Source organism: Haemaphysalis longicornis, unplaced genomic scaffold (assembly GCF_048455015.1).
Source record: "Haemaphysalis longicornis isolate Haplotype H1 unplaced genomic scaffold, Haemaphysalis longicornis Haplotype H1 scaffold_3, whole genome shotgun sequence".
Lineage (NCBI taxonomy): Eukaryota > Metazoa > Arthropoda > Arachnida > Ixodida > Ixodidae > Haemaphysalis > Haemaphysalis longicornis.
This window is the reverse complement of record NW_027526335.1, coordinates 36820739-36891843: the sequence shown is the minus strand read 5'-3', so window position 1 is coordinate 36891843 and position 71105 is coordinate 36820739. Positions and strand designations below refer to the sequence as shown.

General features: G+C 49.3%; 2 protein-coding genes across 3 annotated transcripts; one reads left to right on the top strand and one right to left on the bottom strand.

Annotated features, from left to right (window-relative positions):
• Positions 1 to 2731: 2731 nt before the first annotated feature.
• LOC144174311 (uncharacterized) lies at positions 2732 to 13885 on the bottom strand. Of its 2 annotated transcripts, none has more exons than XM_077702943.1 (6): positions 13429 to 13885; positions 13280 to 13379; positions 13040 to 13218; positions 12926 to 12979; positions 12769 to 12864; positions 2732 to 3072 (listed from the first exon to the last, which is right to left on the bottom strand). In XM_077702943.1, the coding sequence occupies exons 1-6, from the start codon at positions 13520 to 13522 to the stop codon at positions 2990 to 2992; spliced, it is 606 nt and encodes a 201-aa protein (XP_077559069.1). In that variant the 5' UTR covers positions 13523 to 13885; the 3' UTR covers positions 2732 to 2989. The 2 variants fall into 2 exon arrangements, with proteins under 2 accessions (XP_077559069.1, XP_077559070.1); XM_077702944.1 differs by having other exon boundaries at positions 13436 to 13881.
• A 27513-nt stretch (positions 13886 to 41398) lies between these two features.
• Positions 41399 to 65651, top strand: LOC144174310 (uncharacterized). Its single transcript, XM_077702942.1, has 2 exons — positions 41399 to 41522; positions 64816 to 65651. The coding sequence occupies exons 1-2, from the start codon at positions 41404 to 41406 to the stop codon at positions 65513 to 65515; spliced, it is 819 nt and encodes a 272-aa protein (XP_077559068.1). The 5' UTR covers positions 41399 to 41403; the 3' UTR covers positions 65516 to 65651.
• The last annotated feature ends 5454 nt before the right edge of the window (positions 65652 to 71105 follow it).

Sequence of the window (71105 nt, the reverse complement as noted above, 5' to 3'; positions counted from 1 at the left end):
AAAAGTAATTTTCTTCGAATCATAGAACGCCATCCCGAGTAGAATAGGATTTGTTCTTCGCGCCTGGAAGGGTTGAAAAGCAATAAAGAGCTACTTGGAATTCTTCTTCGGTTTCGAGTCTTGTAATATATGCAGGTATACTATTTATTACGTTAGTTAGCGAGTATATCATGCCTTCAACACCGTAATCATGTCATCATTGTTCGAGTTGAGAGTCAGTTCGTTATGAATGATAACGATATAATTACGATAGAAATTCGGAACACAAAAGCCGCCTTCTAGTACTGTGGACCACGTTGTTTAGGGCGCGATCGGGGTGGCGTAGCACAAACCTTCTCATTGTATTTGCATGTGAATAAACAAAGCACGCTGCGGATATGCACCTTGCACGCAGCCGTAATGAAAGCCAATTTGTGAAGGGAATGTATGCCATACAAAATGAAGGAAATATCCACACGACCTTTGTGAGGCTCCCAAACATCCCGAAACCTCCTAATAAGAAGTTGGTGACGGCGCAGAAAAATTAATGCGTTGGGCAGAAAAAAAAAGCAAGAAACATTAATCCGATACAAGACAACAACGAAAGAAACAGAAGAAAGCTGCTTTATTCCCTGCTATGCGATGAGCGTGTAGAGGCCGCTGCTTGGTACGTAGTATTAGACTGTTGAGTCTTCATAACAGCATCTCAAAAATACTGCAGGGAAGCTTACGCATTTTGAATACTTATCGAGAAGCTCTCATCGCTGATCCTCGCGAATAAGCAAGAAAGGACGAGTTACACACGATCTTCTTACCGATACTCTGAAGAAAGTTGTTCTCTATCTCTTCGTGTGTTGCAAACTTGTGGGGGATACAGCTTCAAATTATTCAGATGCGTCAGAAGGTGGCAAAATAACTGAGTCGCTAGAATACGCTTTTTAACGCACTACAGCAACGAAGCGGGCGATTTCTAGCCCAGGCACTGTTGCCCTTCACAAGCGGAGTGTAGCAGACGACAGCGGCGCGAATCCCTAAGCCGACGTCAGAGCCAGGGGGCGCAACTCACCGCCAATCTCACCGCCAATACAGCTGGTGTGGTGGCTGCGTCAACCATTTGTGTGCTCGCGCCGCATGTGGTGTTCTTGAAGGGACGCGTTGGTTCGCTACGTTGGGAATGTCAGGTTCGGTCTGCTGCTCAGTGCTGGCCACTGATGGGGCGGTGATGCATGTAGTCGGGAATGTCACCTCAATTTCTCAAATGACTTTTTCAGCCTGTGCTTGATGTTTTCGGCCGTTAACCAGACGCCTCGGAAGTTAGGGTGTAAACCTCTTTGGCCATATGTCCCTGGGGGTCGTGGAACATCTCTGTGTGGTGGATGATGTCAACGTTTTGTTGGGGCCGTTCTGGGTCGAGGGAGTCGTTGAGCTTAACTGTTCACTCATAGTGAGCTATGAGTCTGTGTCCCTGGTGTGTGGGTGGCTGGTGTTTGTTTTTAATCCTGGGAATCACTGTTTGGGGTGTAATGATGGCAGCGCCAATAGATCCCGTCGGGACGATGACCCCTTCCCTTCTTGTGGTTTTGTCGTGTCTCCCCCCCCCCCCTCCTTCGGCGGGGGAGATGTGTGGCCGCCGCCGACGCCAGTAAGTCGAAACTCTTTGTATGGCCTTGCCGGTGGCTTTTTACACGGTATCGGGGAAAGCTTTCCTGACCTCCTGACCTTCAGGGACGGACAGGGGGGAGCGGTGGTCAAAATCCTAATTGGCATGTACGCTGCTGTGGGGAGGCGGCTTTGCTTGCTCCCTGGTCGCACGTCCTTCAACGAATTTGTCCGGAGCTGCGGCACAGAGCGGTCGCATCAGGACGTGCTCCCGTGGCGGTTTCTGGGCGCCAGAGCCCCACGAATTCCTCGCCAACCAAGCGGCGGTTCGGCACCTTTTTGGCCTCCGGGCCCCTACCAGGGACCATGCCGCGATATCCTCCTCGTGCACTGCGGCGCCTTTTAATTGTAACCCAGTTTTCGTTTTGTCTTATGTTGTGTTTCATCGTCTGTAAACACGTGTATATAGACTTTTCTTCATCCTCTACCTGCTGCGTCAGCGTCATCGGGTAGTTTCACCACTCCACGACGACACCACTCACCTTCTTCGACTAACCAAACTTTACTTGTGCGTTATCTTCGCATTGGGTCGGTTGATCTGAACGTCGTGTACGAGAGTTTTCATGGCCTCGAAATAATTTTCGCCGCTGTTGTGCTTTAGGTCGTTAGTTACAAAGTGAAGTATGAAGTGCGTGATGTTGCGTGTGGCGGAATCCATGTGCTTCTTGATGCCCTGAGCTGTGGCGCCGCTTTAGAATCTAATGTATGGTGCATTTTGTCCCGACGGAAAGTTATCCTGAATGTGCTTGGAGTGACTAAAGCTACGTCTGCCAGAGAGAGGGAAGGTTGCTTACCTTGTCCCGTCATCTCCGAACATGAAATCAAGGGAACGATGGGGCTGTGAAGATGGTCACCGGATATAAATAATACTTTGAAGAAGGTAGCGGCCTCAGACCACTGCCAATGTGTCGACAAGGGGACTTGTATTTTTAAAGGCATCAGAATATATATATATATATATATATATATATATATATATATATATATATATATATATATATATATATAGAGAGAGAGAGAGAGAGAGAGAGAGAGAGAGAGAGAGAGAGAGAGAGAGATTGTACGTATAAGTAAAAAGTCGAATACACGGGGAGAACAATAACAAAGTTTTACTCTTGTAGTGGTAATGAAACTTGCCTTCTTCAGAGTATTGTTACACAATGTTGGTGCCACAAACATTTGGAACACATTTCTAACATACCTTTGCGGGAGCTGGTGAAAAGGAGAAAAAAGATGTTTCGGAAAGGGCAAGTATGTATACAGCCTGGGCTATGGACGTGGGACAACAAGAGAGCAAGCAGAGAGCGAAGGGAAAAAAAGTTGACTTGGAAGAGCAGGTGTCGGGATGGCACTATGAGATGGCAACTGAACACGGTGTAGAGGCCAATGCAATAGGGCTGCACGTGCTGGGACCGCGGAAGTGGGCGCCCAGCTCTGAAAAAATGTGGTTTCAAAAAGAGAAATGTACACAAAAGTGTAATCAATGGAACGCGAGACAGGTGTGCACATGCGCATACAGGTAATAAACGAAGATTGCAATTTGTGTCTGTCCCTCCTTGACGGATGGGAATAATAGATAGTGTACAAAAGAGCAAACTAGGAAAAACAGGTGTCAGAGGTGACATTAGTGGAAGGAGGTGCAATACAGTTCAACAGGAGGAAAACAGCAGAACACCTGTCAGTACATGTTTCAATGCCGAGAAGATAAAAAAATCCAAGTCACAGAAGAAAAGCACACGCTCAAAAAATGAACCATGAAGGCTTAAAGGTTGCAAAGCAAAATTGGGTACGCAGTCTCCTTCCCAAGGGGAACTGCATTGTCTAGCTGGATGTAGGCTAATAATGCCACTTATACTCGGCGATAGCGTCCGAATGAGCTACTGGACAATGAAAGGCTGAAATTGTGTTCCGGTGCAATCAAGGTTATGTGAAGTCTGATGGGAAACTCAGGGGTAGGATTAATGAACAATAAAAAAAAACCTCAATATAATGGAGTCGCCAATTTTATTCGAGGGATACGCACGTTAGTTTTCCGTAGCTCTTATTGACACCAAGCGAAGCTGACCTAAACTTATAAATTAGATAAGATACCCGAACCTCGCGGTCGCGGTTTTAAAAGCGGATTTCAAAATTGTCGTTTTAAGATGTTCAAATGCATTACCGGGACCGCTCACGCGGTGATTATTTAACGGCATCCGAAACGGTGTTTCAGTTTGGCCTATATATTGTTGCCTACAAATAGTACACTTGCGAAGGTATACGACATTAGGCAGTTTAGCATATTGTTACCGCGTTTGCGTTACCGTTCACCGGGTTTGCAGGAGTCGACTGCGCATGCGCGAGAGTTACCGTGAACGGTAACTTACCGGCACAGGCTTATACGTCACTGTTAAGGTTACCCTTTATATGGTTTGAGGTCGGCTGATACAAGAGTTAGTAAGAAAGCCGTTTAGATTTTTATTGCGTCGGTAGAAAACACGTGTTTGTTTGGGAATTATCCTCCTTAAGCGTTTTCTTAGCACGGTTGAGACTATTGAAGCGGAGGCTGAGTGTGTTAAAACTAGGTTAATTTGCTGATTAACACTCGGGGATTTTTTCTTGGGGATTTCGTTACGGTTCAATTGGTTGGCTGGCATAATAACGTCGTCGATAACCCGTTCCAGGTATCTTTATTTAAGAGGGCGGTCTTAAGTTCTCGGCATTTCTCGGCAGTCAAAATCAGCTTGGTTTGTTTAATTCTCCTAAAACGGCGGGCTTGACTATAAGAGATTGCTGTCTTGCAGAGATTGCTGTCTTGCAGCAGTACCTGGCATGGCTACTTTGAAATTACAAATACTGCCGCGTGTCTGTCGGTTTTCTACAGAGTTTAGTTTGAAGCCCGCCCTTGAAAGTAGTAACGGTGACCTCCAGAAAGTTTACACTGTGTTCGGAGTAGGAATGAGAAAGGGAAATACTAAGATGTGCTAGGTTAAATGCCTCAATTAAAGTTAGGAGCTACGCTTTTCCTCGCTGCAAAATCATAAATATGTTGTCAATATACTTTTATGTATATATAGGAAGTAGAAAGAAACTTCTTGAGGGGCCATAAGAAATATATGAGAAAATGGTTGACTTACGATTAAAAACAAACTGGAGGACCAGTCTCCAGTCGAAACGTCAGTAAACCACTGTTTTTGTTTTTAATCGTGAGTCAACCAATTTCTCATATATATATATATATATATATATATATATATATATATATATATATATATATATATATATATATATATATATATATATACAGTCGCACACGGATATATCGAACATGGGTATATCGAATTATTGTCTATATCGAACTCGTAAATTATCCCCTTGAAAATTCTGTGTAAAAGTGTAGGAATTCGTACGTTTATATCGAACCGTATTTTTCCCGAGATTGGGTATATCGAACGCCGCGCGAGCTGGAAGGTGCTCTTCGGCGGTCGCTGCACCCCCGATTGAGGTTGAGGAGGATGTGGAGGAATGCGCGGGCATGGCGAAGACTGGCTCGCGGAACTAATCCCCCCTACCGGAACGAATTTGGGCTTGCCCAGTCAGGCCCCGCTATTGGCCGCCGTAGCGTTAGCGGACGGAGCCCGGTATGCTAAATCTCTCTAGGCAGACAAGCCCGAACGCTCAGAAAATGTGACAGTGCGAGGTAGGGATGCCCCGACTGCGAACGTCCTTTTTTTTTCGGCTTCGTACGTTCCCGGCTTGCCGAAAAAGAGTTTTTTTTTCTCTCTCTCTGGGTCTGTCTTCCCCCGATGTCGTCTCGGGAAAGGGAAGAGGGAACGAAGGCGCTGACGGCATCCTCCTTCTTTTGTATTTTGCTGCTGTTGCTGCTGTTTGGCGAGTTGTCCCGCACCTTTCGGAGATCACTGTTTCTCTCGGAGATGACCATCGCGAGCGCTTTGTTGGAGTCCGTTCAGAGAGCCTTGGAATTGTTACCTTCAAAATTCTTGTGGTACGTGCGCGCTGTTCTTCTTTTGCGTGCGTGTTGTGCATGGTGTGCGAAGGCGCAGCGTACTGCTGGAAGTTTCAAGTTGTGCAGCCTCGAGAAGATCGAGACCAGCGTCTTTAATTTCATTTCCAGGACGAAGAAGCAGGCCAAGATCAGCGATTTTTTTTTCACGGAAATAAAGCGTCCTGTTGCGTCGTGAGTGCGGAATTAGTTGTGACTCTTGAATGCCACGATCGATAAGTAATCGTCCGCCATAGGTGAGGTCTCAGAGCCCATATTTTTATATCGAATTATTCATATATCGAACTATTTCGCGGTCCCCTTGGAGTTCGATATATCCGTGTTCGACTGTATATATATATATATATATATATATATATATATATATATATATATATATATATATATATATATATATAATATTGCAGCGATAACTGATGCATCTGCTTATTCGCGACCGGAGCACATGGCTGGCGTAAATGGCTCAGCCAATTCCACGGATCAAGATTAAGATAGGAGGTGAAACGAGGCTTATTCCTAGCGCGGCCTGGTTTTTATTGTGACATTATCTGGTCGCTCGCCCGCGCTTGCCGCAATGGGCAGTTTCCTTTCCTATATATTCTTGCTCCGTGCCAATTCGTCTACGTCGCTGCCCTGTCGCCTTTTAAGCGGCAGTGCGCCTATGATTGTGCGGGAAACGTTTGGAAGCACTTCAATCACGGCCCGCAAGCAAGATTGTCACGTGGTGTTTTTTTTTTTTTTTCGTATTTCGCGGTCATCATACGAACACTATCAGAAAAACAATACAGAAACTTGTTTTTCGGGCGTGTTGCAAACCGCTCCGCAATTTTCTAAGTGGAATTTTTTTCCTAGCTTCGTTCCTTCAAAAGTTAGCTAATTAGACTAATTATCGAATTAAGCAAAATATGCATTTAAGCAACATGCATTTTGCGAATTAAGCCACATGCATTTGGCCGCGTCGGCGTACTTTACCCTAGCTAAAGATAGCTGAAACACCCTGTATAAATTATAAATGAAACTGTATACTATACTAAAGGAGTGTGCTAAAGAACACCGTACAATTTTTTTACCGCAGTTTGTTTCCAGCAACACAATTGAGCTCTCTGTTTGAATGATAACTTGCAAGCTATGTTTACGTTATCACCTTCCGGCCGTCACGCTTCGTCTGCTGTTATGTTACCAGAAGTTTATGCCGTGACCAGAGTAGAATGTCGTGGCCATTTGTTTTGTGACGCGGTAAGGAGAGCGAAGCGCTGCGCTTAATCATAGTTTCATAAGCGCTTGATAATGGCAAAGCATACTGATGTGCCTCTTCACTCATCTATCTAGCTGGAACTTGACAGCAAATAAAACAGCCATGTTACTTGTTATTTTTTCCCTTGTTTGGCCGTGTTACCTTTGCATGCATGTTGCACGCATATATGGAGGAAAGAAAAGCGTAGGAGAGGCCCTGACGTCACCTCTGCTAAAGTCGAAAACGCCATTTTTGAAGGCCGCCATTTATTGCTTGTATTTTGCGCGCAAGCGCCACCTCCTCCGCCCACTCCCCTGTCGTCTGCTTCGCCTCCGCCTGCCGAGCCGAACAGTGGCTACTGGCTGGGCCACCCGGTGACGTGGGGCCTCGGCGGGCTGGCCTTTGGCGCCGTTGCTAGGACGCAGTTGCCAATGGCCTCCGATGAACGCGAAAAAAAAGCACCTGACTTCCTCCACACTTCTGCTAATGCGTCTGTGGCCACGCGAGGCGTTACGTTATGGTTAGGGCTACGAGTTTCGGGAGTTTATTTCTGGTAACATTCGGGGGGTGATTCTCGAATTTTATTTTTTAGCAAAATTTCGGTGTTTTTGGAAGTTTATATCTCGTAAATATCCAATTCTCCGAAATTCGAAATTTATTTCCTCGATTTTTTAACTACTCCGAATCATAGGTGAAATGATATTTCAACACGAACACCTGGAAATGCTCGGAGGAAATTTTTTCTGCGCGGTTTGAACGGCAGACACAAGCACGGGAAGACAAAACATGTACGTTTCTTTTATTACAACCGTAAAGCTTGTTGTAATACACGCTAGCATACTTTACGACATTTTTTTGTCGCTGATGGAAGCGCGCTCATTTCGATTTATGATTCCCAGCATTTATAAGGAGAAAAGCGAAATTCCCTTTCAAGCTTTGCCCTAGAAATAAGTAGAGCGAGGAGCCTCAGCGCGCAGCGAGAAAGCACTGGCCTCTGCTCGGGGTGAATTCTCCAAAACGAGAGGGGTTCAACAATGTTACCTGTTCAATATAGCTCTGGTAGTTTGCAAAATCTTTCGTGACCTGGCGAGGTACTGCTGACCTTTGGTAAAGTTTATATTGGCCAAACCGACCAATGTATAAATGACCGATTTCGAGAAAATGTCCTTCCTACAAACAGCAGGACATTGTCACATTTTTCGTTCATATATAACTGTGAACTCGACCTGAAAAATGAAAAAGTAGTGAAAAATCAGGCTAGTTACGGCATTCGATGTCGCAGAAGCTGTATGTGTCCGAGCAAATGTGGGCAGATAACCCTTGTTTAGACAAGTGCACTGGTATCGGGAGAGGACAAAGGAGCCTGCTTGTGGGACCGGTGGCCATTCATAGTTATCACCGAAAAGTGAGAACGACCAGTGGTGTTGATAACTTACCAGCTACCCTCAAGTCCGAACTTCAATCGTCATTTTCCTTGCCGCCGTGGGCTCTAAAATCGGTGTTTATCGGATAAATCCGAATTGTTCAAAATTTCACCAGCGAGTGTTTTCCGCATTTTTCCGGATTCCGAAAACCCGGAGCCATATTTATGATGCACTAAAAGAGAGGTAGGTGTGCCGTCCGGGGCTAATCGAAGGGCTCTATTTTGCTATTTTGCGATTAAAAGTTCTGTTGAGGAGCTCCCACGGTGAGCAGTGCCCCTGGCGGCCGCTGCTCACCCGTTGGCCTCACCCGTTTTGTTTGTTAAATGTATCTTCATTAAGAGCTTTTTTTAATTTATTTTATGGCATAAAATTTTATAAAACGCTTATAAACTCCAGAACTTATAAACTCCAGCACTCCGAAACAAAACGCTTAGCCCTATAAACTCCAGAACTTAGAATCCGGTGGCTAAAAAAAATGTAGTGGCGCTGGCTGGAACAGTTTCCCGGGGAACGCCTGGGTTCCATGCAGTTTTTTCAACGCAAAAAGGACCCGCGCTCTCCACCGGTTCGTCCCCCGAACAACACACCTCAATATTCTAGTACAGACGAGAGGGGTGCGAACGAAATCGGAGGAGGTGGCGCATGCGAACAAAATACAAGCAAGAAATGGCGACCTCCAAAAATGGTGTTTCCGGTTACGGTTGGGGGGACGTCGGGGCCTCTCTTTAGCTTTCCTTTCTCAAAATATGTGCCCAACAAGAAGGGGTGAGGACAAATGCAGTGCGTGGGTTCTTTATAATGGAGAGTCATTTACTGCGCCGTTGTGCTGCTGTTACACCAAACCAATAACTATTATTCTATTGCAGTTCATAAAAAGAACACATTGGACGTTATTTTTACGCTGTTGTCTCCTAATGGGATGCACTCAAAATTATTATTCCGCTCGCTAGCAAATACTTTCCGAGCATCGCGCGGAACTGCATCCGTTGAAAATTCACGGTGTCAAGAAGCTAAAGGTCCGTGAATTTTTTTTGCCCCTTTTCTGAGTGATGGCAGCCGCCATTTGCACGCTCTTACGTGACTTTCACTACACAAGCTGAAGTTGCCAAGTGTGACGTTCATGCTCCCACCAACTGTTTATTATACGTCACGTCTTCTCAGCCAATAACAAAGAGGGCGTAACTTACAAGCTACAGCACTGCACGGGCCCGGGCCGGCCCGAAAGCCCGAAAGCCCGGGCCCGACCCGGCCCGCGGGCCGGGCCGAACCGCCCGAAGTCAATTATCGGCGGGCCCGGGCCGGGCCCGGGCTCAATGCCGCGGGCCCGGGCCAGGCTCGACGCCCTGGGCCCGGGCCGGGCTCGGGCTTGAATTCATAGGCACGGCCGTTAATAGGTCCGACGTGAATTGTAGGAAAGAGCATCAAAATGAATATTCTTGGTTTATTGTTGCTCGCTTCTTTCTGTTATTTGTACGCATTGTTTTAAAAAAGTGTTTTGCTAGGTCTGATGGTCACTATACTGCAATTTTAATGACATTTCTTGTACTGCATCACGATTTATATTTTGGTGTATAACATACCTAAGATACGATTACAAGGAATGCCCAAGAGGCGAATGAATTAATTCAGATATCCTGGAGCTTTGCACCTATGTCTATGTATGTACACGTGTTTTTTAGATGTCGCACCAATCAAAATGCTGCTGCCGTGGCTGGGAATCAAACTCGCGTGCCAGAGAAACAGGTGAAGTATTTCAACGCGCGTACATACTCGTTGATTCAAATGCGGATCAAAAAATTTCAGCAATACCAACTTGTGGCCTAGACAAACACGTGAAGTTGCCAAGAGTCTGGTAATCAAAAGTGATGATGTCTCTCGTGCAAGAATACGAAGTATTATTACGCCGATGTGGCGTGAACTGCAGACGGTGAAAGCTAAACTACGTGCACTTTTAAACCCTTATTTTTTGCGTTTCAGTTCATGACGTGCTTGTACAGACTAGATGCTCCGTCTGATCGCCCGGAATGTAATAAACAAACTTTCTTCAGCGTCAAAGACCGGGCCTGGTCACACACGCGCGGGCCATCCCTAGGCCAAAAAATAAATTACCGGGCCGGGCCGGGCCTGGGCTTGAGATGGCGGGCCCGGGCTGGGCTCGGGCCAGGCTCACTTATGAATGCCCGGGCCCGGACCGGGCTCGGGCTAGGTGTTACGGGCCCGGGTTGGGCTCGGGCTTCGCGAAGCGGGCTCGGGCCGGGCTCGGGCCTTAAAATCAGGCCCGTGCAGTGCTCTATTACAAGCCACCTTCTTGTCGAATAGCAAAAACAAGCCGGCGTTAGCATGTTCTGGCATTTCGTCTATAGTTTTCCAATCCCGGCCAAAAATTATTCCCTATAGCGAGCAAAAAAGTGCTAGTGCCGGTAAGCGTCATGCAACGTCAAAATGCCGACAGCACGCACAACCATTTTGTCAACCGGAAGCACGTGACAAAACTCTTACCCGATAGAAAAAGCTTGCGGTCAATGTGGCGCATTTACGAAGAATTCACGCAATCGAGAATAGGCCCGCCTAACCCGCCGCATCGCACCAAAAGCGGGTGGTGCAGAACTGGGGACGCTTTGAGGCTGACGTGCGCTGTGCTCAAACCACGATTGGTATATTAAGCCCACTTCCAGTGCCTCACCGTTTCCCAACATGCTAAACTGGAATCCTTAAACGCCGTGCGAGGAATCATCGGTAGCCCTCGCATCAGCCCAATACCGGTCCTCCAAAAGCTCAGCTCAGCTACAGCTGACGGGCTCACCACTCAACGTCGAGAGCTGGGAATATTCATGTTTTCAGAACAGTCACTGATCACTGTGCGATTACTTCGGCATCTTGGCTCTGCCGGAAACTTGGGATGGCCTTCCACTGTGGCGGGCATTATAATCACCGACAAAACAAGCCGCCTACAGAAAAGACGCACTGGGAAGGGCGAAGCACAGTGGCAATGTACTGGGGCCCATGGACAATGCAACTGATGTGCTCGATCGTATACGCCCCGACAAGGCTGCCGCCGCCTGTGTTGCGCTATCCGATGCCCCGACGCACCGCCTTCGTCTCAGCTGCAGGTACGACCGCTCGTCCTGCAGCCAGCTGGCCGACCAGCAATCAAAACGGCGCCCGGAAACCTGCGCAAGAAAAGACTCTGGACGGCGGAAGCGAAGGACAAATTAAGACCACCGCAGTAACACTGCCCTTCGCTATCGCCCCCCATTGCCTTTTCTTGCGCATATGAAACCGTATGACGTCTAAGCACCGACTAGCCCAGCATTGAAAATTGGGCTCGTCAGTGTATCATCGGGTTTTCCAGGGGTCACCCGCCACCAGCCGAGGCTACCTCGACGACCGCCCGGAATGAATTCCAGCCTCTGGTTTCCCACAACCTGGCGTGTGCGCCCCGCTACTCGTCGGCCGCGTTATTTCAAACAGGCCATTGCCTTTATTTCGGGGTGACCGCAGCAATCCCATGCAACGACGTCAGTGCAGCTTACATATGCCAGGCCGTTTCGCATGCTCTAACAGCTAGAGCACGGAAGTTCTCGCGCATGTTCCGAGGCAGCAGCCAATGCATTGGAATCAAACACGAGGCACTTGTTTCCTGTTTCCCCTGAATCTGTCCGAGCGCTTTCAGCCCGTAAAGCGAAAGTGCCGTCGCCGCCGAGGTCCGTAAACAGGCTCACCTGATGCCGGCCAAGCAACACCACGCCTCTAAAAAAATATCCTTTCTTTCGGGACAACATACAAGTTTGCAGCTTTGAAGGACGTTCAGTGAGAACAGCGTGCAAAAACGGAGTGTTCATATCAATCTGACAAGAGAACAGTCTGGGAAGAATGATCGACGCAGTCAGAATTAATGCCCCGCCCAAATTTTGAACACCACGACGGCGAGATCACCTGGGAATCAGCTGGGAAAGAATATCTTCGGTATTGTAGTCTCCAAAAATTACGAATGGCATGACGGCTGGCATGGCTAATGAATGCAGAGACGTGCACTGAGGTTTATAGAACGGCTAAATACAGAAATTGTACTTAGGCGACTAAAATGGTACGCTTCCGCAGAAGGTCTTTGCGAGGCGATGCGCCCGCCGGTATATTGTGCCGCGCCTACACGGTCTAACTTGACGCTTCGACCTCTGAGCCTGTACCCGCAGCAGGCTTACGTGCAGTGAGTTTGACGTTGCTTGGCCCCTCACAATGCTCAGTAATGCGCCTACATATAGGCACGCGCACGGCGCCCTGCATCTTCGCACTCACGGAGCTGTCTCACCCAGCAGTCGCCAAGATCCAGGGTGCTACGGCGGGGCCTGCAGTAATACCCGTTGCGGATTTCGCGCTCCCAACCTCATTTACGTCTCCCCGTAGTTGTTGTTTCTGCGAACAAAGCCCGACAGGCCACACGTGGAGAGGGCGTGGGGGTGACAACTTGCCGGTCAGGGGCACTTGTACACCTCGGGCGGCTGGATCTCGCGCTCCATCTTCTTCAGCCTCCGGAAGTAGAGCACCACGCAGGACACGTAGAAGAGCTGCGCACGCGCGAGCAGACGGGTGAGGGGCCGCCGTGCCGGCCGGCCACCGAGCACGTACCTGGACGCTGGAGAAGGCCACCGTGGTGGCGGTGATCCAGGCGCTGGCAGGCACCTGCGCGCGCGCGGGGGGAGGGGTCAGGCGCGTACACTAGCGGGGACGGCAGACGCGTACCGACTGCACGCCCAGGAAGATGCTGCACTTGAAGAGCAGCGCGCACTCGATGATGCTGGTGACGATCCAGGGCAGGATGTAGGCCTTGCGCCTCTTCAGCGCCCCGACGGCCAGCAGCAGCGACAGCGCCGCCTGCAGCACCGAGTGCAGCACCAGCAGCGCCGGGTACAGCAGGCCCCCTGCGGCAACAGCAACCCACTAGTCAGGCACAGCTCTGGGTGGGAGGCCACTGGCACGCACAGAAGTGGTCGTCTTCGTGCCGCCGCGAGTCGCCCTTGGTGAGGATGAAGAAGGCGGCCAGCAGGTACCAGAAGGCGAAGAACTCGAGCACATGGATGAGCTGCAGCGCGGACCGTCGTGAGCGGGGCCGATCGGGTACGGCCGCTTACCGCTTACCGCGCTGACGACGCCGATGAAGGCCACCACGCCGTCCAGGCTGCAGCAGCTGCAGCGGCGCGGCACGGCAGCAGCGGCGCCAGCCATGGCCGCACTGCCGCCGCCCCCGGAACCGGTCCTCCTCCTAGAGCGGCCCCCGGATATGCGGCCAGTATCATAGTGCCGCCGTCGTCACGTTTCACCCTTTTCTCTGCGCGCCGTCGAGGCAAGCCAGCCCGGTTTGCTAATTCGCAGCCAGCCGCACTCTCACTCTTGCCGCCGGTTAAAAGGTCGCTACTCACTTTCCGCCGCTCTAGTAGGGCACGCCACTTTTTGTTCCCTGCTGCAAAAACGCATCAAGCAGCGCATTTTCGCACGACGGCTGTGCGACTGGGACCCAGTTCACGGATGCTGCTTCGGAACCAGCGTCCAATGCCACATCCGCTGCCGCTCTTACCGGAACCCTGCTGGTTTTGAGCCCAGAACCTTTACAGCACGGCCAAACAAGTGGCGCGCCAAGTTGTGCGCCGTTCTTGGGCAAACTCCTCAAGGGGAGCAACTTTTAATCGGCACAGCGTTGTGGAATTTGCGGCCTGACTCAACGATCCCAGACATTAGATTTTTCGTAACGTTTATCCTTGCAAGTGTGCTGTTGCACGGGCAACGTGCCTTGATCCGTTTGTCTTTCGAACTGGCGATCCCTTCAAAATACTGGACGTTTTATGTCGTCTTACCGAGTCGTTCTTAATTTCCTCTGTCACAATTACGTGCGGCCTTGTGATTGAGCGCAATCTTTTTGTGCTGTTTGCATTTTTGCTAACCATTCGTAAGCAAATGGAAACGATTGATTGTAAATAATTACACCTTGATTTTTTTTTCTGACAATTAACTCTCTTAGGATCACATTGGCACGCCTAGAAATATGCAGCCGTACAGGGAAAATAACTGTCTGGAAATTAAATTTTACGATGTTAATGAGAATGCTGATCACGGTTGGTAAATCATTTGTGTGTTTCACTGCGACAAAGTAACGGCAACAGAGTTACTTCTCGAATAAGATAGGCACAGGGGAGTCGTACGGCACGGGGCGAGATTCACAGTGGCGAACGCCGGCCAATGCAGGGCATGCGCAGAAGCAAAGGGGGAAGCGAGCCGTTATTCGAGCGCTCGGGCTTCGCGCCGCAGTGCCCAAAGCTATTGAGACTTTTGCGACGGCCTGCAGAGAGTTCACCTCAGAACACAAATTACACGTCTTTAGCATAGTTCCTTAACCAGTGTTTAATTTTCGTGTACAATACGTATACATAATCGAGCTTCGTTGCGGTGAGATCACCGACTGGTTTCCGTTTTAAACGGACTGAAAAGTCGCAGGCATGCTCGTATCGGTTTTCTCGCTCCTCCACTACCCGTCCACCCCTCCTAAAAAATTCGGCCACCTTCGTAACTGAGATGAGAAGACTGAGGAAACAGCGGAGCTAGTCGTCTTCACACGCTTTGGTGTCTTTGGTGTCTTATGTATGCCTGTCTCATCGGAAGATCGGACATTGCTTCCGCCAAGCACACGCCGTCTCACTCAACTAATAGCGTCCTCGATCAACACGCCCCGGGGTTGCCCCCAAAACCGGCGTGGCGCACGGTGCCCCACGACGGTGCGCACCGGCGCGGGGCGTTGATCGAGGACAAACTGAGCGGTTCTACCCAAGCGTCATCTCTTAAGCTAAAAAAGCGACTCATAAAAACGTTCACACGTAGAAATACAGCAGCATAACGTGACACAGCGCTACTAGAAAGTGATATTTATTGAAGGCCAATGATTATATGTACACACACAACCCATATCCGTCACACATGCGTGACAACATTTTTCCGCTGCTTCCACCAACGTTACTAGCCTATAGTAACGTTGGCTTCCACTACCTACAAGCCGCTTCTCATCTTCGTTCTGAGAGCCCTAACGCGAGTGCCTGTTATGTTCCGCCCTTCCGCTACAGCAAAGCATGCAAGTCTTCCTGGTCTAGGCACTGCAGTAACTGTTCGTGTAATTCAATCGAACGAAACGAATGCAAAGCTCCAACTGGCTGGCCATGCAACCAGCCTTCTTGCAGTACAACGCGTCCTCATTTACAATCTCTAGCCGTTTATCGGCGCCTATTATGAGCCAGTCGCATCGTTTGCCGATGAATTCGAAAGCAATCCACCCTTGTCAGCAACAATCTACAGCCCGTTCCGCCTTCACACGAGCTCGCCAATGCTGAAGTTCACTGTACTGTTGCTCCGTCGCTGCAGCAGACGGCGGAGGAAGCCGCTTCGCCGGCGTCGTCCGCGATGCACCTCGGGATTGCACCCCGGCGCACCGTCGACTCTCACGGTACGCGATGGGGCAACCAAAAATTGCCCCGCGACGGTGCGCCCCGGTTTATCGAGGACAGATGGTGCGCACCGGTGCGGTTTATCGAGGATGCTATAAGAGAACACCTGCACGTAAGAGCTTACGTCATCAATCACTAGGCGCGGCCAATCCACGACGCGCGCGGCGCCCCGCCCCCCTTCCCTCCCCTTCCCCCGAACATCCGCGCCGCGGCGCGCACTCCCCACACCTGCTAGTCGGCTCCTTTCCTCCTCGCCACTTCCCCCCACACTTCTAGGCCTGAAAAACCGGCCCTTTTCTGCGCCGGTTTTTCAGCGATGCCTGGCACAGCTGGAACTCAAGCTTACACAGCTCCACTGTAAAAAGAAGCTTTCTACATGCCAAACTGAGTCAAATCGAACTTCATAATTCCCCCCCCTAGAGTCCAAAATCCAAACTGCCGAAGTCCGAAGCCAAAAGTCAACTTCAGCTCAGCCAAAGTCCAAAGCCAACACCCACGCTACAAACCCGAAGGAAATGTTGAGCGCCCTGAATGCGATGACATGCAGCGCGATCAGATAGAGGCCGGGTTCATGACGCGAGGTTTGATTCCGACCCCGGGTAGTAGTTTTTATGGGGACCCCGGGTAGTATTTTTTTTTGGGGGGGGGGGGGGGGGACACCTGCTAAGCGGCTTCTTTTATCCTCGACACTTTCCCTCGCACTTCGTGGCCTAGCATTTTCCTCCTCTCTACTTCGCTGCACCGAGCTTTGAGCGACGCCAGGTAAAGGATGGAATTCATGCAGACAAAATGCAAGTTTGTTTTATTCGAAACAGTTGGTGTTTTATAGTGCCCCAGCGCTTTCCCGGTAGTAAACGATGCACTGAAAAATTAACTAGTTTGAGTTAAAATTTTGATTCTCCCGCCAAATGGTGAGTTTCGTGATGTTTGCGATGACGTAACGAGGACAGCCTTCAAGCGAACGCTAGAGCGCTGTTTAGTTTGCATCGGAGTGAGGAGTGCCTTGCTTATCGTCAGTCCCTTCTATGGCGCCCCCATACCGCGTAAGACCGCTGTCCGACATCGCTTTGTTTCAAGCTGTATTAGCCCCTGGCTTGTTTTTGTTACGGTTGGAGTAATCGTTTCGTAAAACATTGCGCATACTCGACAAACAGGGTCATGTAAGACAATGTCGCTTACACCAATCAGCCAGTGTCGTGTGAGACAATCCCAAAACGCCGGACTGCTGTGCAGAGCATAGTGCGCGCAGTAACAACAGCAATACACTCTGGTACTTGTATGTTTACGTGTACTTTCGTAACTTCAATTGTTTACCCCACCATTCTTACCGCTATAAAATGAATATGCATTACATTTAATCAGAAATAGCTCGTTCTGCAAGCTTTAAGCCCTGCCTAACTTGCGTTTACTTTTACCAGCCTGAGCTAATCGCACAGCTGTGAATAACGTCATAGGATCTAGTGCGGAAAATGAGCTAGTGAGTCGCATGGGCATTCTCTTCTTTCCTAATTATGACAGCTTATTTGAGCGAAGCTAACGTTATAAGAGTGGTGTCAGTATGATTATAAGCAGGCAATCTTTCGATTGAAGCAAACTTGTGTTTTGTCTGCATGGCTCCTGTTAGTAGCTCCGCTGTTAAAAAGAGCAAAAAGCGTGAAAGACGCAAATCCAACGCGCATGAAATGTGTCCACCCTCCAAACGCAGTGTCGCCCGGAAAAGGCGGGAATGACAGTGTCGATTTTGTTCGTTTGAACGTAAGCAGCAAACGGAGGAAGGGCTCGGTTATTTCACCCGGCATGACAACACAGCCGGATTACTCCACGAGCGAACGCGTTCTCGTTTTCCCGGTTTATTATGCGCCTTCCCTCTCGCCCTCTCCGCCGGAGGCGCCGTGTGCTAAGGCGGTCAGACGCTTGCACGAACAGGGATCGTCGCCGCGGGCTCACCGCCCAGCGAGAGCAGTGCCGCCAACTTGGATGGACCACTGGCTGAAAGTTTCCTCTGCTGGGAGGGCTGGGGGAGGAGGAGAGCGTGAGTGCGAGTGCGCGCGTGGGTCGCTGCGGGTAAGGACCCCTAAAATTAGCTGCGGGCCGGACTGAACCATGTGATATAATGCGAGCTACGGACAAATACCGAGAGACGGCATGAGTGGTTTTGAGAGCTACGCCTTCGAGTTGCGGTGGATGGTGATGATGTTGGTGTATGGTAAACGAGGTGATGGAGCTATCTTCAGCTCTGTTGATAGCATCTTTTAGAACTTTTATCCCTGCGCGTGATAAAGGGAATTCCGCTGACCTCTTTTTTGTTACCTTTGATATAACGTCATATTTCCTTTGGAGTCGTTCTCATTTTGATACTAAGAGACGATAAATAATCACGCTTCGCCAGCTGTATCTGTTTCTTCAGGTTAGAGCCTAATGCTTTTACATTTCTAAATAATTCAGCACTCCGCGCGTGACAGTAGTTCTTGTACACTGTACTATTTCGTTTAATTATTATTTAATATTTATTTCTTTGTTAATCCAAGGTTTATCTCCACGGCGGTTGGCGGTTACAACTTTCGATGGGACATAAATGTTTACCAAAGACGGCAGTTTTGTTTTGAACAACCCCCACAAACTTTCAGTGTCTGCTTAGCTGCTGCATTCGATAAACAGCACAGGGTATGTATCAAGTTCACAATTGATGGCATCAAACTGCATGCATCTAACGTATACGAAAACTTTCCCTTAACGAGGCCTGTACATTTTCCACACTACGCATGCACTCTTAATAAAAAAGGTCGTAAAAAGGTAGTAACGGCCGTATTTACTAACTCCTTACGAACCTTACTACCCCCCGGTTTTGTACGTAGGCTCTGGCACTAACAACGGCATGGTTAGTAAATTAACTGAGTGTAGGAAGTGGTAGCACTAGATTAAGGTCGTGCTTATGACTAGGTTGTGCATGGCCAGTTAGTAAACGCATGTAGGTCAGAAAAGTGCTATCGCTGGGACTTTACTAGTGGGGGTAGTGGTGCTTACTGCCTGCTTCGGTTAGTAATTTTGACAAGTGCTACATTTACTACCTCCAGTTACTATGTACCTAGTGTATACTGGGACAAGTAACTTGTTAGTATTCCATTAGTGAATGCTCCGACCTTTTTTTTAAGAGTGTGGTCTTCGCGATCACTTACGCCTGCAGTTAGAACAACCGGCCTCATTATATCACGAGTCGTGAAAAGCAAGCCCAAGGCAGTGTTACTTGCAGAACAGCTGGAAGATTAACAAGCTCATATAAAGATCAGGTGGCGCGTTCGAAAATACAGAATGAAGCTATAGTGTTCCCATCCGGACGCAGATGGCGCCATTCGACATTAGGAATGTTAATTGAAATCACGTGCAGAGCCCAAGAGAAGGAACTACGCTGGAACTACTAGGAGGACGATACGAATACCCCAAAACCAAATATGAGAAAAGTTTACGTGAGACGGCTTCGGAGTTCTCATCTACACCCTGCATCGGTATACGAAACTTGGTGTGCTCTCTCAAACCAGAGTGAACACGCACCACCGTGCGCATTATGGCGTTTGCGATAGGCTGTGTTATGCCAGGTTCACACAGTTGCCGCAACTGTCGTAATAACTTTAAAGAATGACGTCATTTCACGCATTTTTCAGCCAACCTAACTGCGTGACACGCCGTTTTTTTTGTCCATAGCTCACGATACGGCTTTTGTGTCGGTAGTGTGAGCATAGCATCCCCAGCAGGAAAAACTTAACCAAATACGTTAATCTAGCCAAGATTCAATATCAAAAACTACGCCCGCGGTTGCGGAATTCCGATTAGGCCGTGAAACTCGGTGGCCTTATTTTTTGTACTTCGGCAATTGGAAGTAGCTGATAGGGTATCAGGAGGGTTCATCCTGCACAGCGACGGCCGGTCTACAACTGCTACTGCGCCCATTCTCTATGCTCAGGCTATCATATATACGAACATTTTGCTTTCGATTTTGACCTCCCTTCGGCCCCTGTTGTACTCGAGTGTAACCTTCGCGCCAGACTGTCGTCCGTGTGCCAGTATATATGGGCCAGTATGTCATACGCTTTGCTGGCGAGCTATTTTGGAATAACATTATTCGATGGAAAAAATCTGTTCCCTTTAGTTTTGAAGCGGCAGGTATAACCTTATGTTTGTCCTTTCCGTGACCCTGCTATGACGAAATTTGTGAGGACAGGGTCATGTGACAATTTGTGACAGTTTCTGTGACAATTTTGTGCAGGCGTTAAAAGTGTTCATCTTGTATTTTCAGCACTTGCCCTCTGTTTTTCCTCCTCTTTCTGTGCATGCTCACAGCTGCGGCGTTTTACAGCACGTATGAGTACCTACTCGCCCAACTGTACGCCCTTCTACATTTAATGCAGCAAATTACAGAGAGGGGAAGAGCGCAACATGGACGACACACAATAATAAAGTGACAACCACGAACGCTGACTTGCAACTGAAATTTATTTTTTGGCATGTCACGTATATACGCCGAAAGTAAAAACATACAAGAAAGAAGAAATAACATGAATGCTGGCGATAACCCGGGCAATCGTCACGCTACACAAACGCCATGTGCCACAAACACGTGCTGAACTATCTGTGGGACAAAAAATTAATCTCTTTTTGGGAGAGGGACAACGAGGGTACGCTCACACAGTTTTCTTTTCGGCGTTCTATTTCTGCAGCCTCAATTATTTCTCTGGTTATTTTATCATTGTGTTTCGCTATGACCTGTGTTGCGTGAAAGATAGGGGCGCAGCTTTGGCAATCGCTGCAGTGGACACCCAAGTGGCCACTAATCACCTTATGTACATTATAGTTATGTTCTTTTAATCTTTCATTAAGGCATCGTACCGTTTTCCCTACATACGTTTTCCCACAGGACAGCGGGATCGAATACACGACGCCTTCAACACACTCTACAAATCGGTTTTCGGGCTTAACAGATTACGACTGAATAGTTCTTTTGGTTTTGTTGACTCTCACACACATGGCGGAAAGCTTTTTAGGCGCAGAAAATACAACTCTTACACTAGCTCGTTTACCTATCTTTTTCAAATTGTGGGCTGTCCGATGCATGTAAGGAATCACTGTTAAAATATCACTTCTGTTACGTTCAATGGCTGCTTGGTTGTTCTGTTCATCTCTCTTTTTTTTAATTTCTGGAGTATCGATTCTGCTATGGATGATAAGAGCTGCTGGGGTACCCCGCTTTCAGAAGCAGGTCGACCTGTTTACGGAAGCTATCCTGCATCGAGTGAAAACATCACTTGTTTAGGGCATTTTTAAAACACATTGTTATGATAGACCTTTTTACGAGCTTTGAATGAGATGACTCAAAAGGTAGAAGCAGTTTGCTGGCACGTGCACATGGCTCGTACGCCCAGATGTGATTGTGCGAAAAGTGAAGCTTGAGATCCAAAAAACGAATAGTTCTTTCTACGGGAAGTTCAAAAGTTAAAACCTTAAAACATTGACGAAATTCACCTAGTACCTGAAACATTAGCGATTGGAGACCGGCTTCGTCGGTGCTAAGAACTACTAAAAAGTCAGCAACGTAACGTAAATTTTTTGTTACTTGTGGGATAATTAGCTGGTCATGTAGAATGCGATCAAAGTGCGCTTAGAAGAGGTCACTTAAAATTGGTGCTATGCAGGATCCGATACGAATTCCGTTAGACTGGATATCTTATCATCCCAAGCTGTAAAGTTGAGTTTACGTACATCGTTAAAAGCTCTAAAAATCGTTGTACTGATACACATGTGCTATTTTGAAACGCTACGAAACTGTACTTGTCGATGCACTCTTCAACACAAAGCCTAAATTCCCGATATGGTAAAGAGTAATATAAATATTTTACGACAAATGAGCATGCCATATAGCTTTTGTCATTACATTCCTTTAAAAGCGCAATGACTTCATCCGATTTTCGCACTAAAAACGGGTCTTCGACTCTTAACATGTTTAAACTTTTCAGCAAAAACACCGCAATGCACTTTTGACTAGAACAACGCTTTCTTTGGTCTTTCTAGATGCGCAATAATATAAAACCTAAAGTAACTACAGTTTACATGCATAGTTTCTTTTCATGCGACAAAGGGTTAAATAGGACAAGATCATCTTCGGAAAGGTTGTTGGCTCTATGTGAGCCAGCTATTCCTGCTGAATCAGTGAGAAAGAAGAGCCCACAAACCAGACACACAAAAAAAGAAACATAGCTAAAAACTTTCTCGGCGGAACTTCAAAAACATGTAGTCACATTAAAGGGCTCATACACACAATTCAAGACTCCAACATAGTTTAAGACTGACACACAAATCACACTAAAACATCGGCAAAATGACCTGACAGTGCCTTCAAACACGCACAGTTAAAACTCGATAATGAACACTGATATAACCAATTATCAAATATAATGAACGGAATTTGTTCCGTCAGGCAGACTTTTAAGGGTACTTGTACTGCCTATAACAAGAGTGTGCTGATGATAATGAATGCATTATACGTATCTACTGGGCAGCAGACTGCAGCTACTGCAGACACATATGCCTACGTACGTTCGTGCGGAGAGTGGCTTGGCAGAAAACGTCCTCAGCTGATAAGCCCTTTCTCTAAAGTTTGGCTCTCTCTCTGTGTACACTAAAAAATTAAAACAGCCACTCGTTGGCGTTTTGCACTGCTCGCAGGCGTGCGCGTGCTTGATGATGCCCCCATCATCACACTTTCCACGTGGCTCTGTGCATGCCTGGGCATTGCCCCGCAGTGTGGCACTTCGCTAGGGAACGGAGGGTGTCAGAGTGCAGTCCACCTGTACGAACGTGCTTTATTTATTTATTTATTTATTTATTTGTTTATTTATTTTTGCGCTCCGACAACAGCATGTTTCTGCAGTGAAGGACAGCGGAACGACAGCGGCAGCGGACAACAGCCGAAGCTGAGTATTTCCCTGCACGGTTCTTTCTCGTTGTTTCGGATTTACAGCCGAAATGACGAACACGCGTAGAAAGCTGATGGAGTGGTAGCTGTTCCCGGCAAGTAGATGCATCGGAGCTTCAGCGGAATGGCGGCGAGGCAGACAAAGGGGAAGGTACGTGTCATGTCGCGGCTAGAACGCGTAGAAGCGGATAACTCGGGGTTAGCTAAGCTGGTCGCACAACTGGAAGCAGCGCGAAGAAACGAACGCGACGAAAGGAACGCCGTTAAGGGCAACGAGGTTAAGGGTAAGTTGGAAGCAGCTGAGAGGAAGCTAGAAAAGATTGTCTATTCGCCAAAAGATGACGAGCACCTCAGCCCATGCAGCGGAGCGGAGGCATGCACCGAAGTGACACACGGAGCGGAATACGGAAGGCAACAGCTACTCCCACGTGCTGCAAGATAGAACAGCAAAACCAGTCGCTAAGAACGTGGCAGATAGCGTGGTAATCACAGCGGGAGGTTCTAACATGAAGAAGAGCAGCGCTGCCATAGTGGAAAGGGTAGAGGGGGATAAGCGTGTGAAAGTGGGGTGTTTCCTCGGTCAAAAGATGCAGACGGTGATGACACGAGCTGGCCTTGTCCAGTAAAGCTAGAAACCTTGCGGTGATTGCCGCGGGGCTTAACGATGTTCTCAAGGGGGAGGAGGGAAAACTGGGCCGGGAGATAGCGAAAGGGGTAAACGATCTGCGTACGACGGCCCCAAATGTGCTCATTGCAGTCTGCACCGTGCCGGAGGTGACAAAGCAGGGCGTGCACACCGAACGGGCAGAGCTCGCTGCTAACAGCGAGATCAAGAGGTGCAGCGGGGAACTTGGGTTTGAAGTGATAGACGTGAACAGGGTAGTGGGCAGCATTGGATATAGGCAAGCTTTTCTGTGGGACGGGATTCACTTCAGCCCCAGGGGTGGCGCTTAGGTGGGAAAGCAGTAGCTTGTTAAGGGGGCCCCACGGAGTTAAGGAAGGCAAACTCGGCGACAAATGGGAAGCGAGTGGCGTATGCACACTCAACACTGGGAGGCAGCCAGGCCTAGAGCTAACCGAAGAACATATAGACATAGCTGAGAACATAGACAGGAGATTTAAGTTGAAATAATAGAGCGAACAATTTCGTAAGAGACAAAAATAGACCCTGTAAGCGGAAAGCAAAAGGTAAAAACAAATGCAATAGATATTTAATCAGCTAAATAAATATGCAGGGAAGCAGAAATCCTGATAAAGTGGGTAGAAATTCAAAATCAACTTGAACGGGAAGAAATAAACGTATACGCTTTAGCCGAGACTCACCTCCGAGACCTAGAAGCCCCACCTGTCATAGAAAATTGTGTCTGGGAAGGATAGGACCCCAGGAATGAAGGGAGGGGGAAGCGCTGGCATGCTTATTAAACAAGGGACCGACGGGCAGAAGGTTGCTCTTTGAGCCCAATACTGTTTATGCTTTACATAGCAGGGTTAGAAAAGAAACTAGAAGAAAGTCATTTAGGGTTCAATCTAACTCATATCTTGCAAGGCGGAGTGGTACCACAGCGAATTCCAGGAATGTTATACGCAGACGACGTTGTTCTTTTAGCTGATAACCAGACCGATATGCAACGGCTCATAAATATTAGCGGTGAGGAAGCCACTGTCCTCGAGTCAAGTTTTAGCGCAAAAAAATCGGCAGTAATGGTTTTCAATGGTATACTAGCGCTGACGCAGTGTCAATCCAGCATGTTCGAATTACCCAGAGTCGAGGAATATAAATTGGCAGTGTGGATAAACGAAGATGAAAACTACTTAAGAACTCACGAGGAGCAACTTAGGGGTAAGGGAAAGCGAAACACAGCTATAATGTAGCGTAGATCTCTGTGGGGGTATAACAAATATAAAGTAGGGAGAGGAATGTGGAAAGGAGCAATGGTTCCGCGTCTCACATTTGAGAACGCAGTACTCTGCTTGAAATCAGACGCTCTAGCAGGCCTTGAAGTGAACCAGAGAACGGTAGGCCGTTTGGCCTTAGGAGCGCATGGAAAAACAACTAACGAAGCAGTGCATTGAGATATGGGCTGGACGTCGTTTGAAGTTCGAGAAGCGCAGAGTAAAATATGTTTTGAGAGGAGGTCGAGAGCAATGGATCAGCGTAGGTGGACAGGTAATAGATGAAAAGCGTGGACACGCAGTGGATAAGGATGGCTAGATGGCTAACGGTGAAATACGGAAAGAACAGTAGAGAACCCAAGACAGTCAAGGTAACCAAAAAAGAGGCAATGCAGATAGAAACGAATAAATGCAGAGAAAAGATGGGAGCTAAAACTTCGTTAGATATGTACAGGGCTGCGAAATTAGACATCAGAACGGAAAATTTCTACGATAATTCCAAAGGCAATACTTTGCTTTTTGAGGCCAGAGCAGGTTGCTTGAGAACTAAGAGCTCTGTGGGGAAGTATACACACAATGATGGTGTATGCGAGGTTTGCGGAAAAGAAACAGAAACTATGCGGCACATAGTGTTAGAATGCGATGGTATCCATCCAAATCTACATGAGGGCAATATTCGGCTTCCAGAAGCCCTAGGATTTAAGGGTAGCACAGAGGAAGTTAACTTCAATGCTGTCGAGGCGACGAAAAGAAGATTAGAATGCTGGTGGACGAAAAGCAGAGAGGGGAATATTGCCTAGGACAGCTACCACCTGTAACGGAAAAAAAAAAAAAAAGTATTTTATGCCTAATAAGTTTTTTGTGCCTGCCCTAAGAGCAGCGCTAGTATTAAACAAGGAGTGTAAAGCATAGGTATATTATTTTCTTTTTAGTTTTCTTTTTGGTAAGTTGACGCGTCACCACCCCCCCTATACAAAGGGGATACCACTATCAATCACCATCATCAGCAGCAGCAGTGCAGCCACGTGAATTTAGGAGCAGTTTCACTGCTACAGGCACCGCCCACACCGGCTTTTCTGCTGCAGCTAATGCTTTCACATTATTAAAGCAGAATTCTACAATTAGAACAGATGGTGCTACCGTACGGTTTTGCTTTGCAGTTCACAAAGGATTCCGCAGATAATGGCACTGCAGCACTGCTGCATGCTGGCAAAAAAGGCGCGCACAATTTCAAAGAGTGACCTTCCAAAATGCGAAATGTCGTGCTTTCACTGCTTAATGTCACTGTGAAAATAGACCATATTGTATGTCAGATCATTTGTCTTACAGGAGCACTGCAGTGCGGCAGATCGACACGCATTTTTGAGGGCATAACACAGTGCAGAGAGGCAACTCGCTCAATTAATTTAACTAATTACTGCTACATGATCACTGGTGCACTAAACGTAAAAGGCTGATCGCGCGAAATGAGTCCGATGGTAGTCCACTCCCTCGGCTCGCGCTGCCACTTCTTCGCGATGTTTGGGTATCCGCTGTTGCGCTTCGTTTTGAACCACAGATGATGTATCATCAGAAAACAGAAGTCTTCTACTTTCCGATCTCGCTAACCAGTGCATTTCAGCTGATTTGGCTTTAGAAGAGAAGAAGAAGCCAAAGAACAAGAGAAAAAAATCATATTTTAATTTGCTTCGCTTGCGTCGGCATTTGCTATAAGTACAGAAAACTACGCGACGTAATTACATGCTGCTTGGTATGCGCTTAGGATAAATGTCTATGCAGATAATTACACAAGGAATTTGCGTTTCAGAGAATAGATTTTGTTATGCGGCCGTTGGAAAATAGCTAAAATAGCAGAACTTCACTTGCAGTACTTTTAAAGGGCTTAATGCAGAGCAATTCGTTTTCGTATGCGCGTTGCCAGCATACGTGTTTGTATACTACCATAATTTCGCTGCATTTCGTTCTGCGGGTTTTAAGTTATTTTAGTCTAAATATAGCAGTTTACACGTATACACATGGGTTCTTGTGTGCAAGTTTTGCGTGTTCATACTGATTGATTTGATTGATTGTAGGGTTTAACGCGCCGACGCAACGCGCCGTAGTGGAGGCGCGCCGTAGTGGAGGGCTCCGGATTAATTTTGACCACCTGGGGATCTTTATCGTGCGCCGAAATCTCGTACACACGGGCGTTTTTGCTTTTCGCCTCCATCAGAAAAGCGGCCGCCGCGGCCGGGAATCGAACCCGCGACCTTGTGCTCAGGTGTTCATACTAAGAGGCACCTAAACCTTATTTAGTGACACTAGAGGTTACTTCAATATTTTCACACATCAAACTTCAAAACCTCATTTAGGTAATTATAGTCAATTATTGTGCTGCAATAATTATAAAGCTTAGAAACTGATAGGTAAATTGGCTGACCTTTTCCATCTCGCGAAAAGTGCGCAAACACGCACTTAAGTAAACACGGAAATTCTGAAAGTTTTTTACACGGAATCTAACGTCGATGACATATCTTTATAATATTAACAAGTAGACGTACAATTAACACTTCTTTATTACTGCAGCAACGATTTTATAGCAACTGTAGCGAAAAAGTAGGGAGCCTACATCAGAGATTCAATCAGGGCTAGAAGTAAACCAGAGGCGGTAGGTCGATTGGCATTAGGAACGCACAGTAAAACAACAAATGAAGCAGTTCAGGGAGGCATGAGATGGGCCTCCTTTGAAGTGAGAAAAGCACAGAGCAAAAGATGTTTTGAAGAACGACTTAGAAATATAATGATTAGAGATGAGCGGCCAGAGTGTTACGGTATCTGTATACATGAAAAGCGTGGACACACAGTGAAGGAAAAGAAGCAGAAGGCTGAGGACAAAGTATATGAAACCTGGAAGCGTAGGGGAAACGACCAAGGCAATAAAAAATGATGGTGAACGAATGAGAGAAAACGGCCTGGAAAAAAGAGGATGGGCGCGAAGAAGTCAGATATCTGCAGAATCGGGAAGCAGGAGATCACGAGGGAAAAGTTCTTTGATAATATCAAAGGGAATGCATTGCTTTTTGAAGCCCGGGCGGGTTTCTTTCGGGAAAAAAAGGCTTATCCGCTAGCCGGTACAGGAACTGTGCGCAGGTTCCGACAGGGAGCCAGAAACCATGCGACATGTTGTAACGGAATGCAAAGGTATACCCGTCCAGCCCTCAGTGAGGAAGACATCCAACTTCCGGAAGCCATAATTGGACAGCCGTAGAGCTAAGTAAAAGGTTACAATGTTGATGGGAAAGGAGCAGAGAACAAGCCGGGGAGACATTTGAATAAAGAAGCCAGACTAGCACAAAAATTCCATAAAGTTTTTTTTCTTTTTCTTTTTGATGAGGTGATTGTACAGTGGCGTTACGAATTAGGTCGCTGTGCAATGCCACCCCGTTACAAAGGGGAAGCTGCTAAGCATCATCATCATCGTTGCAGTTCTTTTTTTTTTAATGGCAACGCGAGGGTCTTCTAAACCGTAAGCGAAGGCCAGTCGCGACAGACCACGCTCCTATTCAGGGGGACTTCCCAAAGGAAGAGAGAGGAAGGGGGTGTCGTGATTTGGGAAGGCGAGGAGATCACTTGGCGGTGTCTGTAGACTTGGCAGTTTTACGCCTTTTTTCCATTTTACCTATACATATTGAGCAAGGCTGCTGCAAGAAGTCGGCCGATGTACGGGTGCCGTCAGAAGCAATTGGAACATGGGAGCTGTGGCCGAACCTCACTGGAGCGCCGTGTAGCTGCACCGGTTGTAAACGAAAAGAGCAGAACACGCATGCGCGGCTGGCGACGGAGTGATCAAATATAATGCCTCATCCCACGCCTTATTTCGTCGGCATGTTTTGCCTGGCCTAGAAGCGCAGCCAGAAAAAATCCAGAAAGAGCATCTGCCAAAAGAAGAAGCCCAAGTGGTCGTCGACAAAATTGTTTGCGCGCAATGGCCCGCTTACAGCCCTGCGTGGGCCTGATTTTAAGGCCTGGGCCCGGCCCGAGCATGCTTTAGGCTTAGGTAAAGTCCCTTGAGATGAAGGGTCTTTAGGCCCAGGCATCCAATGAGCCTGTCCAGGCGCGGCCCGGGCCCGGTTATATATTTTTAAGCCTGGGGAGGGCGCACGTGTGCGCGTCCAGGCCCGGGCTTAGACGCTGAAGGATATTTGGTTGAATGTCTCCGTAGCGGGCGATCAGACGGAGCCTCCAGTCTGCCCGCAGCACGCCATCGATTGAAATGCAAAAATGTAAGGTTAGGTAGTGCACGTACAGTTGCCCCGAAAAGTAAACGGAGCATGGGCTGGATATTTTGAGGGATTTTCCCGTCATGTGCCTAGTCAGTAACCTCTAAGTGACTTTTCAAGAAAGTCGTTATAAAATTAATTCGGGTGGCACATATTATATTTATGCTGACAGCCGCATAAAATTTTAAAAAAATATATTGTAATTTCACGAAGCCGTGCTCCGTTTCCTTTTTGGGGAGACACGAGGTGATGTTCATTTGAAGATCCTGGAGAGGAATAGTCAGTTCCTGAACGCACACATAGGGGTAGTAGACCCCGGCTAAACTACTTTTGCGAGGCCACTCTCGACAGCGAAGCGCCCAAGGGCAGCAAGGAAGTCGGGGTCGCTGAGTGTCGTGGGGGTTATCTCGCTTGGATTGGGTAGGGCATTCAACAGGATGGGGCGGAAGGATTGGTACGCAGAGCAGTGCCAAATAAGGTGGGTCAGATTCGCTATTGTAGCCGTGTTGCAATATGGGCAGTAGGGCGGAGGATCGCCGGTCGGGTGATGCCATTTGCGTGTGATGTGGGGAGTCAATGCAGCGTTCACGCGAAATTTGTTAATAAAAACTTCGGCAGGACGAGTTAGGGATGGGGCTCCTTTCCCCCCTTCTCCCCCTTGCGGCCCCTGGGCCCTCCTTGTGTTAATAAAAGGCTTTCACACACTCTCTTTAGCTTCCACCTTCTTTAGCTCATCACTGCGGCGTAATAATAGCTTGTATTCTTACATCAGAGACACCATCGCATTTGATGACCAGCTTATTCGCAGCGTCACGTTTATTATTCGCAACGTCATAGGCAGCAGCAGAAAAAGTTTAGACGCCCTGAGAACCTCGTACGTTAGTCATACAAGCCTAAAATTTTGCCACAGCGTGCCGCTGGAGCCATGCTACTGATATCCCGGAGCCGTTTCTCCTAGCTGTCTTCTTTAGCAAACGGCGGCCATGTGTTTTATGCGCCATTAAGTTACGCCCCCCGGACGAGCGAAGCGCCGGGAGAGGGCTCAATCAGGTTTCGGCGGCGCGTGTCCCAAAATCCTGGGCATTGAAGCTTTGCCGGTGTCATCATGCCCTGGCAACAAAGAGATTGGGCTTGGAGTGATCTATTTTTCTGTAGGCCGCCGCACCAAAGCAGCATTACACAGACAGACGAAAGTGAAAGGCAATCAGTGCAAGTTTTTAGAAAGATGGTGACAACTGGATAAAACCAGGTTTGGCTTGCTCCATGGGTGTTTTGTGACATGCCCTGAAATGTCGCAAAACAATTGAAAGAGCTAAAAATTAAAGCCGTTCCACTCAATGTGAAAGCCGTTGTAAGTGCAGAGCAGTGATTCGCCATAATGGGTGGTGGCGCCGTTATCCGCTCACTGCTAAGGCCCCTAAAATAGCTTCGCACTGCTACCGCTCATCACGCTCTTCACCGCCCTGTCTCACTTCTCTCTTGATGAATATGCAATTCAAATTTCCCGCATTCGCAGTGCTGCAGTTCCCGCATCGGCGTATTGCAGTCGGTGCAATACGCGTCGAATATATTGGCACAGACACAGACCAAAATTTTCGCTTTTAAACAGTTGAACGAGCGGTATCGCAATTAAAACTAAGATATCAAAATCTCGTTGCAGTGCGTCTTTTGTCAGCCTTCACCCTCGCCGTCCGCTGCCGAAGCGTGCACCTTCGAGATGTGTTGAGCATAAAAAGTGACCCCTAGTGCCAAGTACTCAATGCTAGCAGCTTTGCCACTTGAAGCATATAGAGTTAATACTACTTGAAGGGAAGGGAAAGACAGGCATAGTATACAGGGGTTGGACGCGCACATCAGTGTCTCGACACCAGATGTGCAACGTCAGATGGCGCGGCGCGATGCATTTTGCCACGCGCTCGCGTGCCCCGGCCGCCCCGGCCTATTTTGCTGTCGTGTGTACAAGGTACATTCCGCTTTCAAGAGTTTCTTGTGTGCAAATTCACTGTACAGCTGACAATTTGCGAAGCGTGAGTGTAGTAGGTTTGTTAGAGAGTCTTTATATTACGGCTATCGCATTCTAATGACCAGTTTACCAAATACGCTGCAGAGGTGAGCATCTTTAAGCGGTGGCTATGCCTACCAGCACTTCACGGGAGGGATTTACAGACCCTTTCGGTGGGTGAGGAGGCTACCTTATGAAAATTTCGATTTCCCAGAGGCAGTACACGGGAAGTTTCCTTTGAGTTGCCTCCGAATGTACTACCTTTGAATTTACTCTGAATGCACTATCCTGCAAACAGTGTGCAGAAAATGCCTGGGTCCCTACTCATAGGGACCCAGGCATGATTGTGACACTATGAGCGTATTTCCCGCCTTATACATCTCACATTTCTTGCACTAGTACATCCATTCATTATCAGGCCACTTTTTTTCAGAAATTTCGCCCTGTAAGTAGATGTTTTCCTCAGCACCAAACTGCAGTTTAGACGAGCACTCTTGCAAAAGCATGTAGGGAAGCATGCTCATTCAGCAAAAAAAAAAAAAAGTCCGTGTCTTCAGTAGCACTTCTCTTTTATTTGGAGAATGGGCAACGGGCTAACATGTTTGAAAGGCTACCATTGATCTTTCTCTGGGGGCAATCGAAACTGGCGCACGTGTATGCTGTAAAAATAACAAAATGGGAGGAACGCGAAATTCAGAACACATTAAAAGAATCTGTTTTATAAGACCAATCAGAAACACATCAATGCCAAGGCTCTTGCAAAAGTGTTTCACCTTTGTTCCATTTATTCAACATTAGAAGCACCACACAATCGGCCCGACAAAAGTGCATATGGGCGCAACACTGAAGCACGTGGGCGTACAAAGTTACCACGAAGCATCAAACAATGCCGTAAATTGAATATAAAAACGAAAACAAAGAAATTCGCTCCAATCCATGCAGTGAAGGTGGTTGGAAAGCAAAGCTTTAAACGACACCCACAAGTGCCCATGCGACGTCACTTGAATTCACACACGTGTCTCTACAAAGAGTGAAACCAGAGATTCTGCCAGCCGTTACCTGTAATTCGCGGGGGCGGCGTCCCCAATGCAGCAGCAGCGTCGGCCACGGCCGGGCCGGGCTAGAGCAGCGGACACAGCCGCTGTAGCCCAACACAGACTAGTGTAGCCCGGCCGTGATTCGGGAGAAAGAAAACGGAGAGGAGCGTCTTTTGAAGGGTGAGACAGCGGACCCTAACCATCCTGAAGTGCTAGCCTGGGGCTACACCACTGCCAGGGATTTATACACACCCCCCTAACACCCCCTCAGAAGGAAAGGATTTCGACACACCCCCATAAAGCTTCCACAACCAGAAGCACCCTGCCCAGGGATTTATACACCCCCACCCCCCCAACCACCCCCCAACACCCCCCAGGAGGGTTTCGAGACCCCCCCAAAATCGAAATTCTGGATCAACCCCTGACCACTGCGCGACACAAGCGCAGACACTGAAACAATTCGGCATGTGAGCTTAGTGATTCCCATTTATATCGATTTAAACTAGCGTCACTTGAGTACCGCCACTTCGTGCACCCGGAAGCGTCTGGGGGCCATTTTGTTTCTGCCTTGCAGTGTTGCCATCTCTCCCAACGAAACCACCGCCGGTTCTGACGGGCAGAGTCAGTCAGTCAGTATGGTCCCTAGGGACCATACAGTCAGTAAACTTTATTGATGGGAAAGAGGATAACGCAAGGGGAAGGTGGGGCTAGAAAAGTGAGTGGAGCCCTCTTTCCAGGGCCCGTTAAAGCTGCCCCGATCTTCGCTCTCCGGATCATCTCTCGCTGAGTCTCTAGGGCGGACTTGGCCAGGGCTGCCTCCCATGTCTCTAGTGTGTTGGGTGTGACCTGCCGCTCTAGCGTCCGCGCAGCAGAGAGAGAGAGAGGAGAGGCGCCCCGAAACAAAATGGCTGCGCCCATATGTAAACAAATATCACGTGGTGCCGGCCGACCAATGAAAATCCTGGCGACACATAACAATGAGATAAAAGATTGCCGATACTCTAAAAGCCTTTATTTAGTGACGCGAGTATTAGTTAGTAAAGCCTTATTTAGTTTGAGAATTGCGAGGAAGCTGAGGGAACTTTTACAATAGATATTTATCAGAACCAGTTGCTCCATTCGTCTTTTGTAGTAACTGTTAAAACACAACCGAATTGGTAGTCATCAATTTAGAAAACGGAGACCCATTCGCGGCAAGCAGTGCGCAAAAGGTAGCCTTTCTCTAGTGGCCAGATGTCTGTACGTGGTTTGTACATTTTGTTTTCCCGCCCTTCAAACCAATCGTTAACGTATCTTTGCAGTACGACTACTAAATTCCGTTGGGTGCGGGTTACCGGCCCGGGAGGTGCTGTCGAACAAGTTAATCAAGCCGTGCGAAGGAAACGTGCAATGAACGAGAAGCTGCGCCAAAAACAACCGTCGCTAAAGCAGACGACAAAGCCGTACCGCCGACGCCATTGCCGGTGAGCAGGCACTTCCGCGCGGCGAACGCCGGGTTAATTCGCCGCGCCATCTACAGTGTGCTCCGCGAGTAAAACCCTCCCCCGTCTCCCCCGCCGCTGGGAGTTTGTTGTCCCGCACGCAACGAAAGAACTGTTGGCTGGTAGAGCTAGAAAGCTTTGCTTAAAAAAAAAAAAGCTACTGTGCTTTAAAGCATTTCTTTAACTCACGATGTCACCCGGCGTTGGCGTGCCTCGGCGTCCGCAACAGCCGTTCCAGGTGCGCCCTCTCCCCCACTCCTCCTCGCCTGCTGTCCAATGGTCCTCGCGTGTTTTAAATGCAGAGCATTTCTTTAACTCACATGTAGCGTCCGCCGTGCGTCCGCAACAGCTCAGCGCGCCCTCTCCCCCACTCCTCCTCTCCCGCATCACGCTACCCTCCTTGTTCTCAACAACAGGTCCGCACCCCTCACCCTACACTATATAAAAAAATAATACTTACCGGCGCCTGGTTTCGATCCCACGACCCTGCGGGCGGAACGCAAGGTACATGGTGCTCTACCCACTGCGCCACAAAGCAGACACAGAATGGAAGGCTACGAACGCGCCTTATATCCTTGACTCATTCAAACTACGTCAAGAAGCTACTGATACAACGCATTCACTACCACCAACTCCCCAAACACTAAACGTTAACGCAATACACCCACCCCCTATGCGACGCATTTACTTGAGTCCCCCTCGCGGGGAGATGGGCCCTTTTTTGTTGGCTTTCCTGCAGTGAACTTTCGGTGAGACATACGCCTTCGGTGAGACATAGAAAGCTTCGCTTAAAAAGCAGGGGATTTCAAAGCACTTTTCGCACAGTGAGTTGCAATCTGCACCTATTTGTAATAGGGTTGCCACCTTTCCCCGAAATAAAACTGACCCTTCGGGGGGGAGTGTGTGTGTGTGGGAAAAAGGGGGGGGGGTGGTTTAATTTGTGTTGAAAAAAAAAAGACGCCCCGTTTTTTTTTTTTTTGACATGCAGTGCCATTTATTGTAGCGTTGTACTGAAAGTGATTGAGAGCCTGGTTATTGCTCTGTATTTGCTTCACTGAGAACTGCAATTGCTCACCGCGACGGCAGCATTTCGTTGTTTTTCTCCTCCCTTAGGTCTCCTCCCCCTTCACCCCAGGCAGCACGCTCGCCCGCGTATTTTTTGCTTGCGAGTATGCGAGCTTGTCGATACATTTTTATCGCCTTTGAACTGACGCTTATAAAACGCCAAAACGAACACAATCACGGCGCGAGGGCCAAAAAACCGGCCCGCTGTTTAAAAAAAAAAAAGTCGGGGCGGTTCAAAACAAGGTAGGTGGCAACCCTAATTTGTAACCATACAAAACTGAGCAAGCACCCTTTGGTTCTTCCCGTCTTGTGCAAGCAGTCTCGTCGCCCAACACATCAAAGCGCCCTCGACTTTTGTCTGCACTTTTCACTTACCCTACAAACTGATATGCGGGGTGCGTAGGAGTTTTTAGGAGGAGTGAAAAGTGCAGACAAAACTCGATCCACTACATAGCAAAAAAACCTGGCCACCCTAGCTGCCCACGCTGCGGTCACGGGTACCCTAACAACCAGCACTACATGTGCGACTGCGTAGAGATTATACAGACAAGGAACATATACAGACTCCCTTTCCCCTTTTCCTGGTACTTGGGCGGAGTGGCTCGACCATCCAGAAGACCCCCCCCCCCCCCAAAAAAAAAAAAAAGAACAGCTCAAACTCGCTCTCCGCAAGCGCACGAAAAGCACCGGCCGGTACCCACCCTCAGTCAGACACTTGACCACCTCCTCATTAAGACAGAAGAGGATCACTGGGAGGCCCTCCTCGAATGTCTTGAAGTAGTTCTTGGGGACGATAACAGCAGCCCCCCCACCAGCAACGCAGAAGCCTTTAAAAGGGGCGAATAAAGATGTTTTTTGTTTCTCTCTCTCTCCTACAAACTGACCCAATAACTTGTCGATTTCCAGTGTTGTGCATGTCTCATTTGTATTTAGGGTTATGAGGAAGAAGACAAGTGCCTGCTACATATTTTTATGAAGTGGTTTTAGCCAGGAAGCATGCTTCGCACTCTTGTGTCAGCAGCAGTTTACAGAGCCTTGTTGCATTTTCTGCAAGTGATGTGATGCCATGTCAATAAACAGTCTGCAGTGTTTGTAACGACTTTGGTGTTTTCTTGGCTTCACTTTCACATAGGGAGAGTTCCTATCCATGATGAAGCATACACTTACAAATGCTAGATATTTATCTTTACTTGAAGGTGACATTTACAAAGTTTCCTTAGCAGCACAGCATAACACCAAAGAAATAAAACCAACTAAAATGGCAGATTTCGCACATTTTTAAACAGAATAAACCACACAAAAATAACAAAGCATGAGAGAGGGTATGAAAAGTGGCAGCACTGCCTGTTTGTACTTTTCCTTTTGTGTTTTGTAGTTTTCGTGCTAAAAAATTGTCAATAAAATAAATATGAAAGGAATGAAATTAACGGTAGCTTTTTATTGGGGCCCTCCCTTCGAATCGATTGCTGGAATGTTCCATGCAATTTTCAATATTAAGGAAGCACTGGATTCTTTAAGTGAGCAGTGAATACCCAAGTTCAATTCTTATTTGTAGCTGCATAGCGAGTTTCACCTGAATGAAACAGTTTGGCCTAAGTTCAATGCATTGGTTTAGGTAGAAGCTGCCTTGGCGGCTTGGCGTCCTGCTAGCCCAAGGATATGGGTCAGATTCTGCCATCACTGGCCACTTTTCTGGTGCAAGGGAAAAAACAGGGCGCCTGTGTGCCAAGATTTCAACCGATGTCAAAGATTCATAGTTGGCCTGAATCCATAGCCCTTCACAACAGTATCCCTCATAGCTAGCCTAAGCAATGCTAAGTTTTACCACGTGAAAGCCCAAAATATGAATTTCAAAGTCTACAGCTAGGCTGTGCAATGTATAAGCCTAGAACATTTTACTCGTGTATTTTGACTCGTTATTCGGGTTTTGTTTATTACTCAGGTTTTTTTTTTATTGTACATAGAGTTGCTTGTACCTGCTGATGTTTTTTTTCAGTTGGTCACAATGCATTCCCTGAATCAACCTTTAGTCAGAGCCACTGAGCTATAGTGGCCTCAAGGATGTGGTGCTGGACCTGCACTTAGGAGGCACTGGTTTGATTCCCCATGTGGTTTCAACTCTTCCCCAAAGTTATTTTGAATTGAATCCAATTTGGTTCTTTGCACAGCCTCAATTTTGGAGCCATTGTGCTAATACAGACCACAGATAGTGGCTTCCTAGTCAATGGGCCACATATTGCTTTCACACTGATAAGGTAGAGTTTTCAAGATTGCGTGTTATGGTCAGTTACCGTTGCTGCATTTAGGGTACTGAAATCCAACCATGTGCAAATTGCAGGCCTGTGATAAACTGGTACAGGTGATGATCTAAATACAAAAAAATTGGCTGCGTATTTGCTCCTTTTGTTGCAAATGTCGACAGAAGACGATAGTCCGTGAATGCCTCCTTTTGCTTTGTCGCTCACCTCTCATGCTGTTCTTCTTCCGTCGCGCTCCTCCCAAGGTAAACATACTAAAGGTTTACTCAAGTCCATTTGAATTTATCGCGTTCCACTGCTACAGGCCGGGTTTCTCGATTCCAGCGCTGCAGTACGGCGGGGGCGTGCGTGAATCGAGGCAGCCGACTTCAAGGTTTATAGAACCACAATTCCTTACTCCACGTGCGTTCCAAGCAGAACGCGGATCCTATCTAGTGGAACCTTTTGTTGTTGCCGTGTGATTTCTCAAATGCCGCCAAACTTGCAGGCAACAGCAGGCGACGGTCTTCTGCAGTAGATGTAGTATATCATTTGCTATCCCAAAAGCCAAGCATCCATGAATTTTTTTTATAAAGGAAGTGTAAATATTGCTTATGTATTAACTTTATGTCTTATATTTGTGTAATGTCTTGTTCTTGTTCAACAATGTTGACAAGTATGAACATTTAAACCAGACTTAGACGTTTAGATTTGGCAGCGAGTATATAAGACTATTGGGCAGATTTTCTTTCACTTTGGCTGGCTGGCTGAATCAAGTCACAGAGACAGACCAAAATTTCTGCGTTTAAAGGAGCCATGAAGACAAAATACAAGTTGGGTTTATTAGAAAGACTGCTGAGTCCCGATAACAATGATACCAATATCATCGCAATCTTCGAACAAATAACGGAGATATTAAAGAAAACGTGTGAAGCAGTCGCGACCCCCTAGCCAATTTCCCGCAACTTTTCTATGACGTCACGGAACCTTGTTTGTGCGATTGGCGGCCGCCTAACTGACCTGTCGCGACGACACATGACTGGACGTTTGTAATGGGGCCTCTAGTTCCATTTCACCGCATCACTTGAATGTTAACGGGCAGTTAACGCACTGAAAATTATGTTTTATTGTTGGCCCGTATGACGTCATTCTTGCTCATAACACGTCACTGTGGCGCAAAATTTGAAAGTTTTTAAATACTTCTTGCTTTTTTTTTCATTAAAAAACATCTTTTGGGGCTGTAATGGAGCTGAGTGAGATACTGAATCCTAGTTCTTTCAAATTACATGAAGTTGCATTTTCTCTTCATGGCTCCTTTAAGTAGCCCAAGAAAGACTATCGTGTTTAAAAACTGACTTACTGTCAAGGCATGCCGTGAATTTGTTAGTGGAATGGACATTCACAAACATACATTCACATAATTTCCACTGCAGCATAAAAAAAATGAGGCTCCATATGCAACAGCACGAAAGGTGCACACTTGTAATTTTGCAGCTCCCAAGTAGTAAATCACATGGGACCAGCTATTTGACTCCCTGTGGTGCTTTGAACTTTTCACAGCAAAGTGCACCAAGCCATAGATTCAGCTAGTGCTTGATGTACTTGCTACATCTATTCCCTTTTAAATGCTAGCTGCTCAACACCATATTTCCCTATAGCGACGTGGTCTTTTATACAAGTGGAACGAACTGGACAGCTGCGGGTGAGAAGGATGACCAACACGACAATTCCAACAGGGACAAGACCACCTTGTCATGGGAGCTTTACCCAGAAGGACCACGGCACTCGTCAACGAAAAGTGGTGCAGCAGAAAAGAGATCAAGGCATCACGGCTCGCGGAAGGTGCACCTCATGGTAGAATTAACGCTGTGATGAACCGTTGCCTGTCATCATGCGATTTCGACTGCCCAATCATCTTTACCTGAACTGTGTTGACATTGAAGGAAGGTGACAAAAAAGTATCCGCAAAGCCACGCGTCAAGGATACTATTCTTGCTGACACTGGACAGACACAAGCCAAAATTAGTGGTTACTAAAGTAGTTTTTTACACAACAAAGTGGCGACTTTCTTTCTTGTTTTCCATAGTTGATAACAAGCATTTAAATAATGCATGCCACATAAATTCACCACAGATGTGTTTGGGTGCATCAAATTATTTGATATATGGAACTTTTTTTTATTGCACTAAGAAGTTTTACTCGCAGGAAGCAGCTTAATCTCATGCAAGGCATTTTCAAGTGCAGCACGGCCCCTTCGTTTTCTGTCTACCTAACTCATACCATCAATTCTTAAATTTATAATAGTAAAGAAACAACAAAAACAGAACGGGGAACACAATTTAGCGCATAGGATATCCTTAGCTGTTCATTGTTTCGATACTCACTGAAAGACTTGCAAAGGTCAAGCTGGCATACATCCGTAGATTAGTTTTGTTTTGACATCGGCATTTCCAGTACACTGCTGTCTTCATGGCTATCAACTACCGCGTCACTGTAAACCCTCATCTTAAATGAACACACAGTGAGAACGCAGTGGTGGATCCATAGTATACCATCAATTACAAGCCAGGCATGGGCCGAAACCAGTTAAGTTATGACCGGTGGTCTGCACACATAAGTGCAGTGCTGCAGGGAGGCTAGGGGCATCGTGACTGCAGTCGAGAGGTTCTGCAAGAGAAAGAAATGGAACATGAAAAATGAAACAACGTTCACACAGCAGTAAACAGTCTACGACTACTGAAAAGCAGGGCAAACGATTAAGAAGACCCCACGAGCAGTGCTTCTGCCCTGCGTTGCTATCCTGGTCGTACCCACTGTATTTCAATCAGTACTGAACGCCGACTAACTTCACTATCAAATGTTGTTCCGAAGATACCCCGCACCTCCACCAAAAATGTTACGAGAATAAACGAAGAGGGAACACGATGTATTTATTCACAGTATTTAAAATAGAGAGCAACGCAGGCCGGAAACCGACATGAACCTCGTCTTCCTTCAAGAGCGCAAGAACATCCCTTGTCTTAGTCGCCATCACTCAGCAGTACCGACAGGAGACAATATGAAAATACATAACGAAGTAAGCATCCCTTGGCAGGCACACCTGGCAAGCAAAGGTACTGGATGCAGTAAGGAGGTGCTAATGCTTGCTAGAACGCCCTCACGGCCCACACGCGAAAACCTTGCCAACAGCGTTCTTTCGCGCTCTAGCTTCACGCATAGATCGTACTGCAAGTTCATTTTCGTTACAAGATTAACATTCATTAGCCCGAACCACGTTGCCTTGAAAAACGCCCCATTGACAGGCAAAGAAATGCCATGGGCGAGAGAGAGAGAGAGAGAGAGAGAGAGAGAGAGAGAGAGAGAGAGAGAGAGAGAGAGAGAGAGAGAGAGAGAGAGAGAGAGAGAGAGAGAGAGAGAGAGAGAGAGAGAGAGAGAGAGAGAGAGAGAGAGAGAGAGAGAGAGAGAGAGAGAACTTTATTTCTGGTCAGATTAAGAGATATGCGTCGTACTCTTCCGCAAGAATCATGGCCAGCTGGTCAACGAGGGCCGCCGACGCCAACCACACTCGCCAGTTGAGATGAGAATGGTTAGGGTAATGAGGGGACTGTTGGGCAGCGGGGCAGGAGAAAAGGATGTGCGAGAGAGGTTTGCATGCCAACCAAAGAAATCATGATGCTTTACCGAACCGTACAAGACACCGCCAACTCGCCGAAAGACGTGAGCAGAGCAGCAAAAACAGCTAGAATAATGCACGCCGGTGCGAACGTGCGTTGAGAAGTTAGTAAACGTCGCTATTATAACTGTCGCGAGTATAAAGCAACCTTTTCAGTAGCAAGTATGCTAACACATGGCAAGCCCGCCAAAAAGGAGCGCTCACCTGAGTCGGCCGACGTGTGAACGGTTGGACGCCCACAGCTGACTGCAAAGCCATGTGCCAGAAGACGCTGGAGCTCTTGAACGACGATTGACTGGGCGACAACCATGGCCAGTTTACGAATTCGACCGCAATAGTATAGAATGTGTATGCCGTGTACAGCCCTCGGAAAAATGAAAACACACGGCGCGGGGAAGTTGGAAACGCCGGGCGCGCTGCGAGCAAAAGTGATGTCACATTGGTCTAGCGTGCCTCCTCACCCGCCAAATGGTCGGTAAATTCCATCTGTGAAAAGCAAGTTAAAGACCCTTCGTGAAGCACATTCGTAACACAAGCAGCAGACAGCGCGAGACGCCATTATATATATATATTTTTTCGCCTACGTGAGCGTGCGTTGTTAGTGGCTAACAACCCTCAGTGGCGCTGCAATCGTAAGCGTAAGACTTTGGTTTGTGCCCCATATGGGGTACAAGACGCTGTCAAAAAAATATGCACATGCTACTATAGGTGATTAGAAATCGGATTTTTTTTTACACATGGCCGTTAATAATATACGCTAAATTTGAAACTATAAAGGTGCTTACTTTTTTGTTGTTTCATTCGTGGTGTGTGGCGCCCCACCTGGGGCAGAAGCATTTGCCAAGAACTATTCGCACCGTCTTTTTCTTTTAGACTTGACTACGGAAATAATTGTCAAAATACGTGTTTCAAACTTCTGAACTCTCGAATTTCTCGAACTGAACTTGAAGGTTTTGTGTACCAAAAAAAAAAACTTTTCTCGCGCGCACTGCCGCTCAGCGGTGAGAAAATGAGGGAGCAGTTGCGAAAAGCGTCGGCTGGGCGGCGCCAGCAGCAGCACTTCCGGGTGCCATTCCACCATGGCCCCGAGCAGTTTGGATGGCTATCTGGCAAAACTGGCCCTGCTCGGTGAGTGTCCGCGTTTTCGGCACCCAGAAAGAGAGGCACAACCTTCGACGTGGGGCCGTGCTGCTGCTGCTGCTGCTGCTGCCGCGGCCTCCGCTGCTGCGGACGCGACTGGGGCTGCCCCCACGCCTGTGCCGCCGCTTTGCTTGTCTTGTTGGCGGGCCCGCCCTGCGGCAGCGGCGGCGCAGCCCTGGGCGCTCCTCCCAACAGCAGCGGCACGACCCTTGGCGCCGGCTTCTCTCGTGCACATGATCGTCAAAGTGTGGCTGGCAAAGCATGGCTAGTTCGTTGCGGCTTCACTTACGCCTGCAGAAAATGCACTGCTGACGGGGGGTGCGGGCGCGGTTTTGCCGAGAATGCATGTGCGATCACTCTCCCGCGAACTTGCCAGGGCTGGCCTTGAACGCAGCCTGAACTGGAGGAGCATGGTTTCAGCCCGAAAGATCTGTAGAAACCGGCCGTGCAGGAAAGCCAGCGCGCAGTGGCCGTTTTTTGGGGAAATGTCAGTGAGCGGGGAAGAAGCGCTTTTGCCTAGCGCAGTGTCAGTCTTGAATGCTTGGCTGCTCCTGTTGTTTCAGCGCCCGGGTGCGACTCCCTTATTTCGGCTGCCACAAATGCGCGTTTTCTTGATGTTCATCTGTTGTAAAGTTCAGGAGTCCCTGACAATGCGGTCGCTATGAAGAAGGCCAACCAGTGCGGAAATCAACTCCGCCGGTAGGACGGAAACTGACCGTCTCATTGTTGCCACAGTATGATAGTGTAAATGCCTGGTCGTAAAAGGCACAAATTTTGTGAACAAGAACGGGGCGCGAAATCGAGCTGCTTCAAACTGCAGCTGCGTGACTTGGGCGTATGAAGAAGGAAGTAAAAGAAAGCACTGGTGGTTGGTTCTCGTTTCAACCCGTTCCCATCTTGAACCGTCGCGTGTTCCCTCCCGTTTCAACCCAACGCAGAACGACCTTCCCGTTACAACACATTCGCTCGTCAACGTTCGTTCTCTCCCGTTTAAAAACGAACTTCCCCATTCGTCTTCCCGTTTTCCCCGAAATATATTTCCACTCGAGTGACTCGAACCTGGGCGTGCGAATTAGCTCGTTTTTCCAGATTCCGCAAGTCTAAAATACTTGCAGCTCCCGTGTGTTCAACTTCAGGGTAAGCAGATCAGTGACATTTTGGTTGTGCGTTTGCAATGATGTCACCGTACCAACGTGCCCAGCTCACCGCCTCACTTCACTCCACCCCTCCCACAACATTGCAGAAATTGTCACAGAATTGTCTACCAATTTGTAGGCATTCCTACGCCGCTTCTATTCATTGTGTGGTTTACTCAAATTTGGCTATGAGTAGCGAAATACGGTGGGTTATTTTATTAGAAAGTTCTTCGCTTCTTTTCGCGAGATATACACTTGCATTATTATGGCGTAAGTGCCTTAACTTCGCCAATTATGTATTTTTGCGCAGATGTAACAGTGCCTAGTAGACGGTTCTCGCACTTTCACCATATTTTTATTCGTGTTTCCGTCGTTCCATTAAGAGCTTTCTCTCTGTCTTTGTTCTGTATACGGTAGGCATTTTTTATTTCGTTAGCTCATTTTTGTTTTACTTTTTATCTCAACCGTATTATAACGATCGAATGTGTTAAATCTGCCAATTATGCATTTTTGCGCGAATGCAGGGCTACACGGTTGAGGTGTTGTGGGGGTACTCGGCACGGAATGCTACACGTCAAAATGTTCTTCAAGCCAAGTGCAGAAACATGTAAAACTAATGTTGTTTCGGGTTCGGGTGCTGGGGGGGGGGGGGGGGGGGGGGCTGCTTCTCGGCTACGAATTGTTTTGCTGCTCACTGATTTCTTTTGCTTGTTTATTTTGATGCTGTTGATGATGCTCTGAAATTGTTTCCTTTGATCATTCCGGGGCATAGTACTTTCGTTTCAGTGCGATTGCTTCGTTTCTGAGGAGCGCCACGAGGGTAGGAAATAGCTCTATTGATTCCCTACAGCAGTCAGACAAGCGAGAAATGCGATAGCATTGCCTTTTAAAAGAGCTTGGCTGCATCAGACGAAACAAGGCAGCCCCTGAGATGCTCTCACTTCAGGCAGAGCCCTTCAATGCCTTCCTGTGGCGGTATTCTCGTGTTTTGTCCGCTTTGTTTTTGTTTTTTTTCCTTTTCAAAAGGGTCCGTTTTGAGGAAGCCGTGATTGGCTAAAAGCGAACACCCGGATGTGACGCCATCCACGCAAGCACGTCTGAGCTATGAGTGGCGGCTTCTCGGAGCAGACGATTAGCAGCAGACCATTTTTCGTCGCTTTGTTGTTGGTTCGCTGGCGGAATAATTAACACAAAATATAGTTTAATAGTAGTTTAAAATGCTTTTAGAACAGTTGCGCAAAAGTCAACCCAGAGCCCGCCTGCAACTGGAAGTACGTTACAATAAAACGGACGCAATACGGACGTTTTCGAAACGGAAAAACACAAGAATACCGCCCCAGGTCACGAAAGTCCAGCTGAAGTTTCCCTTTGGGGCAAAGCTGGACGCTGGGGGCGCCCCTGTCAGTGAGGAGGCTGCGCCGGGCGCTGAAGCAACTTTTTTAAAATATAATGTACTTCAAAATTTTACGCTATTAAAAACCCGCTAGAGAGAAAAAAAACTCGTCTGTACTATTAACCGGGGGCCCAATTCTTTAAAACGAGAGGCCGTCGTTGTGAAAGGACCCGGTAGCGCCATGCACATGCGTGTGTTCTTGGGCGGGGGCGCCGCTTTGAGAGGAAGTGAAAGGGCGAAAACAAGCGGGGGTAGTGTACTGCAAGGCGACGGGGCACTGCGCCCCGTCGTTTTGATTGCGACTTTGCGCCCTTGCCACAGTGCTTTCCTCGCTTTTCTCGTCGTCCCCTTTCCTCTCAAAGCGGCGCCCCCGCCAAGAACACATGCATGTGCATGGCGCTACCGCGTCCTTCCAAAACGACGGCCCCTGGTGAAAAATTCGGCCACTTGAGCAGTTGAGATGCGTAGACTGAGGAAGCAGCGGAGCTGGTGGTCTTCGCTAGCTTTAACTTGGCTTCTTTGGGTGCGCCCCTTTCTGAAGAGGAAGGTGGTTAAAAAGCGAATCTTTCTCCGTGCAAACCGAGTTCCACAATCCACCCTCGTGAAGTGCAAAATCCAAACTGCCAAAGTTCAAAGCGAACGCCATCGCTACGATCCAAAAGGAAATGCTGAACGCCCCGAATGCGATGATAGCGCAATCGGATAGACGCTGGATTCGCAACTCGAAGGACCCGGTTCGTATCCGACCACGGGAAGCGGTTTTTTCCCCCAGTTTTTTCTCTTTTGTTTCATGCGGCGGTGGTCTTTTGTTTTCCGTTGAGCTTAATTTGAGGGGTTAGGTTATCGCTTCTTTTCCTCCTTTTATTATTTACCTCCCACACCCACGTGTGCATTTGCCTTCCCGTCTCGTAATGAACCGACCGGAGAAGGCGAGTTGGAATGGATTTTGCACGCTATAGGTGTCTAAATTTATTGTTGGGTTTTTCTTTTTTAGCGTCAAAACCCATTTTGGTGTAATACTTGTGTTTTTTTTATATTGTAGGTGTTGCGCACACGTGCCGACGCTGCAAAGCGTGCCATGCTGGCCAGATGCTGAGGATAGGGCGACATTTAATAAGAGGGGGAATAGGGTAAGAGAGGGAATAGGCGTGCCACAATGGATGTGGCGCCTGCCATTTTGAGCGTGGCAGTGCGATCCGAGAGGAAGTCGGTTACGTAGTCGTAGGTTTTTTGACCACACCCTTGGTCTCTTTTTTTTTTTTTTTTTTGTCTGCTCAAAGCAGTTCTGAGCAGCTACAAGCAGCTCCGTATTTTATTTGCCCATAGAACGTCTATGGCGGGAGCAGTTTTGGGCTGCTTGGAGCTGTTCAGAGCTGCTCTGAGCAGGCAAAAAAATACCTCGTGTGTCGGATTGAGTGCCGGGGTGTTTGCGGATACCAATCATTGTGTTGGGAATATTTTTTATTCGTCTAGGTGCTTTTGCAGGCGCTTGAGTACTATTCGCTGCATGATATTCCCCACGGAGGATGTGTGGGGAAGATCATGCAGAATGCGTATTTTTGCTGCCTTCCACTGGAGGGGCTGCATTCTTTTGGCCCAAAATTCGTTGAAGTACTGAAGTAGACTTTCGAGAGCTTGGTCACCTAGGTTATTAAGTAGCTTGTAGGTGATGCCGTCCTGTCCCGGGGGCTCTGTTTTTCTTGCTTTCGGCTATTGCTGATCGTAGTTCATGAAGTTCAGTTGGCTGGTCTAGAGTTGTGTCAGGCCTGCCAGTGTGGGGTGCTGCAAGGCGGAAGGTCCGCTGCGTTTTGAATGATCTGGTCTGTCGTAGGTCTTTCATTAGCTGGTCGGTGCGTCCTAGGTAGTTGTTGATGGTGTTGAGTGCTCACGCGTGCTAGTCAAGGGGTCGGTTAGATGTTGAAGGAGCAGCCAGGTCTTTCGGGTAGGCCATCGCATAGTTGAATCCAGTTCTCCTTACACAATGGCATAGCGTATTCAGCTGCTTACTTCTTGATCTAAACTATCCTTTTGAGTAGCTTTCGGTTATGTCGTTTCTCCAGCGTTTTGTGAGGCTACGCCTGGCGTCCCAAAGGTGTAGTAGGCGAGACTGTACGTGGGGAGTGGAGTAGGTATACAGTGGCGACTGTGTGAGCGCGCCTTTTACGGCTTCCATTGTTTCCGCGACCGAGGTGCCACGGGGGTTTCCGAATTGGTTTCTGTGGTGGCGGGAGCTTTCCTAAATCGGTGCCAGTTGACCAGTCTGGCGCAGCCTATGTATATTGGGCCCTTTCAAACCTACATGGAGGGTGTGCTCAGTGCCATGATTGGTATTCGTGTTGGCCCAAGTAGCGTCGAGCGACCCAGACAGTGGTGAGAGGTCTGGGGTTGCGTCTATCGTCGTTTGGTGACTTCCGCTGAGTACCGCAATTCCGTTCTTCTGACCCATGCTGTGAGCTAGCCATCGCCCTCGCTTTGGATTATATTTGTAGCCCCACATCTGATGAATGGCACTGAAGTCTCCAAGGATGAGAATGGGCTGTTCTGTGATCAGGTAGAGGGTGTCTTGAAGGCCGGTCTGTCGGCAGTACACGTTCAAGATAAAGATTGCGTTTGTGTGTTGTAGTGCGGGAGTGGATTTCTTACAGTGCGCTCACAGCCTTTCTGAGCCGTGAGATGTTGCGTTGCTGCTATATCGCTGATTGAATGAGTACTGGCACGAAATTTGAAAGCTGAGATAACTATGTAAAGGTCTTCATTTGTATATGGAGATATCTCCCAGCAGTTTTCAACAGTAACCGTTCAATACAACATTGTCGTGCGGATGTTGCAACGCCACCCCGTCAACCGCCGACTCATACCGACCCTTGTACCTTGGCGAAGGATCTCAACGATGGAGCAAAGATTAGCCAGTTGTTCAGCTATGGCCAGCCTCTTCGCTATGGATACGCGCCACGCCACTTATCAGAAATCAAGTGAGTACAAAGCATTGGAGAAGAAAACGACGACGCTCAAAGCTGCTCGGACGCGCGCTGTGCCTCGGACTTTGCAGACTCCTTCTTGTGAACAGTTCCTCTGCTGTCACGTCACATGTTGTGGTAGTGGTGCAAGTTCCCGTCTGCGTACATTTCCCCCGGGAGTGTTGGCTCACACCACGGAGCTTCGGAGCAGGCGTCGGGGGACGATGCCACCCACCGGTGGGCCAGCATCTACCAACTTGCTAGTCATCATCCCTGTGACCACGGATTTTTCTCTGACACTGACACTGTGGACATTGGTGAATGGCTCAGCATGTGCGAGCGTGTCAGTGCCCACAACCGGCGGTGGGACGAAACACTCATGCTGGAAAATATCTTCTACCTGAACGACCCCGCTCTAGTATGGTTTAGAACCAACGAAGAGGCGCTGACAAGCTGGAATATCTGGAAACAGCAACGGCGTGATTTGTTCAAGTCGGTGGATCGCCGGCTTGCAGCAAAGAAAGGCCTCGCCTTACGTGCCCAGTCTTCCACCGAGTCATATGTGACACACATTCTAGCTGTTCTGGCACTTTGCTCAAAAGGGGATCTCAACATGTCGCAGTCCGACAAGGTTGGGTGCACATACTTAAAGGGACACTGAAGTGAATTTGTCAAGCTCCCGTTTTTGCTTGCACTGCGTAGACTGGCTCAAATTAGCTCACTTTTCATCGTTTATCCGGTTGACAAATCGGTAATTATTTTACAAAGCGCGAAAGAAGAAAAACTACCATGCGCGGTTTGCGGCGGCCGCACCAACTAAGGCTGTGACGTTGAGAGGAGGGGCGCCGTGATTGGACGATGCCCAAGGTTAGCAATCACACAAGTTTCGGTTTCGGTTCTGTAAAACATAACCAATGGCTTTGTTGGATGGACATTCTCAATATCTCAGTAATCATCGTACCGCGCTTCTGCCATGTTGTCGGCTGTAAAATGCACAAGATAAGCCTCCCAGGACGGCTTGTAGTCGTAGCATTCACTAGCCGAGACCTACGCAGTGCATGAACGCCCTCCGCGTACCCGCAGACGCCCAAATGTCATGCGCTTTTCCCCCATATTTGGAGCTTGCCTCCCTCATGCCTGTATCGTAAAAAGCGTGTTCGCACCAGGCCAAGGGTCTGTTCATTCTGGCCTGTGCCCACTGCCTGCAAGCAGTCGGTGCTTATGGCAACAGCACGCCAACGAGAACTCGCTAGCGCGCCAGTGCCAGCCTGCGCGCGTTTTGTGAACTAGTTCGTGTAGCCATGAACGTTGCGGCCCCAAAAAAGGTGAACTCAATATAGAAAACATCGGCGGAAAACAAAAAAGTTAAAAAAAAAAAGCACGTACCCGCGGGGATTCGAGCTCGTGACTCGCAAAACATTTGCGGTGAATTCCGAACGCCCCAGACCGCTAGGCCACGGAGCGGGACGCGTAAGCCTTGCTAATATAGGGTATATATTGTACAACCAGTTTACACTTTTATTTAGTTTTGGCATTTCAAGCCGCTTAGGTGACTATTTGTTGTACTGCGATCGTGCAGTAAGCGTCGCCCGAGTTTCCACAGTAGCTGACGTCTAGCAATTGCATTTCGTAGACGGAAAAGCGTTCGAAGATGCGTAGTCGTGCTGCTGACCGCTGTGCTTGTTCGCCCAGCGCAAAAAAGTGCTTCCCGCGTCCTAGTTTTACGCTGTACGGTAAAAATATCAGTTGATTTTTTTTGCTTAGTACCTATATTGACTTCGCTGACTCTTCTCCCGCCTTCAAGAGGCCTTATATTTTCCTACTGGCGTACCAGTCAGCGAAGCGTCGCATGTGCAGCGCTTGTGTGAAGCGACCTTGACTTGGAGCTAGATACAGTGTACAAACAAACCAAGTAAAGAAAGGCACATTCTTCCATTCACAAACGTGTCCTGGCTTCGTTTCAACTAAGCGAACGAATTGCGACCAAGCAATTTTTTTTAACCTCCTTGATTGCGACGACCCGCCGGCGGCCGGCGGACGAAACGCTGGGCCGACTGACTCTGTCGGCCGGGGAGCCGTGCAGTCGGTGCAGTAGCGCAGCCGTGGCGCAGCCAATTGCCAGCTCATCCCCTCCTGACGTCACACGAAAACGCCACAGAAAATGGGCGAGCGTAAAGAGAGGAGGACAGCGTTTTCGAATTAGTTTTTCTACTAAATAAAATCGCGTAAACGCGCCTAGAGTGGTCGAAACATGGCCTGGGGACTCCGGACTACAATTTGCGCTAGTAATCCCGCAATGTTTACATATCACTTCAGTGTCCCTTTAAGGACATTGCTGATGATGCTTTTAATTTGCTAATGTGCAAAGAGTGCACCACGGTTGGCTCCGTCTTGAAAGGATGCCGCCTGTTTGGAAAAGCGAAGTGCCGTCTCCCGTTCATCCGGCTTCCTCACACCGCGGCAGCCTCGTCGTGTGCGGATGTTGCAACGCCACCCCGTCAACCGCCGACTCATACCGACCCTGCCACTACGATATTGCTCCGAGAAATAGAGGCCATGGCTCCGGCAACCGCGCTTCACTACGGCCATGACCGGAACCTTCCAACCATTCCGCCACCATATCCAGGCCATCGAGTTTCATACAATAACTGTTGTTGTAATAAACTGTATGATCCAGACCGTGGTGCGTAAAGAATTTGCCAACCTTCGCATTCACCCCGTGTGTGCTCTGGCTTGCCCGCACACGCCCGAAAGCTCTGCCATCCCCTTTTACGGTGTGGGAGAGTCGTTACGACGCACCACCCCGTTACAGACTCCGCAGCCCTACGGAATGGAGAACCGCTGGTGATAGGCCAGTCTATTTCAACAGGTGTCACGTTGTCTCGCTACTGCTATAATGTTTGTCTGTATAATATTATTACTGTACAGCTTTTTTTGGAATGACTAATAAACTGAAACTGCCGATACCGCTGGTCGCCGCCGCCGCAGCCCAGGTTTCCTGACATAAGCTACTCCAGCGACAGGACCCAGCAGTACGTTTCTGGCAGTACCCAAAGCCCCCATTTTAGCCGCTCCGGTCCCCTCAACGCCGCCAGTCTCGTTAGCCCCAACATCGCCGCCATTCGCCGCCTGCTTCTTACGCAATCACCTCTCAGGGAAACTAGCCAATGAAGCTCCCGGATGTGATGCTGCATTTACGACCCGGTCCGAAAATACTCTCTCCACTATGATGACGAAACACAATTTGTTAGAAGTTGATATGGGCGGTGTTCGTGTGGACGCGCAAATCGACACAGGTGCGTACACGTCGGTCATGAGCTCGACCTTCGCCGCCGCCTTCACAAGGTTTTGACGCCAGCACTGTCGAGCACCGCAAGAGTCGCCTACCGTCGAACACCACCGTAGCCGGCCTGTGCACCGCTAGAGTCGGCATCGCTGGACATAATTCCGATCCTATTCACCGTCCGAGGCGCATGCGCTCATGACGTTTTGACTTTCTTACTGACAACGCTGACCTCGTAGACTGCATTCGGTATCCTTTGTCTTGATCTGCCGATCGCTCCTGTTGCCGACATTGAACCACATAACCGTCCATGCTGTGCCGAACATCTGCGCTTAACTCCAAAAGCAATAAACTACGTTTCTCTCTCCCCGTGCCCACCTGTTCCGGATGGCGAGTACATTGCTTCACTTCTGCTCCGGCAAAACGTTGCCCTTGTACAGTCGTCACGGTCGCACAAAACCAATAAGCTTGCCGTTCTTAAATTTCGGTTCTTCCTACAAAGCTCTTCCACAAGGAATGCCACTGGCCACTGTTTGTCCCCTGGACGGATGCCAGCTCTCTGCCATGTCCATTGATATCCGTTCACATGTTCTATAGACGGCCTCAAAGATTCTCCGCCGACCTCTGATGTCATAACAAATATGATGTCGTCGGACCTTTTCCCCTCACAAGATCGCGAACTGCGCGACCTACTTGCATCTACAGTGACACCTTTGATTTGGACGACCGTCCGTTCGGCCGAATGCCGGAGGTAACGCATCGCATCAACACTGACCCTACACACCGGCGGCCATATCGGGTCTCAAACGGAACAAGCAGTCATTCAAAATGAGGTGGAGCAAATGCTGAACAAGTACTTCATTGAACCTTCTTCAAGTCCACGGACGTCACCAGTCATCTTGGTGTTAAAAAGAAAGGCCGCGTATCTGCTCCTCTCGTTGCAAATGTCGACGAAAGACGATAGTGGACTTGCGCCCCTGCCAAGTAAATGTCCCTTCTATTTCCCGCTCACCTCTCATGATGTACCTCTCCCGTCTCGTCACTCAAAGACAACACGCTAGAGATTTTCTCAAGTCACTAAATTTACCGCGTTCCACTGCTCCAAGTCAGGCGCTTCGATGGCAGCGCTGCCGTACGGCGGAGTCGCGCGTGAATCGAGGCACCCTACTACAACGTTTATAGATCCACATTGCCCTACTCCACGGGCGTGCCAAACGGAACGTGGAACCTATCTATATTGAACCTTTCGTTGCGTTTGCCGTTTGATTTCTTAAATACCGCCAGGAGATATAGTAGCGTTGGTAATAGCTGGCCACGGTTTTCTGCAGTTTATGTAGTATTTCATCTGCTATCGGAAAAACCAAGCGTCCATGAATTTTGTAATGAAGGAACACTGCAAATAACACTTATGCATTGATTTTCTGCCTTATATTTGCGTAATGTCTTGTTATTGTTAAACACTGTTTGTTGAAAACCAGGAAGCAAGCGAGGGTAAGAGAACGCCGCTTTATTGACGACGTTCGAGCGGCTAGCGTTATTCGCTTGATGAAGAAGATGTCTCGAGCCTGGCTGCTCGTGCGGTGGCTGCTCGTCTTCGCTTCGGTGTCGTCGTCTTCTAACCAACCAGATCACATTTTGTAACAGGCTCCGGGCCGGCGCCATAATATGGATCTGGTTGGCTTTCAGATGGCTAGTATCGTGAACATGAGAACGGATTGGGGATTGATTGTTGTGCCCAAGATCGAGAAGAACTGGAGACTTCCTCGGTATCGTGTGCGCAGGGCGCATGGCGTGAAGGTATCTGTTCTGCCGCCCTAATTTCCATGGTCTCTCCAGAAGGTGCTGTCCGTACTTCGAACGTTCACAAAGTGTCTCTGCTGATGAAGCTTCAGGCGCTGAAGTCGAGAATAAATATTCGGCGGTTTCTCTCGTGTCGGTTTCCGCTTCAGTTTCGGCGAGGACTTTCAAGACCAGTGGACTTTCTTCGGAAGATTCTTCGTCTGTAGCTTGTGGTTGGTCCGCCTCCAAAGAGGCCTTTGACACTGCTTCTGATCCTATAACTGGTGAGGTAAGTTTCGCGTCTCCAGGCACTGTCCACCCAAAAACCTTCTTCGGGGACGTCTCTGATATAGCCGTCGATGTGGACAGAGTCGGCAGTTTTTCTAATGTCGGTCCTTTCCATTTGGGATCGCACAAGGACGTGATGTGGAATCCTTTGCAATTCCGACATGAGAGTCTTCTTGCCTTCTTGCAATTCTTGGCACGGTGGAAGGACCTGGCGCAGCGAAAGCAGCAACCTTGTTTTCGCAATTTCGCTTTCTTTTCGTCTAATGTGATTTGAGCACGGCAGTCCTCTGTGAAGTGGTCGTTCGATTCACAGAGAAGACATCCATGGCGGGATATCGTTAGCATTAGTGCGGAAGAAGTACCTTGGATGTTTTCCTTGACTTGGTTCCGGTGTGGCTTTGTTCTTGTAGGCATGTCTGATGCAGTCATTACGGAAGTGATCTCTCGACTTCGCACTTCCAGGTTCAAAAGTTCAAGTAACGTCGATACTTCACCAGCCTGCTCTCTTCCCTGTACTTGTGGCGTTGTTAACGTTAACTGGTTGAACCTGAGCCCGAGCTCATAGGGAAACTTCTGCAATAGCGCAGTCTTCAACATTATGCCGTATGACTCAATGGGTACTCCGAGGTTCTTAAGTGATCTAACATGAGTGTGTACACGTTCATGGAGCGTCTGAAGGTCGTTCAAGTCTTCGCAGGATGTCACTTTCGGGAGGTTTAGCAGTTTGCTCATGTGGTCGTTAATTATCAGGGTTTTGTCTCCAAAACGTTGCTGCAGCAGTTCGACGGCTAAGGAGTAGCTGTCGTTAGTTGTAGGTAATACGCTGATTACGCCCTGTGCTTTCCCCTTCAGATAACTGCGCAGGTACTTGAATTTGTCAACGTCTGTTAGGCACGGGTTCCTATGTATCGTTGACTCGTATTGGTCCCAAAATGCAGGCCACCGTATGAATTCTCCGTCAAAAGGTTGGGTCTTAAGTTTGGGTAATTTAACTTGAACTCGTTCTTGAGGTGACGTTGCGGCCTGTACCACACCTCTAGCCGTTAAAGTGCATGCGGCCGGAAGATGTCTTTCAGCGCGGAAGGTCATACGTGCGATGGAATCCCGGTAATCTTCTACAGCTCTCAGTTCATCATCTAGTTCTTCATCGGGGACGAGGTGCTCTATCTCTTTGTCTATTTCGGTTAAGGCAGCCTCCTTCCGCTTAAGCATATGAAGCTGTTCAGCCAGCTCACCGATCGGTAGTGGGGTCACCTCCATCATGGCCTTCATCTCGCTGATGATCTTTGTAATCGAGGCGCGGACCACACCGCGTTTCCTTTTCAGACGGTCCATGATGGGGCTCGGTAGGCAGAGATGCCGTTCTGGTGGGAGGTGATGCGATGCGTCGTTCTTGGCCGGTGCGTCCTCTTCAGTGGGCCTGCTTCATCGGTAGGGGTCTTCAACGGTGTAATCCTTCCATTCTGGTCACGGCACCAAATTGTTGAAAACCAGGAAGCAAGCGAGGGTAAGAGGACGCCGCTTTATTGACGACGTTCGAGCGGCTAGCGTTATTCGCTTGATGAAGGAGATGTCTCGAGCCTGGCTGCTCGTGCGGTGGCTGCTCGTCTTCGCTTCGGTGTCGTCGTCTTCTAACCAACCAGATCACATTTTGTAACACTGTTAAAGGGACGGACAACCGATTTTTGTCGCGTATATGTTCTCTAGCTCATATGAAAGCCAGCGTTTTATATAGCCCGGTAACCACAAGCAATTTATAAACAAATTGGCGAAAATAATTTTAATTTGGCAGCAAACTTCCTGAAATCAGAAGGGTGGCGGTTCGTAGTGTCGAAACTTGACACTACAATGTGTCCCTGTCACGTGACCTGCAAACCTAGCAGTTACTGTAACTGCTGAAACGTTTATTTACGTATTGAAAACCTTTTAACACAGTATTTGTACAAGGTTAAATTGTATATGTATTTTTAAAAATTATTGTATATGTATATTTTAAACATTATTTTGAGAATTTTTGAGACACGCCGCCCGCCGTCGCGGGGTTGCTCTCAGTGTGGCTAACTGATCCTTCATGCCCAGGATCAACGTTAGCGTTGAGTAAACAGACCCAGTGAAGGAGCTTTGACGATTCTGCCTGAGTCAGGGGCGTTTGTTGTGCCAAAATATCTGATTTCAGTTTCCAAATACGACAACGGCAGCTTAAAAAAAACGTCGTCCCCGGGGAGAATCGAACTTCCGACCTCCACAACGTGAAGCCAGATTCTACATATCGTCTATCCCAACAGATGGCGCATTCGTGCAAATAGACCGTTGAATTAAAAAAACACATAAAGAAATAAGAAAGCCTGCGATTCACACTTTTTTTAGCTGGGGACAAGTTTTTAAATATCGTTTTTCATTTAGCTAAAGATCCCCAGGTGGTCAAAATTAATCCGGAGAGAGAGCGAGAGAGAGTAAACTTTAAATAGAGCTAAGTGGTCGGTTTCCCCGGTCCAGGACCCCGTTGGAGTGTCCAGCCGTCTCAGCCCGGTGAATCAGCCGAAGCTGTTCTTCGACGCTTGAGCTGACCAGTTTTCCCTCCCACTGCTCAACCGAGGGGATAGAAATCGCGGAAAGTGAAGCGTTGAGCTGGCACTCCCACACCATGTGGTATAGAGTGCAGGGCGCTTTTCAGAATCGACACTGCGGGTCGTATTGCGTAGGCCAGATGAAGTGCAGCTTGCTCGGATGGGGAAAGGTGTTCGTTTGCAGGAGACTCCAGTAGCGCTCCTCTTTCTTGCTGAGAGAGGGGTGTGCAGGGGGAAGCGTAAGCCGGGCTAGCCTGTAGTATTGCGTCACCTCCTGGAATGATGTCAAGGGGATGGCCGTCTCTAGCCAACTCTCTCGCGGCGCTCGGCTGGTTAGACCTCGAGCAGTCTCGTGGGTAAAGACATTTCCACGGAGAGAAGTGTGAGCCGGTGTCCAGACAACCGATACCCTTTTCTTGGGATGGTTCTGGCTCAAGATCTTCATTGTGGTGTGGGAGATGCGGCCGTGGAGGTAGCTCCTACATGCTGACTGAGAATCCGTGACGATTACTTCCGCAGGTGTTTGCGTTATCGCCAGTGTTATAGCTACGTCTTCGGCCTGTAGCGTCGTTACTTTCGTGAGAGTGAGGCTCGTGACGTGGCTGTCTATCATCGTTACGGTCGCCACCATGGCTCCGCGCCTTGCATAATCTTTGGCGTCCGTGTAGTAAACTTTTTCGTTGGAGCCATAATTTTTCTCTAGTGCTCTAACTCGCGCCCCTCTCCGTGCCTCGTGGAACTGCGGGTGCATTTTTCTTGGCAAGGGGGCCGCTGTGATGTTTCGGCGTAATTCGCCAGAGATATTTTCCGTGGATTCTAGAAGGCGATCATGGATGTTTATGCCCAGTCTCAGTAGAAGGGCCCTGCCTGCATCCGTCCTTGATAGCCGGTATAGCGCTGACTGAGCAGGTGGCCCTCAGTCAGCTCGTCCACAGTGTTGTGAAGCCCAAGCTTGAGGAGACAGTCGTTGTAGGTGTAGGATGGCAGACCCAGCGCTTGATTGTACACCTTTCGCAAGAGCGTATCCAACTTGTTCTTCTCAGTCTTAGTTAGCAAAGCATATGGCGTCACATAGGTGAACCTTGAGACGACGAATGCCTGGACAAGTCTAAGTGTGCCAGCCTCCTACATGCCTCTTCCTTTGGCCGTGATCCGACGAAGCGTGTGAGCAATCTGTCTACTCGTGCTTTCCAAATTCCTTATCATCGTGGTGTTTGCGCAATCTCCTTGGAAAATAAGGCATAGAATTTCGATTTGAGGAGACGGGGTGATCGTGGCACCGTCCAGCATGATGTGCATTGAAGGCGCATTGGCTCGCCTGCCTCCTTTATTGCGCACTAGGAGCCCTCCACTACGACGCGCCTCATCGCCTGTGAAGTGTCGGCGAGTTAATCCCACAATCAGTCAATAAGTGGGTACCGGAATTTTATCAGTGTCATATCATTCGAAGATATGCGGACAAACGCAGACGTGAAATCTCTGAAGCTTTTTGCATCAGTCAGAGGGCGACAAATGTGTAAACAAACCGTCTGTGTTACGGTATGAAAATGAAATCAGGTGTCTTTTAAATGAATAACTGGGCAATTCACTTTTAATTGACGATGTGACTGCGTTGTCTGACAAGAACTTGTGTTCATTTTGTGTTATTTTCCCCTCTTCCTTTTCCCTTTCCGTTGCTTTGTAGATGTATATTTAAAGGGACCCAGAAAAGCCTTCTGTAAAAGTTACAAAAGGCCTGTATTATCACGTAGCACAAATATAGCGATGCAATGCCGTTGGAATTATTGATCTACATTCAGTATTAGCTGCGCCAGAAGCAATTAAATGCACCTCTCCCCACTTGCCGATCGACTCCTCCTCCCTCTCTGCCTCCTTCAAAGCAGCTAGCTACATTCCTGCGCCTAGGCTCGCGTCAATCACTGCGGACCCACCTTTGCCGCCTTTGCCTCGGGATCGCGCAGGAAGGAGGAAGAGCAGCCGGAAGCCAATGGCAGTGACGCCGCCGGCGGCCGACCTTGCCGGCGATTGGGCGAATCAGGGGGCGCCTTCGCCGTTGCGTCAGCAGCGATCGCCGTTTCGTCACCCGCGGTCGCCGTTGCGTCAGCCGCGGTCGGCTCGCGGCGGCGTCGCGCTCATCGGCTGAGAAAGGCGATCTTCAAAAATTGTTTACAAATTATCTGTACAACGTACGGGGCTCACACTTGGCTCAAAAATCCCCCGTTATGTGTTCTACCACCTGAATGCATTTGATTGCCACCTTCACAAAGCTTTTCGGGGTCCCTTTAAGGCGCCTGCAAGCAATAAAACTTGGTTGTTAGTCAGCGCCGTTTGTGTGTGTCTCGGACTCTTGCTCTGTCCCGTTAGTTCGCGCTGTTTCTCGTGTTTTTACCGAAACTGACGCGAATGAACGAGGCTGCAAATAATTACTTACGCTGCGATTAACCGTCTGATGTGCCATTAAATGAGTAGTAGGCTAGTAGGCGCCCGTAGCAACGAAAAAAAAATGTAACACGAAAATTTCGTGTCAGCACTGGTGGCAGTTGCCTTGCCTGAGGGGTCTGCGTAGACTGGGAGGCGAACTTTGTCATTGATCTCTTGTAGAGCTGCTATATCTGGTTGCAGATCTAAAGTTCTCATATATTGCTGAAGTTCTCGGACCTTTGCCCTGAGCCGGAGACAGTTCCGTTGTGTACGGTTGTCGTCAGGCCTGTTCGCTTATTGTTGGGAGCTATATTGTGAGGAAGGAGCGTTGGGTTCCTAGGCGTCTGAGTTAGCTTGGCGTCGCGTCAGGTCGAGCGGTGAGTTATTCAAAGTTTATATTGGCTTTCTAACGCGCCAAGCCTCGCGGCTTAGTTCTGTTTCTCCTCCTGAATGGCCCTGTAAATTGCTTCTACGCCCTCAGAGATGCGCAAGGTGGCTTCCTGAAGACTCGGTTTACTTACGTCATATAGCGGGCTGTTCTGTGCTGAGGTCAGATCGGGGGCATAACTGTGTCCATGCTTGGTCTTGCGACTGATTGTAAGGAACGGCTGGCTGCTCGACCTGGCCTTCTTGCCGGAAGTGTCACGTTGTTGGGCCTGCTCCACTGCCTTCAGGCGGGCCTGTAGCGACGCAGTTCAGTCTGCTTCGATATCTGTGCTGATTGCTGTTTTATAAGCGAATGTAACTGATAGCATTCAGTACATTGGCTTTGTGTCCTCCATAAGGGGGAGATTGGATTTGGAAGCCAAGAGCAATGGGAGACGTACGTTGTGCGTGCCCAGCTCACCTCTTTTCAGTCTCCTGGGGCGATCACGACTGGGACGTCGACCCTGCCTGACAGCTCGAACGGCCGTCTGGCGGGTTTCCACTCCAGGTCGGGTTTGAGAAATGGCACCCTTTACGTCGCTCTCGAGTACAGCCGGCCCAGTGGTTGCCCCTACAGGCCCTTTGCCTTTGGGTCGATTCCGGCGTATAGGCCGTGTCGCGAAAAGAACGATAAGACCAGCGTCCGGCTTCCGAAACGGTGATGGAGTCGATAATGTGAGGCAATAAGCTCCAGCAGCTCCTTGTTCTCCGCTCCTCCTACTCACGCCCCCTGCCTGCGCATCTTTAATTCTCAACATGCTCCCGTTGCCGCCAAGTTGGACACGAACGAGCTGACAGCGGCACGGGCTGTGGCGAAGTACGGTCCCTACCAGTAGTCTGAGTAGTGTAGTAACGCCAGATGTCACAGCAGTGATACTTGTAGGTTGGCTGAAGAATGCAGTGGAGCATTTGACTGGGTGTCTCGGTATACCATCGATCTCGGGAAACATCATCTTCGAGGAAGGGAGCACGAGTGCCTAGCCACCTTCACGGGCAACGAGCATTTTCTGGTCGAATGAAACAACCTTCGAGTTGCATGAGCGCTGGCTAGGCTCTCGTTATTAGGCTATGGGCCTAATAACAAATCCGAAATACAGAGAAAATAATATAATCCCAATGCTCCACTTGAAAACTCCCAATTTAGTGGGAGTAAATCTTTACTCCTATACACTACTAAAAAAAACCTCGTTAATACTGGGAGTAAGGCGATACTTCGACTGCAAGGAGTATTGGATCCTCCGACTTGGGTTTGAGTTATGCAACAAGCCATTTACTCCCTTTTGGGCTTATTTGTGTTATATGTGTATCTGAAGGCAGACACGCCAGTTTGGACCTAGGGTTAGCGGGAGACAGGAACAGGGAATTGATCGCTTCCAGTTCGCATTGTCCCCCATCTTCGCATTTGGCCAAATTATTATAAATTATTGTCAAATATTATTCTAAATTAGCTGATTTTTTTCTCTTTGCCTGCAAAGTCCCCCCCTCCCCAACCTGATTTGCGTATACCGGCCCTCCGCCGTGTCGGCTTCATGCAAATGCAACTCGGCCCTCCACCTCAAAAGGTTGCCGACCCCCGTTCTAATTTATTAAGTGCGAACTGGGAATACATGAGGAACGAGCGTAATTAAATAAAGTGAGAGTAAACAGGGAAACAGAACGGCCACTCAGTTCGCCCGACCGCTTGGTTCTACGGCCCTATACTTTCGGAACCGTGTACAGATTTCACGCTGCTGACACTCGCTGCATTCTGTCACTGAGTCACGATACAATAAAAAGGCAAGCTAGCGCTGCACCACTTATTCGTAAGGTTGTTCGTTTTTGTGCTTTGAAATTGATGGTTAAAAAAACAGAATCGGGGAGAAATTCGGGTTTTTCTTTACACAATTCCGAAATTCGGGTTTTTCCGGGTTAAATCTACAGACGTATTGATACCCGCAGTTTATTTTATCCAAAGGTATCACGAGCTTCTTAATTGGTGTTTGTTCCGAGCTGGTAATTGGGTGACATCGAGGTTTTCTAGCAAATACTATCTGAAATTTGGCGCTTGTTTGGAAGTGAATCTGTAATGATGTCAGTAAAAAGCACAGATAACTTCTAAGAAATGAGACATCTTATTCGCGAAAAGTTTATCATCGATTTTTTACGCATCTTCGTTTACATACATTATCATCTCCATGCGCAACATTATCGGTCTCCATCCGGGGCCTGTTTGATTGCTGAACGTATCTCAGCTGCGAGAAAGTTCTCTCGACAACGGAGCTTCCATTAGCTAGGCACAACAACGTCAGGGCAGCGTTTGCCAGCATGAGGTAGCGAGCGGTAGAGTCAAGCCAATGCAGTAATCAATCAGCTCGGAAGCTGCGTTTGTGGGGCTTGCTTCCAGCAAGTATACTAGTTGAGAACGGCGGACTGTCAGCGCACGATTGTACAGATTGCTACTTCGTAAAGGTCCATCCGGGAAGAAACCGGGTTTAACCCGATTCTCCTGAAACATGTTCGGTGTGTATGAATCAAAACGAACAACCCTATCGAAGTGTATTCAATAGCTTTGAGCTTGAATGTAGCTGTATACCTGCAGCGTACCGCCCTATGGCTAAACGGCGCCGAAACCAGCACAGAACAAAGCGATGAAAAACTTCTCAAAATGACGGAAAGCGAGCTCTCGACAACTGATTAGACTGACTGCTGCTCCTCCAACAAAGGGACGACCGCGGGCTGCGCAAATGTCACCTATAGTAGCGCGAACCGCCGCAGACGAGCCTGCGGTGCGCCGGAGTCGCTGACTTTTACGCACGCTCATCGCCGATTGCGTTAGTCTTCCTTCTTTTTAGATGCAGAGCATCTGATTCACTCGCCTTGTCCCTCCGGCGTCGTCGGCGTTGTCCACCCCTCCCCCATTCTCCTCGCCGCGCCAGCTGCGCTCTCCGCCGCTCACCCCCTCTCCTCTCCGATAGCGAACACTCTCTCGCGAGGGGCATTGGATTGGATTGGCTTGGATTTGGATTGGATTAAAGTGGATTGTGTTGCGTCATAGCTGCGGAACGTTGCGTCATAGCCGCGGCAGACGCGCTGGGGCCGGCGCATGTGCAGTACTCTCTCTTGCGCGGTTTCCTCTCCTTCGGGCGCGCTGCGCATATAACCGGTGTGCCGTTCTCCGGCGAAGCAACATCCACGCTTGGCTCAAACACCTAGAGTCCACGCCGCTTTACAAGTACGCCAACGTCGTCATCGACTGGGACCGGCTTACGCAGTCCCCTCAACGTTATGCGCGCTATAAAACGCGGTCCCTTCGCCGCTCCGCCTATGCGTCGCATCTACACAGGGGTTCCCGCGAGGGGAGGTGGGAGTTTTTCTTTTGTGGTTGGTTTTGGACAAGTCATTGTCAGAAAATGTATTAGTTTAAGCAAGAAGCCCTCATTTATTATTCCACCTCATAAGAGCATCGGTGAACGTGCGAGTACAGAGCGTCGTCACCGTCCCAGCAGTTTCATCGACGCTGTAAACGTATTTAGCACTGCAAAGCTTTTTTTTTTTTCTCTTGTGCCAGGTTGATGGGCGGAAGGGAACGGACGCGTCGGGGATGGGCTGGAGAGCATGTCGCAGTACAAACACGAGTACCGTGCTCACGTCGCTTCTGTCAACACGGGGACCAATGGGACGTACCCGGCAGCTTTGTGCTACCCGGAAGTCAGTTTGGCCTCCTGCCATGCAGCGCCGCCTGGGCAGCGTATGAGGCCTATGCTTGACTGAAAAAAAAAAAAAACAAGGCGTGAGCTCCTTCTTTTATTAGAGCAAAGCTTTATTAATCTCGTCGAGCCGTTTTGCCGTCGCGGGGAGTTTGATGTACGTACATTTGACCGCAGCTGCGTTGCATCCTTAGCACCGCACCACGAGACTCGTCGGGCCGAGCTCTGCCGACAGCCGCGTTCGCTCCCGCCGCTGTTTCCGGCTTGGCGCATGTGCTCTCTGCAGCTGGGTCTCTGCAGTTGACCACGTGACTCGCCGCGCGGCAGGCATAGAGGAACGCAGCGTTCGCCATGGATGCGAGGGAGGCCGGGCCGTCTTATCTGAGCGTTGCGCGGGAGCTGGAGGCTTTGATCCGTCGTCGGCAAGCGGCGTCTGACCAGCCCGCGGATATCGCCCGGCGAGTTCTTCACTGGAGAGTGTCCGGAATTCCAAGCACGCGAAGCGGGCATCGGAGACTGAGGAAGAGCGAGCCCTTCGGCTTGGGAAACTCCGGAAGTGGGATTACAACCGTAGACAAAGGCAGGCTTTGGACGAATAGTATAATAGAGCCAAATCAAAGGTTCACTAAGTGAAGCCAAGAGTCCCAGGCAAAGCCAAGCTTTCGGGTTAGCTGTGTTGAGCCGCAGCTTTTTTAAAGACGATGGTCTTTCTTGGGCTACTTAAATCCAGAAGTTTTGGTCTGTCTGTATGTCTGTGTCTGTCTGTGACCCGATTGAGGCAGCCGGCCAAAGTGAAACGAAGTCTGCGGAATAGTCTTATATACTCACAGCCAAATCTAAACGTCTAAGTCGGGTGTCAATGTTCATACTTGTCAACATTGTTCAACAAGAACAAGACATTACACAAATGTAGGGCAGAAAATTAATACACCAGAGATATTTAGTGTTCCTTTATAAAAAATTCATGCATGCTTGATTTTTGCGAAAATAAATACTACATCCACTGCAAAAAAAAAAAATCACTGTCGCCTGCTGTCGCCCGCGCCACTATAGCTTCTGGTGCCATTTAAAAAAAATCAAGCGGCAACAGTTACGAAAGGTTTCACTAGATAGGTTCCACGTTCTGCTTCGAACGCACGTGGACTAGGGCAACGGGGTTCTGTAGACGTTGAAGTAGGGCGCCTCGACTCACGCGCGTCTCCGCCGTACAGCAGCGCTGGCATGAAGGCACCCGGCCTGGAGCAGTAGAACGCGGTGAATTTAAATTAAGCGTGTTTACCTTGGGAGGAGCGCGACGCAAGAGGGAACACATGAGAGGTGAGCGGGAAAGCGAAGGGAGGCATTCACTTGGCAAATGTCTACAAAGACTATAGTCTTGAAGTCGGCATTTGCTACGAAAGGAGCAGATACGCGGCCAATTTTTTTGTACTGCAAAGCAGTATATATCTAACTCCCCCCCCCCCCCCCCCCCCCCGCAGTTTTCATTCCGGTGTCACCGATTTACTCGGCGCCGCTCCGGGGCTCCTCCTCACCACCGCAGGCCCCTCTTTCACAACTATTTACCCCAATCGCCTCCACCGATGCCCCTTTGGCAAGTTGCGCAGTCGGAAGCTAACGGCAGTAGTGCGGTTATCAGATGATTGGGAAAATAAACAGAAGCACGAATCGGCGTAAAAAATGTACTGACTACACTCCCTGATATGAAATTTGTGCGCAGCGCCAGCTGCAGTCTTCTCGGTCACGGCGAATTTCTGCTGCGCCTCAGGAAGTATTCGCGTGATCAGCGAATGCACGGCGGCGTGCGCTACTCTGCTGCTACTGTTGCTACCTCGTAGTACGCCGCCGGCGCCGGCCAGAATGTTGCACATCGTGTTTGAACCTCCCGCGCAAATGTCACGTGGTTCGGATTAGCCCCGCACAAGGGAGCAGCGAGCATGTTGTTGCATGTCGTGTTTGAACCTCCCGCGCAAACGTCACGTGGTTTGGGTTAGCGGAGAATGGAACAGCGTCTGGGAAAGTGTCAGGGGGAGGGCGCTTCTTGGTGGCGACGCATGAGACGTGTGAGGGAAAGGCAGTGTGAGATGACGCCGTAGCCGCACGTGTCGTACTCCAGTTCACCCTTCGCTAGACGCTCCTCTCCGTTTTCTGTCTTTCGTTGCTGCTGCGTTCGCTCACTCGGTTACGCGGACATAAACAGTCGCCGCTCCCGCGAAGCCCAGGTAACGGCTGCCAAATGGCTGCCCCCTAAAACTACCGAAACCCGCCGTCGCCGTTTCCGCTCAAATTTCACATAGCCAAGTAGCTGCGAATCCCTCCCGGTAGAAGAGAAACTTCCCCAGTTGGAACACCGGCTTGATCCCACATTTCTTCTTCAGCTTGGAAGGCCTACCGAGCGACATTTTCACCGGTGTCTTTCACGCCTATGTATGCGCCATCACCGGTTGCCGGTTTGCGTGCACAGTTTGCGGGTGCAGAAGGGGGGACGTACACGCACGGCTAGTCTTCATGCCACTTCTCATCATATTTTCCCCTCTGGCCCACACCTGGCTATGGCTTCGTTCCAAGGCTGGAAGTACTCTATAAAAAATAATAAAGTGATTTAATCAAACTATTGTTACAGCGTGTCTAAATTGTTCCGGGTACTAATGATCGATCCAAACTCAGCATTGGTCGATCAGTCAAAAAAACTCCCACCTCCCCTCGCGGGAACACCTGTGTAGATGCGACGCATAGGCGGAGCGGCGAAGGGACCGCATTTTCTAGCGCGCATAACGTTGAGGGGACTGCGTAAGCCGGTCCCAGTCGATGACGACGCTGGCGTACTTGTAAAGCGGCGTGGACTCTAGGTGTTTGAGCCAAGCGTGGATGTTGCTTCGCCGGAGAACGGCACACCGGTTATATGCGCAGCGCGCCCGAAGGAGAGGAAACCGCGGAAGAGAGAGTACTGCACATGCGCCGGCCCCAGCGCGTCTGCCGCGGCTATGACGCAACGTGCCGCGGCTATGACGCAACACAATCCACTTTAATCCAAGCCAATCCAATCGAATCCAATCCAATGCCCCTCGCGAGAGAGTGTTCGCTATCGGAGAGGAGAGGGGGTGAGCGGCGGAGAGCGCAGCTGGCGCGGCGAGGAGAATGGGGGAGGGGTGGACAACGCCGACGACGACGCCGGAGGGACAAGACGAGTGAATCAGATGCTCTGCATCTAAAAGGATTACCGTCCGAATTCCGGTCGGGCTGCTGCGTTCGGCCCACTTCTGTGCGCTCAAGTGCTGTTTGTAGTAAGTGATGGGTTTCGGGCGTGGTGGTAACAGCGCCGTCCTTTCTTCTTTCTCCGCTGCGCAGGGCCCCTGGGCGGGGGGGACGGCCAGCAGTAGTGCGGCGGCGGCCGCATGCCATGGACAGCGGCGGGGAGGAGCCGTGCTGGCCCAACGGCGGCGGCGGCGGCGAGCCCCTGCAGCGGCTGCCCCCCGTCTCGACGCTCATGCAGGCCGCCGCCGCCAAGGAGCCCGCCGCCGCCGCCAGCGGAGGAGGCTGCAGCTGGCGCGCCATGCAGGACGGCGGCGGCGACCAGCAGCTCTTCCCTGCGGCCCCGTCCCCGGCGGCGCTGTTCCAGTGTGGCGTGTGCGGCAAGCAGCTGGCGTCGCGCAACGTGCACCAGCTGCACATGCGCTCGCACTCGGGCGAGAAGCCGTTCGGCTGCGCGCTGTGCGGCCACCGCTTCTCGCAGAAGACGTCGCTGACGCGGCACATGCGCTCGCACACGGGCGAGCGGCCCTTCCCCTGCGAGGTGTGCGGCAAGCGGTTCGCCGACAAGGAGCGCATCAAGATCCACATGCGCACGCACACGGGAGAGAAGCCCTTCGGCTGCCACGTGTGTGGAAAGGCCTTCTCGCAGAAGTCCACCGTCAAGCGGCACATGAGCGTGCACACGGGCGAGAAGCCCTTCGGCTGCCCCGTCTGCGGCAAGGGCTTCGCCAACCGCGGCAACCTCAACGCGCACGCCAAGACGCACCACCACCCGCCGCCTCAGCAGCACAGCTGACCGCCGCCGCCGCGCATATACTTAACGCCGCCGCTGCCGCCACCTCCTCCACGTTGTTGTTGTTCTTGTTGTTGTTGAGACAGAGCGCAGTTTATTTATCGCCAGTTAAACACCTTGTTGTTAGAGCCTCTATTTATGTCGGGCATTATTAGCTGGCTGGGCCAGCCTAGGAATCTCGCCTCGTGAATCTCTTAGGGCATTATTACTTGTACATTCCATGGGAGGGGGGGACACCACTAGTCACTTCTGCTGCGGGCTCTGCTCAAAGTCGCCTCTGCGTAGCCGCCGCCTCCGTAGCGTGTAGTCGATCCGTCCAGGCAGGCCGGGCCAACAAGTGCGCCCCCCGCTGTGCTTGATGATGATATCGCTGTGCCTTCCGTTTCCACGGCTGGTGGGGGAAGGGGGCTTCGTTTTGTTATACGCTTCTTAGGACAAAGAATAAACTTTCCATACACGCATAACGCCGGCGGTCTCTTGTCTCCTTGGGCTCCGCAGCGGCTGCGTCCCGCTCGTTTCTTTCTAGCGCATGACCACGTCCGAAACGAGCTGCTGCGAGCGTGTCTGGGGCCGCGTCCGACGGTCTAAGGGCGGAAGCACTGGCCCGGCTTCACCTTGCTGCACCTACTTCGTGCCGTGACCCCCAGATGCAGCAGCGCTCGGGGACCACTGTGCTGCATATTACAAAGCTAGCCTGTAGCTCATCCACGCCCAATCGTTTCCTGCCACCGACCTCGCTCAAAGCGTGCTTGGCGCTGCGAAGACCATCAGTGTTCGGGTGGTGGGCCTCCCAACAGTGCTCGAGAACGCTTTTGATGGGCAAACGAAGCTCCCCTATAGATGGTCTCTACAGCGACGTGCCGACGACCACGACCAGATGCGGAGCGTGCAGCCGCCCCTGCAGGACCCCGTCTTCTCACGCCCTGCTGCACGACGCGCAGCGTGCATGTTGTGAAAAGCGCATGCGGCAACCTGCAGCCGGGCAGATCGCGCTCATGTTGGTCCAGTTATGAAGAAAAAAAATGTGGTTGATTCCACTGTGATAGGAATCGGTAAAACACGAAAGTGAAATGTGCAGCGAAATCTGCAGCTGAGCATGATTCGCGGGTCGGCTGCTGTCTTGTGGGTGTGCTTGGCGAGCGACGTCCTGCTCGCGGGTCGCTTCGGCAAAGGTGTACTGGCGTCATTTCCGTGACGGATATGACGTCAGTAAAATCTTGGCGTATACCAGCATAAAACACTTTCGTGTAAAAATATAAAACCCTTAAACGAACAACCCGAGGTGTAACGTGATGATGATGATGATTGCTATTGGTTTCCCCTTTGAAGCGGGGTGATGACATGTCATCTTACCAAAAAGGACTAATACAGTCATGTTTTACACTATTGGTTTAATACTAGCGCTGCTGAGGGCAGACACTAAAGCTTATTAGGCCCGAAATACTTTTTTTTTCCCCTGTTACAGGTGGTAACTGTCCTAGGCAATATTCCCCTCTCTGCTTTTCGTCCACCAGCATTCTAATCTTCTTTTCGTCCCCTCGACAGCCTTGAAGTTAACTTCCTCTCTGATACCCTTAAATCCTAGGGCTTCTGGAAGCCCAATATTCCCTTCATGTAGATTTGGATGGATACCCTCGCATTCTAACACTATGTGCCGCATAGTTTCTGTTTCTTTTCCGCAGTCCACACATACCCCATCATTTTGTGAATACTTCCCCACAAAACTCTTCGCAGGCAACCTGCTGTAGCCTCAAAAAGCAAAGCACTGCCCTGCTCTTTAGTACTAAAGGTTGCTTCCCCGCAAGAAGACCCTGTGTGCAGGGGTGCACCCTTTACAGGCCGCTTGCTTCGTTGTACTGGCGTCATTTCCGTGACGTATATGGCGTCAGTGAAATCTTGGTGTATCCAGGAATAAAACACTTTCGTGTTAAAAGAGGCCAGTCCGCGCTGACGCACTCGGGGCTGCACCCACGAGCGCATGCCATCTATATGAAGAGTGCGTCGGGCCAGACTCGTGTCTCCGCACCAGGCGCTCTCTATATACGTCGCTTTTCCGCCAGTTTACTCAATAAGGTGAAAATTCAATGGGCGTGTGCAGCGAAAGTGTTGCCTTAGTGTCACTAGATAAGATATTGAGTACCGTCACTGAGGCACGCAAGTAAGCAACGGCGGCCATCTGGCAACACCGGCGGCAATCTGGCAACGTTGATAAACGTTTAGCAGTGTTGCCAGATTGCCGCTTCTGCAGCCTCACCGGCAACTTTGACGAGGTCAGTCGTAAACAACAATGCCGACGGCGCAGCAAAATGGCATCTTCGGACACACTTCTGCAGCTGAAATGCTGCGAAGCGCGTTATCTTTGATTCGCGTTCGGAACGACGCCAGTGGCACGAAGCCACAAAGCAGGAAGTACAAGTTGATACTGCCACAGTTGCCAGACAGAAAACGCATAAACAACAAAATGGCGGTGCCTATGAACCGTCGCAGTGTAAGCAAATGTCACGTGATGCGAACTGACCAATGATCACGGCTGCGGCACAGTAGAATAGGAAAAAAGAGTGCCGATACTCTATACCCTTATCTAGTGACACTAGTTGATCTTTGGTAAAAATGTCAACAACTCGTGTTAAAACAGCAAGAAGCATCGCCGGTTGTAGGTTACGTGCGCCCTCGAAGAAATGGAGCTATCCAAGCAACACTCGAAACTGGCACCGAGACGTTGAGACGACGCTGTGTCAGCAAAATCAGTCTGTGTAAACAATGCGTTAAGTTCAATAACCCCAACTCGCAAATATATATTGTAACGGAATACATAGGTGGACAATACCTCATGGTGCAATTAACCACCACCGACGACGATGAGGAAGGTGCACATGTGGCTGGCGCGAGCTCTTTCATGGCCCCTTGTACATAGATCATCCTTGTAAATACATCGTTGCACCATCGTCCAATATTCATCTCATTGCCTTGTCGCCACGTAATATTTTTGGTGGAGGGTGCGGTGTTCATCCATATCCTGGCCCCCCATCTTCGTCCTGCCTTGCCTCTTGAACATCGCTCCAGGGCGCTTGGATCGTGCCGGCCTTCCCCACTTCCCCAGCCCCGGTGAGCCATGGACGCGATCGATATATATATATATATATATATATATATATATATATATATATATATATTGTGAGCTGAGTTTGTGTCTTGCTGCCTGCTAGGAGATCTTTGTCCCAATTGGTATTAATCATCATCACCAGTAGCTTGCGGCTACCGCATCATCTGCTGTACATACTCATCATCACCGGCACAACCTCGTCTTCGGCTAATCATCATCAGCAGGGACGCTGGGTCGCCATCTTGCTTCGTCCCCGCCTGACGCTTCGGAATAAAGGAGCTGCGGAAGCAACGGTCCCGTCACCTTCTATCTACGGCCTCACAAGTGGTGGAGTTGCAACTCGATCCCGAGCTGTACCTCTCCTTCGACACCCCTGGAGCTCCGTTCAGGTCGCCGCTTGCCCTCAGGACCAATGTCCATGTCGCAAGACACTCCGAGTAGCGCAGCCTCTGCGCCTCTGCAATGCATCGTCACCACTCCCCAGCGCGACCCGCCCGAGTTCACTGGTCTTCGGGGCGAAGACGTGGAGGAGTGGCTGGACAGCTTCACACGCGTCAGCGAGTTCAATAGGTGGGATGATCGCCTCAAATTGTTCAACGTTCGCTTCTCTCTGAAGAAGATTGCCGAGACGTGGTATTTAAACCACAAACATGAATTTACCGACTGGGCTGGCTTCACCACGGAGGTGCAAAAGATTTTTGGCTCCCCTAAAGCGCGGAGTGACAACGCGAGGAGGGAGCTGGAGGTCCGCGTGCAGCAAGCTAATGAGACATACACCTCATACATCGAGGATGTTATAGCGCTGTGTCGCCGCGTCGACAAAGATATGCCGGAGTCTGACCGTGTTCGTCACATTCTCAAAGGGATCGGCGAGTTCGCTTTCAACGCACTTGTCCTGCAGAACCTTTCCACCGTAGCAGACGTAAGAGCCTCCTGTCAGCGTATCGACGAACTTCAATCCATCCGCCTCCCACGGGACACGGCGTCTACTCCTCATCTTGGGAACGAAGACCTTCGTGCGATGATTCGAGCTATAGTTCGCGAAGAAGTGTACGGCAACACCTCTCATTTTCCGCATGGTGTTCGCCAAGCCGCTACGGCTCCTGGCCTTCGCGAGATGGTAAAAGAGGAGCTTGCGGCTATGCCTGTGCTAGTGCCGCCTGTCCATTCAGTTGCCCCATCAACACCGTCCTACTCGGATGTCGCTGGCCGGACACCTCTGCCGTTGTCCCCGATCATGAGCCACCCTTCGTCTGGCTATGTTGCGGCCATGCCCCACGCGCCGAGCTCAAAGCCCTACTTTCCACCAAGTCAGGATGCCTTCTCCAACCGGCCCGTGTGCTACTATTGCGGCATTCGAGGTCACATCTCCCGCTTTTGTCGACGCCGCCAACGGGATGAACGACGTGGCTATGCTGCCTATGAGCGCGAGAGCGTACCCCCGAACTACTACGGCTACCGGCGGCGTGCGTACCCGTCGCCTCCACGCCGCTCCCCGTCTCCGCCTCAGACTGACGACGTCCCTCGCAGCTCCCGTGCGCAACGACCCCGCTCGCCTTCGCCAGGTCGCCGTTCAGTTTCCCCCCTTCGTCCTGCGTCTTACATCGCTAGCCACCGCCAGGAAAACTAGTTAATGCAGTTTTGGGAGGGAAAACTGCATCTCCTGCGAAGCTTACAAGTCCTCCAGAGCGTCCGTCGAACTTGCTATCTGTTTTGGTTGAAGGTGTTTGCGTCGATGCCCTTATTGACACTGGTGCGAGCGTTTCAGTGATAAGTGCGGAATTGTGTGCTCGTCTACGCAAGGTACGAACACCCTACACGGGACCTTTTCTACATGGAGCGAATAGCAGTGTGATTAAGCCATCCGGACAATGCACAGTGCGGATTGTTGTTGGTTCTCTTCGGCATCATGTTCAGTGTGCGGTGTTGTCCCCCTGTGCTCATCATCTTATTTTGGGTTGGGATTTTCTCTCATCCGCATCCGCCGTCATTTCATGTGATCACCCTGAAATTCAACTCACGGATACAGAGCAGCTCAGCGGCATTTCTGAAGTACCACAGCTACACGTCACAGCCAGTGAAGATTGTGTTTTAAACCCCCGCCGCGAGACGGTGCTTTCCCTCTGCTCAAACCGAATCAGTGACGGAGACGTGCTTATAGTTCCCTCTCCACGTTTTCTGCCCAAAGGTGTCGTCATCCCGACATGCCTCGTCCGCTTCTCACATGGATCAGCACAGCTTCTGGCTACAAACGCCACTTCTGAATCCATATTGCTCCCCGCGGGTGCTACTATCGCTTCTGTTCTGCCTGACGATACGCTCTCATTAGTTCCCCTGTGCTCCGTCTCTTCCGTTCCGACGCCTGCAAAATCTGAGCCAAATATTTCCACACTTAAGGCTACCATCAGCAAAGACCTCTCAGAAAGCGAAACAAACCAGCTACTTCAACTCCTGGATAAACACAGGGACACATTTGACTGCCTTTCTAGC

Excerpts from the sequence above, each read along its gene's own strand:
- LOC144174311 (XM_077702943.1), bottom strand. The coding sequence starts at position 13,522 with ATGGCTGGCGCCGCTGCTGCCGTGCCGCGCCGCTGCAGCTGCTGCAGC. Across the intron at positions 13,380-13,428 it reads CGTCGTCAGCGCGGTAAGCG|CTCATCCATGTGCTCGAGTT; the intron begins GTAAGCGGCCGT and ends TCCGCGCTGCAG. Across the intron at positions 12,865-12,925 it reads TGGCCTTCTCCAGCGTCCAG|CTCTTCTACGTGTCCTGCGT; the intron begins GTACGTGCTCGG and ends GCGCGTGCGCAG.
- LOC144174310 (XM_077702942.1), top strand. The coding sequence starts at position 41,404 with ATGAGGGAGCAGTTGCGAAAAGCGTCGGCTGGGCGGCGCCAGCAGCAG. Across the intron at positions 41,523-64,815 it reads GGCAAAACTGGCCCTGCTCG|GGCCCCTGGGCGGGGGGGAC; the intron begins GTGAGTGTCCGC and ends TCCGCTGCGCAG.